This window comes from Amblyomma mixtum, chromosome 2 (assembly GCF_055824585.1).
Source record: "Amblyomma mixtum isolate Tamu chromosome 2, ASM5582458v1, whole genome shotgun sequence".
In the NCBI taxonomy this organism is placed as follows: Eukaryota; Metazoa; Arthropoda; class Arachnida; order Ixodida; family Ixodidae; genus Amblyomma; species Amblyomma mixtum.
Genome location: NC_143013.1, coordinates 136,707,198 through 136,779,286, shown reverse-complemented (window position 1 = coordinate 136,779,286; position 72,089 = coordinate 136,707,198). Strand labels below are relative to the sequence as shown.

Sequence of the window (72,089 nt, the reverse complement as noted above, 5' to 3'; positions counted from 1 at the left end):
GCGGAGCCACATGAAGCTGCCGCTTCTCGTCATGTTTAATTAGAGCTAAACCACACCTAATTTTTTCTTCACCTATCCTTGTTTCTTTGTAATTGTGCTGCTTGTGTTAGTGTGGCTGGCGCGATTGATTTTGTCCTTGCGCATATCATCACATCTTTTTGTGACTTCTGGATGCACACAGCAGTGGCAACAAAGAGGAAGAGGGCTAGCCTCCGCTAGAACCAACCATTATGTTGGCTGTAGCGGCATTAGGCATTCTCAGAAAGTATGTTTGCAACGATCGCAACAGCCACATAGCCCCGTAAATTTTGGAGAAATGAGTAGTCCTTACCGGACGTAAGAAAATGCAGCAGACAATGCTGCATGATTTTTTCAAGTGCCAGCACTGCAATAAATGTGTTTAGTTCTTCATTTCTTTCATTTTTCAATTTGTCCTTCGCCGTTGCGTAGCAACCATTGCCAGATGGAGCCGCGCCATCTGGTGCAACGTTAGAGGAGGAGGAGAGCCAGAGACAGCAGCAGGCACAGCAAGAGACCTCCCAAGTCTCCGTACGCATTCACTGGACACCCGGACATCACGCACAAGAGACCGGGAACAGGACTGCCCACAAGGCTGCTGGCGCGCAGCTAGAGGAAGACCGTCGGCATTGCCTTAACGTGAGCCGACGAACTCGGACCACCCTTATTGTTCTCCCATCCCGCTCATAATACCTGACTCTATCATCACACGCCTTTAACAAGAGCGGAGGGGTTTGTCCCACTCCATCCATTCCTTCTGGCCTTTCTCGCCCGGCCCAAGTTCTCACTCACAAGGTGCGAGCCGGTGCAGCGTACACCCCGGACATCCCGAGTCGATGGCACCAAACCAGGATTGGCTGCGCCAATTGCCCTGCTGACTCTTGATTTGCACCACCTGATTTGGACCTGTACTGGCACTGCGAGCCTGTGCGCCTGCTACACCTCTGCCTAACACATCCAGACGTACGAAGACTGGACGGCCCCCAGTACCGACGCCAATCGCAAGCTCAGTGCCCTGCTAGACTTCATTTCAGAGACCGACACCCTCACCTTCACCTAATCAACCCACTTCCCCCTTAGGCCTCAGGTCATCCTTGTGATTAAAGATTTATGAATGAATGAGCAGCAGGCACACGTAGCGGCCTGTATAAGAGGGCGGGTCGTTGAAGCTGTTGTGGCCAGAGATGGAGAGCGAGTCGGAGAGGCTGAAACAAACCAGGCGTTGCTGTTGGAACGAAACAAGGCGAAGGCGATGAGACCGAGGAAGAACGTGCAGAACGTCTCAATAAGCGACGCCGTAAAGATGCAGCTCGACGAGTTCGCCTAGCCTCTGAAGGTCCATTACCTCTCGCTACGTATGTCTGGCATAGCTGAGCTAAGCCACAGCCAATTTTTTTTAGTCCCGTGAGGAGTACATCAGCAAGGTTATGCTGTATTAAAACTTGTAGAAACATTAATATGAGAAACACATCCCAGTGAAGACTTGATCGGCTGCTACACTAACGCTGATGGCTAAAAAGATACTGGTGAAATAATGAGGGCTAAGTGACAACTGACAACCGTGGCCGCAGTGGCTCAGTGGTTATGACGCTCGGCTGCTGACCTAAATGACGCGAGTTCGATCCGGCTGCGGCAATGGAATTTCGATGGAGGCGAAGTTCCAGAGGCCCGTGTGCTGTGCGATGTCAGTGCACGTTAAAGAACCTCAGCTGGTCGAAATTTCCGGAGCCCTCCACTACCATGTCCCTCATAGCTTGAGTCGCTTTGGGACGTCAAACCCCCATAAACGAGCCTTAAAGACAGGTACCATGGACACGGCCAGTAAGCCACGGCATTTTGGCGCATCAGGCAGCTCTACCTACTCAGAATCCCAGTGCACATCTGAAGTGGGGCCAGTGAAATAGCACTGACCTTTCAGCATGCAGATAGTGAGAAAAGGACACAAAGAGGCAGGAAACGCTGAGATCCAAATTTTAGATAGAGATAACTCAGGCTCTGCGAAACGCATCGCTAAAATTCTTGCTGGAAGATATTCTTGAAGTGGCAGCCTTTAACATCCCAGGCATAGTGCAACTTTATTAGAGCCCCCTTGAACTTTCAAAAGATCTGTTCAAGGAAACCAAGCTAAGGAGCCTGACCACTCGTTAAAGCATGCCTAACCAGAAGCTTAAAAGGACTGTGATGAAAATGTGTGCTACCGAGATCTGGCCAATATGATAGCCGTGGCACTGCAAGTGACCAAAGCAACTCTTTCTAAGCATAAATGAGAGGAAAGCAATTATTTTATTGACCATCTCTCAGACCTGCACATCTAGCAGCCATGTGCAAAAGCTTAAAAGCATGGTCACTGATTTAAGCACTACTTCTAACATCGTAGTATGCACAACAAGCAAATGTGCTCACCAAGATGGTCCAGGCGGCTGATGCTGCTTGCAGCCCTTGAGGATGCACTTGCCGAGGGCTCTACAACATGCATTACCAACATGACGAATGCTTTAGCCCACTAAACAAGGAGTAGCAATTCACAACTGCCTTTACTGCATTATGGAGTTATGAAGTTTTTCCATTCTATTTTCCATTTATATTTTCACTGCATTTAGCCCAATCCAGTGAGCCACTCTGGCTCCTAGTGGATCGCATTGCTAGGAGCAACGCTGTGAGAGAGGTAGAATTAATTAAGATACACTTTTGGACTTCATACAGCACGTTAAGGATCCCTAAAAACCAAACCGCCTCAGGTGCTACAGCAAATGCAATTTCACACAGCTGCTTGCATAGTCGTTTTATAAGCATAGTCGATGACTTAGGCACTTAAGTGATTTACTAAATTCTAGTCGTTACCCTTTTTACTTATTATAGGTGCCTGACTGCAATTAGCAATTGCAATTAGACTTGAACAGCACAAGATCATGAATGTTTTCCAAGAAAGCACACTTGCCTTTGTGCCTTTGAGTCGGCCCATGTGTTCCAGAGTTGACCCGAACATCAAGTGACGCAGCGTAGATAACTCTGCTTTCCGAAACATCACAAAATAGGCCACATCTGATGCAACAAGAGCCTAAAATTGATGCTGAACACCCTACCACCATTATCTCCAATCCGTTATCCTACCCCTAATTGCAACATGCCACCACTACTGTGCAGTTCTTAACAGATGCCAAATGGAAACAGTGATGGGAACTTTGAAGTAAGTTGTTCTTCAGCACACTGAATTGCATTTTTTATGCGAAGCTTATTACTAAAGCTACACTACAGCCCGTCGAGCGCGGCGGTGGAGCTACCATTGACCTTTAGCGTGACCACGTGACACCACGTGACAACATGACGTCACAGCAGAGGAGAGATGGGCTGCCGGCTCGCGCGGTCGGCCGCGGCGGTGGAGGCTCCACATCAGAGGCGCGGCGGCTGACCACGTGACAACATGACGTCACAGCAGAGGAGAGATGGGCTGCCGGCTCGCGCGGTCGGCCGCGGCGGTGGAGGCTCCACATCAGAGGCGCTGCAGCTGACCACGTGACGCTACAGCAGCGGTATAAAGCTGAGCTTGCCTCGCTCTCCGGGCACTTACGAGGCGCAGGGAAGAATGGTGGGCCTGTTGGTAAGGCATGTCAAGGGAGAAAACCAGCCAAAAAAGACGGAAACACCAGAAGAGAACGACACAGGACAACGGCTGGACTAACAACTGAATTTTTCATTGAGTACAGACCGCCAAGTAATCACCACGCATGCGCCAAGGCAACACTCAAACATGATCACTCAAATAATCAAATTCTTTTGCCGTTAATGCTATCGAAGGTGAGCTGACGCAAGCATCACCATGTTTGGCAATCTGGAAGGCCTCAAAGATTTCACGAGCCTTCCGTGTTTTTCCGCAGCCCAGGATGGTGACATCTGCGAAACGTGGGGAACATTTTCCGGGACATCTACTGCAATGCAGAGCAAGATTACCATCTTCTCCAGCGCCGACTTTTGTTCTGTGCTTGCGCAACCTCTCGTTCACACAGTCCCCTGTCTGACCTATATAAAATTTTCCACAGGTAAGCGGAATCTTGTAGATCACTTCGGTGCGGCACTTTGTGTACATAGTTCTATGTTTGGTCGTGCAACGCTTCTTATTTCCGCCAGGCATAATTCGTGCGCAAAGACCTGAAAGCTTAACTGGCGCAGAAAACACCAATTTGACCCCCTGGCGCTCGGCGACTTTCTTAACATTGTGCGCCACTTTGTGCAAATAAGGCATGACTTGCACTTTTTTCCTTTTGTCAGGTGCATCATTGTTTCCCTTCTTGGCCATGCCATTCATCTCCTTTAATACGGATTCAGCGACCGCTCTCAACATTTCTCCTGGGAAGCCTGCATCAGATAGACGTTGGGCTTGCGTAGTGACACTGGTTGACACGGTGTGGCAGCAACTTTTTTTCACGGCGTTATGGAAACAAGCATTGGCAATACCTCGCTTGACTAGTTTAGAGTGGTTAGAGTCAAAGGGTAGCAGCCCCTTTTTTGTTCTTGGTGAGTACATCCAGCACACATGGCCTTTTCCAGAAAAGGTTAGCAACAAGTCTAAAAAACGGATGGAATTGTTAGTGGCTAGTTCGTGAGTAAACTTCAAATGGGATGAGCAGCGCCTAAAGGCACCCAAAACATGTTCAACCATCATCTTATAGGAGTCAATCGGTCCGATGTTTAAAAGCACTAAAAAGTCATCAACATATCTGACAACTCGCAGAACACACCCGTCGTCCAAAAAACTTACAAGGGAGCGGTCAAACTTTGCTAAGAAAATATTGCAAAGCACTGGGGCTACACAAGCTCCTATACAAATTCCATTTTTCTGGATATAAAACTTGTCATTACACTCAACCAGTGTCGAAGAGAGGTACATTGCAAGAAGCTCCAAAAAACTTTCGCTCTGAATACCACATCTTGTTTGAAAGGCCACTTCACCGGACTCTTCAATAAGTTCTTTCACCGCATGGAACAGTTCGTCGTGAGGAATAGAGTAGAAAACGTCCTCGATGTCCACAGAGAAGGCCATGTTTGCTCCTTGTAGGTCTTGCTGGAGCTCCTGCACGAGTGACGCTGAGTTCCTAATCCCGAAAGGGTCTGTAGGACAAAGGCTATTCAGATGTCGTTGAAGAAAGTGTCCAACCACTTTCTGCCACGAGCCCTCTTCTGTAACAATGGCTCTCAACGGTACCGATGGCTTGTGTGTCTTTGCTGAGAAAAACACTTGTAGCGAGTTACGCGAAGATTTCTTTACGGATTTTAGCAAGTGGTCCAAATTGAGTTCTTCAAGGAGCTGCTCAGCAGCAGACCTTACCTTGGTCGGCTTTTTCGAAGCACTTACAAAATGTTTTTCCATGGCCACCGCAGCTTTTTCGTTGAACCGCCCCATAGGCAGCAGAACAAAACAGCCTTCCTTGTCAGACTGTAGAAGAGCACGCTTCGAGTCACGAAAAAAACTAACCACCTTGCGAAGGTCTTGCATTTTCCTTGCGCCAACTTGGTTCTCTGACTTCCGAAGACAGTCAACTCCTTCGGACAGGCATCTCTCCTTTTCTTGGGTAGGAGCCAGGTCCGAGACGCCTCTGACAACCGCCAATAGCTCATGGTTCTTCACTTCGGGCACCAAGCAGTACTTGGGACCCTTGGACAACAGGGAGTCGATATTCTCAGGCCCCGCTACGCAGTCGATGTATGTCACAGGTCCTGGGTTCAGTGTTCTTTTCTTCTTTCGTTTTTTAGACTTGTTGCTAACCTTTTCTGGAAAAGGCCATGTGTGCTGGATGTACTCACCAAGAACAAAAAAGGGGCTGCTACCCTTTGACTCTAACCACTCTAAACTAGTCAAGCGAGGTATTGCCAAGGCTTGTTTCCATAACGCCGTGAAAAAAAGTTGCTGCCACACCGTGTCAACCAGTGTCACTACGCAAGCCCAACGTCTATCTGATGCAGGCTTCCCAGGAGAAATGTTGAGAGCGGTCGCTGAATCCGTATTAAAGGAGATGAATGGCATGGCCAAGAAGGGAAACAATGATGTACCTGACAAAAGGAAAAAAGTGCAAGTCACGCCTTATTTGCACAAAGTGGCGCACAATGTTAAGAAAGTCGCCGAGCGCCAGGGGGTCAATTTGGTGTTTTCTGCGCCAGTTAAGCTTTCAGGTCTTTGCGCACGAATTATGCCTGGCGGAAATAAGAAGCGTTGCACGACCAAACATAGAACTATGTACACAAAGTGCCGGACCGAAGTGATCTACAAGATTCCGCTGACCTGTGGAAAATTTTATATAGGTCAGACAGGGGACTGTGTGAACGAGAGGTTGCGCAAGCACAGAACAAAAGTCAGCGCTGGTGAAGATGGTAATCTTGCTCTGCATTGCAGTAGATGTCCCGGAAAATGTTCCCCACGTTTCGCAGATGTCACCATCCTGGGCTGCGGAAAAACACGGAAGGCTCGTGAAATCTTTGAGGCCTTCCAGATTGCCAAACATGGTGATGCTTGCGTCAGCTCACCTTCGATAGCATTAACGGCAAAAGAATTTGATTATTTGAGTGATCATGTTTGAGTGTTGCCTTGGAGCATGCGTGCTGATTACCTGGCGGTCTGTACTCAATGAAAAATTCAGTTGTTAGTCCAGCCGTTGTCCTGTGTCGTTCTCTTCTTGTGTTTCCGTCTTTTTTGGCTGGTTTTCTCCCTTGACTTACGAGGCGGCCAGGTGTAGGGATGCCGCCTAGAAGCAGGGCTGATTTGAACGAGAAGCGAAAGCTTCAGCGTGCCACAGAGACCGATGAAGAGCGGGATGAACGTCAACCAAGGAAAGCCATGTATTACCAAGCCTAGCCATCAATATATGCTTCGCATCTGACTAGGCTTAACCTTAGCTAAGCCTCAGCCATTTTTTTGCATGCATTTACATACTATGTAACTGCACATTTTGTACACATTGCAAAATGGCTAACATTGGTAACCAAAAAATATAACCAAATAATGCACTCACCACATGCAAATATTTTTTGTGTGAGACTCTTCTGCAGGTTTACGTTCAGAGCCCGCAGCTCCTTCACTTCTTTCCCCAGTTCTTCCACCTCCTGTGTATACGCACAGGTGTCATGAGGGGGAGCGTCAATGGCACCTTTTTCTGCCATGCGATCTTTGAGCTCAGTGAGCTCTAACTGCATGGCACGCAGCTCCTCTTTTAATGCTGCACAGGTTTTTTCTAAGGTTTCATGTTGCAGGTCCTGTCGCAGGTCCTGTTGCAGGTCCTGCAGCAGCTCTTGTTCATGCTTCTGCACTTCCTTCCGGACCTTCTTTGTTGACTGTGGTACCTGTAATTTGACATTTATCGAAAGCAACCATAATTTCACATTGCAGCATGCCATTTCAGTCCATTTACAAGTTTTCTAGGTTGGGTCCTTGAAAGTATTAAATCAGAAGGACTCATTGTACAGGGCACCTCATGTAAGCACCCTAGGACTTTCTGCAATTTTTAAAAATAGGTTTTTTTAGTTAGAAGAGCGCTTTTTCTGCAGAGCAATGTGAGCAGTGCAGTCCTTTGAATACAACTAACAAGTACTAAGTAGCAGGCTGGTTAAATAATATTGAATAGATAGCCTTTTAACTATTACTATTAGGCTCCTCAATACTGAGACGCATGTAGCCCACCACAGGTAATATCCGTATCACTTTTTAGAAAATGTGGTTATCCTTGGTGCTGTGGCATAACAAATTTTGGCTACTTCAATATGTTACATGCAATAGAGAGCTTGCTTTGCTTCAAAGCTTCTCAATAGCACATGTATTTTGGTGTGATTCAGCCAAAATCTGTAAGGCCACAGCGCTGAGGCAACTGCATTTTTGAAATTCTAAAAAGTGATATGGATATTACTTATGGTGGGCTACATGCCTCTCAATAATTAAGGAGCTCAACAGTAATAATTAAAATGTTAACTATTTAAAATTACTAAACCAGCCTGGTATTCAGCACGTCTAAGCTGTATTTTGATGTACTACACTGCTGACAATGTTATGTTGACAAAAGCACTCTTCTCGCTCAAAAAGACCATTTTTAAAAATAGCAGAAAGTCTTAGGTGAAACATCCTGTACACCATAAGCACATGCCATGAACAAGCCACAATCCTACCTCACCATCATTCATGTAATAGATGCAATGAACAACAGTGTCCCCCACAAATTGGTTAACGCGAATGAGGAAGCGCTGCGCAAACTCAGCCCTGCAGCCTTGCAGAAGCCAAGAGCGACAAATGCCTCCAAGCCTTTACGACAACCCCTTCCCCTCGTTCCACAAAACGAATGTCATTACCTAAGGAAGTCATAAAAAATAACGCAGATATGTGCAAAACTTTTTATCTGATGCAGCCATCAAAAATACGTGCCATGAAAGGCAATGCGCAGTACTGGAGTAAACGACATTTAGTTTCACTTCATCATCCTTTTGTTCACTAGCAATGAACTAACTGGCAGCTGCCGCTTTTCATTGGTAAGTCTCACAAGGAGCAGTGCTCTGGGAGCTATGGTTGCATATGCTACAGGCATGACACAAAGCCCTGTACGGTGCTCTTCTGTTTCTTTGTTTGTCTGTTTGTTTGTTTGAGAACTGTGCACTAAGCACAAGTCTAGACAAGGTATCGGGACAAGAGGTGACGCATCCACCAAGTGGCTTGTTGAGTCCGATCATTTTGTCGAAAAAAATAGGAAAGTCCTGCTTGTGCTCAACTCTTCTGCTGCCCACCAGAACGAGACCAGCCCCTTGCCATCGGTATAATTCATGCACCCAAGGTGCTGTATGGGCAGCACACCGACAGCACGTCTCCAGCACATGAAGACAACAACTGACTCGGACATTTTTCAAGTAAAGTTCAGCTGTGAGCTTGCATGCATCCTGTCTACTTCTGCTTCTGTTGCCTGTTCTCTAGCGCACTAACCACATGGCCAAGCTGAACAACCACCAATTAGCCCAGCTTGCCACTCTACTATGGGATGACTTTATTGGCGTAAAAAACAGCAGCAACATTGAAAAACCATAAAAACAAAGGAAGGAAAATATTATATGACCAACCTCCCATCTCTCTGTTGCTGTGAGCACTTTGACTAAAGCAGCTTGTTGGTATAGTATGGGTATCGGCAAAGTGAAGGCGACTGCGCTGGTGAGTTTAGAAAACGCCTTAATCGCAAGTTCTGGTTTGAATAAGCAGAAGCGCATAATGGACATTTAATTGCAAAAGCAGTGCTACTGTCATCCCTCCCCAAGGCCAGGAGTGTGGTGCCTGTTGAAGTGAAGCCTTCAGCCAATATTTAGAGGTATTAAGGTATAAATGAAACAACTGAGGTAAACATGCTGCAGTCACGGTACCTTGTCCTTATCCTTTTCTTTTTGCACAGTTCGGGAGAACAGGTCTCCTGCGCCTCTTTTCTGTGAAGTTTTTCATTTCTTCATCCGTTTCTGAAAGAGAAAAACGTGCTTGAGATAGCAAAACACTGCAGCATTCCTACTCTCCTTCATTCCTCTCCGCATTCCTACTTACAAGTTTCGCTGATTGAAGCAGTAATCCATCATCGCCATAAATGCAACTTCTAAAGTCACTTGACAAGGTCGCAGAATTGTACTACAATAAAGTACAGGTTCGTCCACTTTTAGGTTAAACATTTGAGCGCGTGCACTTGGAACTGTACTGACTGCGCTCTTAATGTGTTTTCAATGAATTGCACACATGCGCTGAAAAGAACTAAAATACGGAAAAGACATTTACTGTGACCAGTAAGCAAGCAAGGAAGATTCGACAAGTCATGTTACCGCATTTTTCTGGCTTATTAAGCATACGTGAGAGAATTCTCTTGCACTTCATTATAACGACTTTTCGATGACTGCGAAGCTGTGGATTATTAGAAATTTCGAGATTATTAGAAATTTGAAAAGATGCACACCTGCAGCTAAAATGAGCGTCATGCAACTATTGTGTGGCCAGCGTTGTTTGCTGAACTCAATGTCCTATAAATTACATGTTAGCCGAACATGCATGCTAATCATGGAATGCATAAATGAAGTGAAAGCAGTAAACTGGAGAATGTATTCTACAGGTTGTACAGTGCTTGTATTGTTGTGCTCACTTGCTAGAATTGTTTTTCTTTTTTAACATTACACTGTATCCTGATGATCGGGCACAGCAGTCGAGCAATAACAATGAGCCATCGCGGCGGGGCCGTGATCAAGGATTCTTCACGAAATAGAGCTACTTGAGGTAATTAAATTTGCACACAAGAAACCCAGAAGGGTAACAAAAGAAAATTATAATGCGTCACTTACCGGTCAAATGAAGAATCTTTGCAGTGTAATATCCGCCTTCAGTCGTGTCATTGCCTTGCCAGTAGGTTCGGTATGTAGCGGCCCCATCAAAATCCGCTACATTTTGCGGACTGAAACTTTCGATTGCAGAGTGCTGCAGTATTGCAAGCGTTGAGTCGCATACATACTCGACTAGTACGAACATGTCTGTGTCAGACCGCGTCAAAAATGTGGCAAATGAAACGAGCGCCTGGGAACAGCTGAAGAGAAGCGAGAGTAGCACAGGAAGGAGATCAAGGCTGAAAGGCGCGTGGTGCGGGGACCACAGCAGCCGCCACAAGTTATAGTCGCTAGAGTCGCTAGCGTGACTTCAAAGCAGCTACAACATTGTTATTGTATTGATTTTTTACTATTTAGATGCCAGCCAGCATGAATTAAGATGGTGGTTTGTTTTGATTATATTATGGTCGTGATTAGTCGTGATCGTGCGCAATGCATGCGGGAAAGCAATGGCAGCAATGACGATAAGGTGGCTACTGACGAGGTTAGTAAGGCATGCGGCGGTGTGTGCCTTTTACCCATGCTTTTACCTGGCGAGGACGACAACTACACCGCGCCAGTTGTCACATACCAGTAAAACTCTTGTGCGGGTTAGTTGGTTCATATTGACGACATAAAATACGGCGCAGGTCCTGTCGTTTGTGTGTCTCATTCGTCCTCGACTGTCGAGCCGTATTTTATATCGTCACGTACCAACGTCGCTAGCATCGTTAGCGTGACTATAAAGACGAAATGCTCATATCTCTTTTCTCGATTTGCATATGAGATAGGTTAGAACTCTGCTGGTGATACATTTGCAAGTCACCTGTTACTCACTGTTCCGGAGATTGCAAGGATACTCAAACCAAAACCGTCCTGGTAACATTGGCCAGGCTGGAATGCCGAAGCCAGCGAAGCGCTGAACAGCGCGGTCGTTTCCTGTTTTTTACTTCAGTTATATCTAGATGTGGACCGCAGCCCCTGTTCCTCATCACCGCCGCTCTTGTCTGCCTCTCTCGGAGCTCAGACCTATTCGTGCAAATGTGGTTCAAGGTTTCTAAGACATGAATACCAGCATTTTCCTACTCTGATACAGATGCTAGCTGAAGGCGGTCGCGCCTGCAGAAATTGTACATATATTGGAGGGTGTGATCGTGATAAGAGAGGCCGGCCGCCAGCACACCGCAATGCAATTGACCGTATTTGGTGAAAAAGGTCTCCAACTCAAATGAACACGTATATGCATGAAGCCAACTGCGAAGTGCCATATGCACACAGCTATAGTCAGACGCACTGTGCTGTCTATTCTTTGCAGACGGCTTCAGTGGATCCCATGCCATATGCTAGGTCATTATCGGGAAACAAACGCGCTGATGCAGCTATGATGGAGCTATATCAAATGCTCACAGCTTTCAGTAGAGTTCAAGAGAACTGACGTACAGCTGAAAGCAATATGAAAGGGAACACGAGAGCGCGGCCCCCGCGATTCGCAAAGCGCTGCCACCGACAGACGGCGAAAATCTGTGGTAAAGGCGTATGCAAATATAAGCATGGCCGGCTGCTCTTTCCGAGCACTCCCCTGGTGCTGACCATTCTCGTCATCTGTCGGTGGCAGCGCTCTGCGAAGTGCGGAGGCCACGTGTTCCCTTCCATGTTGCTTCCAGCTGTACCGTTCTAATTTTAAGTGCTGGTCGCGCATTTGCACTGGAACGAGCCATACATAAACAGGACTTGATGCGATTTCACATAGTCCAGGCGTGTATAGTGCATTCTTAGTCTGTTCACATATATACATTACTGTTTCACTTAGCCGGGCGAAACCTCCGCGAATGCGCAATATATCTGCTGCCTGTTGCGTCGCTTGCACATGCGACTTGGTGCGAGTGACGGTGGTGCTCTCCGCCCATAACCGGACCTGAAGACGCTGTCTGTGCGACTTTTGGGGTTGTTTCATTACGTAATCACTTCCATTTATGATCGCGTATCCTTCGTACATGTAAGATGGGCTTAGTCTCGACGAGCGGACAAGCTAGATATGATTCGTCGTCAACGGTACTACATTGCGGGACAACCGGGGATATAAGCATTGTCAAACTTCTCTTTGCAGCTTCTCAAAAGTACCGCGTGCATCTTGCAAACGCTTTTCAGAGAAGATAGCAAGACTGCGGCATGATTGATGCACGACCCCCTTTATAAACTATTTTAGGAGGTGGTGGATTGATGCGCGGCAGAGTTTCGTGAGACGTACCCGGCGTCTGCTATACCAGTGTTGCCATATTAGAGTGTTGCCAGACTACTACAGTTATGCTACAGTCGCCACAGTGGCGTCCGCCGCACCTTTGAGAACGAACGAGATGCGTCGAAAATATTTTCAACTAGTTTTCACCTAGCTAGCTTTTTGCTTCCCTGCTCTACTGCGCTTATTTCGCTCACGCCGCGCACAGCCAAATTAATATTTTTATTCACTCATGCGTTCTGCTTCGAGAGCATTTTTCTTTTTTTGCTCTTTCTGGAGAGGCTTGTAGCCTTGTAGTACATGCGACAAAAGCGCGCAAAACTGGCGTTCCGAGGTGGCTTCAGCTGCGTCATATAGCGATGCCAGGAAAGCCGCGACAACGCTACAGGCGCTACCTCGAGCAGGGAACCAGCGTTGAAGTTCCCAGGCAGACTCTGGCCAATGCAATAAAAAGAGCCAAGACTTCAGGTGCTGCTCAGGTAGGACTGTTTTATCAGCACTGCCACACAGCTGTCTGCATTGTCATGCTAGCAGTGTCATGTGAATTGCATGGGCCGACACCATTGACTGGAAAACAGTCCTTTGAGGGGGAAAAGCCGCAGCGTTCTTAAGTTGTGCCCGACTATTGGGGCTATGGTACTAACAGCGTGCACTTGTTTGCAGTCAACAGGACCAACTTATACTCGGGACGACAAGGCATTCGGACTGAAGTCACTGACTCATTTGATATAAGTAGCTGAGTGCTCCTCTCAGGAAATGTTCTGAAAATTTAAGTTTAATGGCAGGTTCATGTACTCAACATTATTTTCACACTGCATGTTTACTAAAGTTCCCAGAGAGAGAGTCGTATGCTGCAGAATGGGAGACAGTAAACGATTAGAGAAAATTTTCAGCACATCTGGCTGCCACTTCTGTGCCCTCTATTCCATGACTCTTAAGCCATTTTGTAATGATTGCATTAGTCCGTGGACATAACATTAGAAACTGCAGCATTCTGTGAGTAGGTCTGCCTGACTTTCTTGGTGAATTCAGAATCAGTTTTCCTCCCACCTCTTTAATGACTGAACCTAATTCTGTAACCACTCTTGATTGCTTTTTCTTTTCACATCCTCCTTATCTGTTGTGCTCTTTTGTCTTTCTTCCTTCAAATGCATTCCCCATGGAGAGTGGCATTTTCATGCTGTATAGAGCCAGCTAAAATTGCTCATTCCTCAACAGGAGGGTTGGCTTTCAGCATGGCTACAGCTTCCTCATATGAAACCTTTTAAGGTTTGCATGATTTTCGAAAAAAGTGGATGGTTGAGGAGAAAAATTTGAATAACCTGTGCACGCCTCTAGGAGAACAAAGCAATTTTGTTCCAAGCTGTACTACATTGCTGTTTGCTGTAAAAATGAAATTTGCTCAGTGAAGATAGAAATGTTTGAATCACTGATATTTTCATTTGCAGGACAGTTGGAACCAAGCAGCTGTTGGCTCAAGCCAGCACGAAAACAATGAAGATGAATCTTTAAGTGTTGATGACAGTGAGGGTTCAAGTCCAAGCTTGGCAGGGACAACACAGAATGATGCTATTCATGAAATGCTTCCTACATATGAAAATGACAGTGCCGATTCTGCCAGTGATGGCCAAGACACAGACAGCTCTGACGAAGAATGTGTGGAATGTGGTGCTAATGAAGACTGGGAAGAAAACAGTGATGTTGAGGAAAATGAAACTGAGGGCGCAGACTTCTCCAACATTTCTGATGACTTTGATGTATACCTTGGGAAGCTCTGAGAGGAAACACTGCCACATCAGTCCACAACTAAAGCTCAAGCACTGCTGTTAATTTTGGCTTACATTGTGACAGCAGAGCTTACCTGGTCACAGGTTAAAGGCCTCCTGACACTTATGAATGCCCTTTTTGGAGAAGCCGTTATGCCACCGTCTACCTACTTTCTACGGAAGGTGTGGAAAGAAAGGAAACAGGCACTAAGGCTGCATTTATTCTGCCAGCATTTCCATGAGCATCTTGGCACCACTAATAAAATTCCTGCCAACAGTGAAGTAACTTGTGGTGGCTGCAACTTAAAGAGAAAATATTAAAAGCTTAATAGGGATGGGAAGTTTTTTCATCATTTTCGACCTCAAGCAACAATTAACAGATTTAATCAGGCATTATAGTTCCATTCTTTTTGAAAATCTTCAGAAGCTTTCAACAGAGATCCGAGAGCCGGGAATCTACAGAGGTGTGACCGACGGTTTTCTCTATAAAAGTATTCCGCGACAGCTCAATATGAGATGGAGTGATGTCACACTCATATTTAACACTGATGGGGCACCTGTGTTTGAGTCCTCAAAAAGTTAAATCTGGTCTATCCAGATCATGTTAAACGAACTGCCCATGGAACTTCGGCGGAAGCACGTCACGCTGTCAGGGCTGTGGTTCGCGAAGGAGCATCCACCTATGCACATTTTTATGCGAAGGTTCGTTGATGAAGTGAACACTATTGGAGCAATTGTGTGGTCACATTCAGGAAAAATTGTGAAGTCTCCAGTACATGCAGTTGTGTGTTGTGTGGACTCACCAGCAAGAGCATCCATCCTGAATATGAAGCAATTTAACGGGTATTATGGGTGCAGCTGGTGCCTTGAGGAAGGTACATGTGTTGATGGTAAGTTTCATTGAATATTTAAATGTGGGTCCATTTATTAAGGTGTCCATAGTGATATTGATTGACAATTAATTAGGTGTCAGTATGGTATTATGAAGGATGCTAGGTGAAACTAAAGCAACTAAATTAAACATTTAAATAGGTTCACGAATATAGATCTACTTCCTGATGTTAAGTGGCTCGAGTACTGTTCCCAGTGTACACCATCACGTTCAAAAAGGTGAATGCACTATTGAATAAAACGGAATGCATTTATAATATTGCAAATGCATTTGGGTTGGTATTTGGTGTTAGGCTGTCAGATTTATGTGCGGTACCTGTATGCATTACATTTGGGTCTCATTTCCAATGCAAGTGGAAGATTCAGGCTGAGTTTTGCAAGCCATATGTTATTAGAATAAGGAAACTGCAAACTATGCAATTTTTGCAGGCACGGTCAAGTACCTCTTCCATGGCCAGGCAACCTGTGAACGGACACATGGACGTGTGCTAGAAGCAATGCGCCAAGCAAGCGGACCGGATGCAACATTTGAGGGCTTTAAATGGCCATCTTCACTTCTCAAACTGAAAGGCCTTGACCTTGTGTGGGGCCTACCACCAGACTATATTCATTGTGTCCTTGATGGTGTGACAAAGCAGCTGGTTGAACTGTGGCTGTCAGCTACCGGCTCAGCCTTCTACATTGGACGGCATGTCAGGCTTTTGGACTCTCGACTGTGCACTGTTAGGCCTCCCATCACTTTTTCAAGGACTGCACGACCCCTTTCAGAACGTGCTTATTGGAAGGCAACAGAGTGGCAGTACTGGCTTTTGTTCTACTACGCGCATGTTTGGCCCATTATGGGGTGTGTCCACGTTTCCTTTTGAAGATGGGATTGGCCGTGCACTGCGGCTTGTGTCAGCAGCCAAGCTGGTGCCTATGCAGGTCGCTGAACGGTGCATAATGCAGCAGTGCTATGGAAGCTTAGAAAGAAATTTGGAGCTCCCAGCTCATTTGGCTTTTGCCAAGAAAAATATTGGCGCTCAGCACACAAACAGCTACCAGACATGTGCTCTAGGTGTGCCACACCCTGTTCCTTCATTTCCCGAGCAGATCAAAATGATTTTCAATTCACACTTTGGCTGCATTCCTCAGATGTCTAGGTACTTTCGAGCACAAATTGGCAGCATTATTATACACAGTTCGGATTATTCGACTCCAAAAAAGACCTGCTCTTGTTATGTTAAAATGGTAGACGGCTCATATTGTTATGTACTTGGAATTTATGAGATTGCTGGCAGTATATATTTTCACTCCCAAAGGCTTCTTGTTTCACCACTTGTATTTGATGTCCTACATATCATGCAGTGTCAGCACCCACCGGCTGATCAGAATAATTGTTTGCACTCTCTTGATGATGTGTCTCTGCCAAGTGTTTTCATTAGTATTAATAATGTTTCATACTTGTGTAAAGTGCCCAATCAGAAGGAAAGAGATTGATCTGGTAGTGATGTATGATGTGCAGTTCATGAAGGTAGTTTCAGTGTATATTTATTTTTGTATTCCTTTAAGGTAGCTCTTCAGTGTGTTTAACTTTTTTCAAATTTGTGGCCATGAAATTCATTGCAGTCAGCAGAAATTACACCAATCTTCAGATTGTGACGGGAGGTTGCTCTATATTGTCACATTGTCAAAAGTTCGTCGTCAGCTATAAATTCAGCACGGCCACAAGCGGCAGGCATTGCCTTCGACGACCGCCAAGCACGCTTGTTGCTACGCCGCTGCCGAGTCGTTCAGTTCTTTGTGGGTGTGAAACAGCCCAACAGTGTTTTTTTGGAAGCCTTTTTGCTGTCTACCTGACTGCCAAACTGCAGCCATCACAACTACGTGACAATATTACACTAATCTCAAAGTTTCTTCGATGTTTCTTTTCTTCTTGGAACATTTATGCTTCAAATTATTTAGTGCAAATAATGCAAAAGAGAGCACATTTCCATGTATGCTGACAAAGTCTGTTGATGGGATTTATATAACATAACGTAGAGGCCGGATTTTTAGGCACCAAGAAGGCACGTTTTAGGCACCAAAAATAGGTGGTTAAAATTTGATTTTAGGCACCTAAAAAGAAAAATAGGCACTATAAACTTCATCAAAATTGCACTTATCAGATCCGAACATCAGCACGCAATATCTGCCATAAAGTAAAAACAGCCGGAATGATTTCAGATCTTAACCATCGTGTGCGAACCTTAGAAGCACTCTTTTTAAAGCTCTCCTGAAGCTTTTCGTACAACACGCATGCTTCAGCAGAGCAAAAGAGATGGTTACAAAGCCTTTTAAAATGCGTTGGCATACCTGGAAACAAATAATTTGCTTGTCGTTCACAATAGTAGAACAAGAAGTCATGCATTTAGCAATTGACGCAAATGTGAATTTAAAGCATCCGACATGTGTTCAGAGTCATCCTCATAGGAATTAAACTTATCTATTGCAGGCATGCACGGTACTTTAACATTAATAAATATGTCGCCATTTGTGTAAACTGCGTTTTATAGTTAGTGGCTCCAAGTGTCGGAAGTCACGCGGACTTAAAGGTGCACTGAAGAGGATTCTGAACATGTCTTTCTGCCGCGGGAACTCGATCCACACGTTCCTAGCATTCTTAGAAACAGTGACTTATTGCCCTGTGTGGCCGATTTCCCCAATTAAAACGAATTAACGTCCGGCTCCCGCCTTTTTTTTAAATTCTGCCTCGTACGGTGGGCGGAGTCGACCAACGCATGGAGCGCCTTTCACCCAGTCCCGTGGAGGCTTTGCTTTCGCTTTATTTTGTTTTTTAGGTTTGCATGAATAAATAGTTTCATTCGCAGATAATATAGCCGCAAAATAAGCCCGAAGAAATAAAAATACGCGCGGACTATTTGCTACTACGGACTACTACGTATTACTCCGCCGATGGCAGAGCGGCAAGCCGCCACGGGACTGGGTGAAAGGCGCTCCACGCGTTGGTCGACTCAGCCCACCGTACGAGGCAGAATTCAAAAAAAGGCGGGAGCCGGACGTTAATTCGATTTAATTGGGGAAATCGGCCACACAGGGCAGTAAATCGCAGTTTCTAAGAAAGCTCGGAACGTGTCGATCGAGTTCCCGCGGCAAAAAGACAAGTTCAGATTCCTCTTCAGTGCACCTTTAAAATGGTGCTTGCTATTAGAAGGGTCTGGAAACCACAAATACGAGATGCTAAAAATGTAGCCGCTTAGTGCTGTTGATGCTTTATATGCCGAAAATAATTATATAGTTCAGCACGGGCCTACGTACATCCACTGGGGATTCATAATGAATAAACACCGTTCATATAGTAATCACTGCTAAAGTCATGCAGTAGCACACAAGCAGCGTCTCCATGTTGGTGGGCTCAAAATCGTGCCTCTTCTCACTGAGAACAAGCTTGTAAGCTGAAAAGGAATGCTCCACACCAACAGATGTTACAGGAGTGTGCTTGTAGGAAACCATTTCCTTTGAAGGGTTGAGAAAGTTCGCGGTGCGGTGCGAAACCCCGCAGGCCGACGCGCCGGTACGGGCACGCTCGATAGAGGTGTCCTGCAACACCGCAGCTCCAGCAATGGCGCCGCAGGGTCCTCCTCGCTACACCCCTCCGCCAACCTATCAGCGACCCCGTAAGAGTCAAGTATGGCGGGCCCGCGACCGTCGGCCCCTCTGCTTCCATTGCAGTGAAGCAGGACACCTCTACCGAGCTTGCCCGTACCGCCGCGTCGGCCTGCGGGGTTTCGCACCGGACGACCCGTGCCCTCAAAATGGCGAGCGCCCTACTCAAATCGCAAGCCACCTAGCTGCGCAACAGCATCCTGTTACGTCCGGCTACCAAGAGCGTCGGTCTACGTCCCCGACAAGCTACCGTTCCTCAAGTCCGAGCTATCCCCGACGCCGACGCTCTCCCAGCCCTCGCCGGGAAAACTAATGTCAGCGGCCTTCGGAGGCAGGGTCGCTGATGTCGCGAAATGTGAAGATCCTCCGTCCTCGTCACGCCCACTCGACGAGATTTCGCTGTGGTCATGTAGCAACAGCATCCGACGGGCTACCTTCGACCGATACGACGACATTGCGCTTGGGACAGGTGGCGACAGCATCCGACATACTACCTCCGATTTGCGCGTAAAGATTGATGTAGCCAATGTAACGGCATTACTAGACACCGGTGCTGATTACTCGGTAATGAGCCACGGCCTCGCCCGCGAATTGAAGAAAGTTTTGACGCACTCGTCCGGCCCGAAAATTCGCACGGCGGGGAGTCACTTGATTACCCCTGTAGGCACGTGCGCAGCGCATGTCGGCATCCGGGGTTTTGTGTATGTCGGAGAATTCGTCGTACTTCGCGAGTGTTCGAAAGACTTGATCCTTGGCCTAGACTTCCTGCAGACTAACGGCGCTGTCATTGACCTGAAAGAAGCGCGTGTGACGTTCTCGACGAAACGGGCCGTGGAGCGCATTGAAATCGAGGATCCGGAACTCAACTTTCTGCGTGTTGTCGACGATGACGTTAAGGTGCCAGCACGGTCTAGTGTGCTTGTTCTTGTGCGTCATGACTTGTTTCACGACTACGAGGGCATCGCGGATGGGCACCTCCCGCTACTTCTCGAGCAGGAGATAGCCGTTGCTCGAGGACTCGTTCAACTCCATAACGGTTGTGCTACTGTCCTCCTGACGAATTATGCTAAGGAGATGCGGTACCTCGCCAAGGAAACGGCTGTTGCCTTCCTTCACGACGTTACTGTCTCGCCTCGTTTATGCACCGCCGGGGCCAACTCTCAAGAGGAGGCTACATCTTGCCGTCTCCTTCAAACCGTTAAAATTAGCCCGGACTTGACGCCCATCTTCTTTCGGCTCTTGTGACTGATTTCGCAGACTGCTTCGCCACTGGCTCTAAGGTCGGTCGTACTCCTGTCGCCAAGCATCGCATCATCACCGATGAGGCCACGTTACCGGTATGCCAACGCCCGTACTGAGTTTCTCCTATGGAACGTGAAGCCATTCAAACGCAAGTGGATGAGATGCTTGCGGACGACGTAATCCAGCCTTCGACGAGCCCATGGGCGTCGCCAGTAGTCCTCGTCAAGAAGAAAGATGGAACCCTGAGATTCTGTGTCGATTACCGGAAACTAAACAACGTGACAAAAAAGGACGTCTATCCACTCCCCAGGATTGATGATGCCCTCGACCGTCTACGCGATGCCAGGTACTTCTGCTCATTAGTCCTCAAAAGCGGATACTGGCAAATCGAGGTGGATCAGAGAGACCGAGAAAAGACTGCATTTGTGGCGCCCGACGGCCTATACGAGTTTAAGGTGATTCCTTTTGGTCTTTGCTCTGCGCCGGCCACGTTCCAACCTATGATGGACACAGTTTTATCAGATCTGAAGTGGCAGTCGTGCTTAGTGTACTTAGATGATGTCGTCGTTTTCTCGCCTACTTTCGAGCAACACCTGGACCGGTTGCGCATTGTGCTTGAAGCACTCAAAGGCGCACAATTAACGATCAAGCCGGAGAAATGCCATTTCGCTTTCAAAGAACTTCGCTTTCTCGGCCATGTTGTCAGTGCACAGGGCGTTCTCCCTGATCCCGACAAGTCTACCGCAGTGTCAAGTTTTCCACGTCCCAGCGACAAAAAGGCACTTCGGCGATTTCTGGGCCCTTGCTCTTACTACAGACGCTTCGTCCAAGATTTCTCCAAGATAGCTGAACCATTGACAGCACTAACCAGAGAAGACATACCCTTCCTGTGGGGAGGCGATCAAGAACAGGCTTTCCAGGAGCTCCGAAGCCGCCTCCACAGGCCCCCCATACTCGCCCATTTCGATGAAAACGCAGCAACTGACGTCCACACTGATGCCAGCAACGTTGGCCTTGGGGCTGTGCTTATCCAGTGGCAAGATGGCGTAGAACTAGTAATCGCTTACGCTAGTCGAACACTATCCCGATCGGAGGCGAACTATTCAACGACGGAGAAGGAGTGTCTTGCAGTAATCTGGGCCATAAGCAAGTTTCGACCATACCTGTATGGACGACCCTTCCGTATTGTCAGCGACCATCATTCGCTGTGCTGGCTGGCCACCCCCAAAGACCCGTCTGGACGCTTGGCTCGATGGAGCCTTCGTCTTCAAGAGTATGATGTTACCGTTGTTTATAAGCCGGGACTTAAACACCAAGACGCAGATTGCTTATCACGCGCGCCCTTAGACTCCGCTGCAATGGAAAACGCCGACGATTTTCCCTTCATTGGGGCCATTACTCAATCCCATAAGGCTGGCCTTCAACGCAAGGACCAGGAGCTGGCACCGCTCATCGAGTATCTAGAAGGCCGCGGTGGTCGGGTACCGCCTGTTTTTCGTCGTGGCTTGCAGTCATACACTCTACGAAGTGGGGTTCTCTACAGGCGCAATTTTGAAAGATCACAAGAGACATTCCTACTCGTAGTACCTATGAACCTACGACCTGACATCTTGAGCGCTTGTCACGACGAACCATCCGCCGGCCACTTGGGAGTTAGTCGCACGTTTGCCGGAATTCGGGCGAAGTATTATTGGCCGAAATTATTACCTTCAGTACGATTTTATGTTAAAACCTGCCGTGACTGTCAACGTCGAAAATCTCCCCCCATGAAACCAGCCGGATTTCTTCAACCTATTGCTCCACCGAAAACTCTTTTCCAACAAGTGGGAATGGATCTTCTTGGCCCTTTTCCAAAGTCAACTAATTGAAAGAGTTCGATTGTTGTCGCGACGGATTACCTGACCCGGCATTCTGAGACCGCGTCGCTCGCAAATGGAACTGCCACCGAAGTCGCAGCATTCTTTGTTCACGACATCGCATTGCGCCATGGCGCCCCGGCTATTATTATTACCGACAGTGGGGCAGCTTTTACGGCCCGCCTGACTAAGGCAGTGCTGAATCTTACACACACTAGCCATAGACGGGCCGCGGCGTACCACCCGCAGACTAACGGCCTGGTGGAACGGCTAAACAGAACTCTGGCCGACATGCTGTCCATGTACGTGGATATAGAGCATAAGACCTGGGATCAAATTCTCCCATACGCCACGTTCGCATACAATACGGCACTTCAAGAGACGACGTGGCTTACTCCCTTCGAGCTTGTCTTCGGCCGCCGGGTGACCACTCCCCTGGATACGATGTTGCCCTTTACCCCGACTGCGAAAGTGAACTTCCTATGGACGTCGCTAGTTTTGCTCAGCGTGCAGAAGAAGCGCGGCAGCTGGCACGGCAGCGCATATACCTGCAACAGCAACTGGACGCTGATCGCTACAACCAGGGACGGCGCTTCGTTTCCTACGAGCCTGGAGACTATGTATCGATTTGGACACCCGTTCGCCATCGCGGACTGTCTGAAAAATTACTGCGCCGGTACTTCGGACCATACCGTGTCCTCCGCCGCATCAGTGACGTTACCTACGAAGTAGAATCTGCCACCCAAGACCCCTCAAGCCGCAGACGACGCAAGCTCACTGACGTTGTACACGTCGTCCGAATGAAACCCTACCACGGCCGCCCTGCTGACCGATCTGGAGACTGATAGTGCCCCGTTTTGTGTTGTGCTCCTCCTGTACCAACCTAGCACACTATCTGTCAGCCCATAGCTCACCAGTTTGCTCCTAGTCGGCCGCATCGTGGCGATGCTGCAAACAAGGGGGGCAATGACGCATGCCTTCCTTAGAAGATGAGGAAGAACGCAACGGGCAATTGGAGAAGGACGAAGTGACTCTGCTCCGTCTCGGGCTGACCTGACTGGCTGCTGGTGTTCGTCGGCGCAGGAGACTTCTTTGTAACGTTACGTTACAATATGACATAGGAGTGACGCCAGAAGAGTGATATTCATACAAGCATAAAACATTGTTTGAGTGCATGATTGTGTTCAGTATGCACGCACGACTGCACGGCTCTCAGCTGTCCAGTGCGGCCTGCTCCAAGAAAACTGCCGCCAAAGGCTATTTGATTAGGATGACATGCAGATGAGGCACAAGGAACGAATATAAGGCAGATTACCAACATGGCAAATTTTATCCAGTTAAACTTTATCCAGCCAGCTTATGAAACAATTTGCAGTTGGTTTCAACTCGAACCCACTGGGATTTATGTGGACGAAACTTACGTACTTCATGTACTTTCCAAAATGTAGCACCATCTGGTCAACTACCATTTTAACGCCAGAGTTTACAAGCCGTAACTACAAAACGGCAGAAGCAGGAAAAAGGTTATTTCGATATTTTTGGCTGATGTGGTTGACATTGTCTACACAGTCGGCGTTGGAGCAGTGTTCACCACACCCAAGTGACGAAGTCATTTAATGTTGCCATGTATGGGTTCAACTCGAAACCGAAATGGATTCGAAAACAAAGATAATCTGCACACAAAACCACAACGTATATCAGGGCCATTTTCTTCAAAATAGGGCATTTTTAGGCACCAACGTTGGAAATAGGCATTTATAGGCTCTGACGCCCAAAATAGGCATTTATAGGCACCATAAAATGTGTATTAAACATGTCGTGAACACCTAATTCATGCTCATATGTAAAAATGGTGCGCCTATGATGCCTTGAAAAAAATAGGCGTTTGCCTAAAATCCGGTCCCTAGACATAAGGATATACCTGGCCTTGCAGCCTGATAGTATGATGCTTTGTCATCCTTGTTTTTTCATGTGTTTAAAATGTTTGCTGCTTTTAAGTGTAAAGAATAATGCACGTTCCTGTCCAACATTTATTACTCCCTCTGCTTTGTTGTTGTGGTCTAGTGTGTGTAATAAATCATGTTTGTAGATGTGAAAACCTCAAAACTGGCTGCACTTATTTTTGATGCAGCGTTACTTGTTCCATGGGTGTGTTTCGGGAATCAAAATTCTGTTACTGCTGTCAATTAAGTTGCCGTATACCCTGCAGTGATACGAAGAATTTTTACGCAAATGCCTTTCAAAGAAGGTCCTCCAGCCAGTGGAGCTGGCCAGTTGGTGTGATGTGATGGTTAATCCCCATTCACTTATTGTGACATATAACAGGGGGCTGGGAATTAAGTGCATAGAGATCATGAATCCAGCGTCAAGGAATATGTTCACTTGACATCGCGGTGCTACGTGGGCGAGTTTAATGTTTTCAACGATACACATCGCCAGAGAGAGAGAGACTCTTTAATGAAATACAGAGAATTTAGCCGGCGTTTCAATATCGCTGGCATGCTACTCTGCGTACGGAGGGGAATTTGGGAGGTAAAGACAGAAGGAGAGCCGCACACGAGTTGTGCGGCTTCTCATGACAACACAGACGCCTGGAGGGGACTTCAGTGTACTCACTGCGCTTGGCTTCAACAGTCAATGCAAGTGCAGGGCGCTTTCCTGCTTGGTGAAAATTATTTAAATAGAAACGTCGCGCTGTGGCCTATATAGAGCTATGGTAAAAAATATTTGAATGGTCGAACATAATCAGTTTTGAGTATGAAAAATGACCGACGTACGTATCGATACCACATTTGCTCTACTTTTTGCGCGCAACGCGCACAAACGCGTTAAGCTAGAATTAATTGTGCAGCACCTTTTAAAAATTCATTCGCCTCAATTGCTGGTTCTCCCTAGATTAAAATTAACTGCGCAGCTAACACACATTTTTTTTCACTTGGCCGTAGTTTATGCCGTGCGCCTGGAATCGTCTGCACCGAGGACGAGGGAAGAAAAGTCAGCAAAGCCGAATAGCGGCCGGCCGTCTTTGCATGGGTGGCCATATATGCTTCGCACGAAACGCAGAAGCACTTCAGTTATGCGAACCACGCTTGGTTGGTACGCATCAGTTGTCAAGTTCACTACGAGACAACGTTTACCGTCCAATATTGATAAATGATATGTGTACAGTTTTGCCGAAAATGAGCCAGGATCGAGTGAAGCCGGCCGGATGATCCTTGAAAGCTGAGGATATGATCGAGAGCGCGAGCTCTACAGCGATGCATGGCCTTCGTGCAAAGAATTTTCAGGCACTATCAGAAGGGCGCGCAGCTCACATATACTTAAGGCGTGCTTGCAAGAATCATGCAATTTTCACGAATATTGTACGTGTTTGAGCATACGTACGTGCGTTTCAGCTATGTCCCCGCTAATTTCGTAAGCTGCTTTCTGGCCAAATAAATCTCCACCGGTGAGCGGTTGTGCTGGTACTACAAGATGTGTGCTACACAAACTGATTAAAACGTACAATTAAGCTTCTTGCCAGTATTATAACTTTCCCGAAGCGATTCGCAGCTATGCCGGTGACGGTCGAAGCTAACGTCGCCCGCAGGCAGAGCAGCTGCATGCAGATTTCAGCAGGACCGCCAGAGTCACGCCGGTAAACAGAGCTGCTAATGGAGATACCTTCAGCACCTTCAAAGTCGTGCCGGTACAAACAAAGGTGCTAACGGAGATCCCTTCAGCACCTTCAGAGACGCGCCGGTGCAAACAGCTGCTAACGGAGATGCCTCCAGCCCCGTCAGAGTCGCGCCATTGCAAACAGAGCATCCATGCAGATTCCTTCAGGACCTTCAGGTGCATGTAGAGGTGACAGTCAAGAATCCTATTGGCTCCCTGAAGGAACCTTGAAGGATTTTTTGACTGGGATGCACAAAATGTTCCTTGTTTCTTCATATAATCCCAAAAAACCTGGTCCAAGATACTTCCTTGTATTGCACACTGGGTATCTTCGAAAAATATTTCAAATAATCCAATTAGCCAACTGAACACATACACCGCTCCTTAGAGTGTCTCCGTAGAATGGCTGCGGCAGTCGAATTTCGCCTCCATCGCAATTAGCCCTATAGGCCCGTGTGCTGTGCGATACCAGTGCATGTTAAAGAACCCCAGGTGGTCGAAATTTCTGGAGCCCTTCACTACGGCGTCCCTCATAGTCTCAGTAGCTTGGCAAAAGTGGCATAGAATGTCTAGAAACATTTTCCCGCAGTCCAGGCTGCATGATTCGCATTGGATATTTTTTGATCTTTGAGTGAAGTTACGCGGTACAACCAGTGTATCAGGCTCAGTAATCTGCACTTGATGCCTAAAATCTGAGCCAAGCAAATATTAAGTCGGAAGCCTTTAATGTCTCATCGTTGTAAGCAGCAGTTGTCGACAGAAAATGTCACGCTTTTCAATTGGTGGAAACGGTCGTGACGTCGTAGTGCGCGAATTTCAAACGGGGCCAATTGCACTTTGGCTAGTAACCATACCACCAATTAAAGGGATCGTATAGTGATGCTCCAAGTAAGTGGGACTGAGCTTAGTTAATTACTTAATTACCCAATTAGCCTAATTAGCTTTACTAGTCAGGCTATATAAATAAATAAAACCGATTAAGAAATTGGTCGAGCTCAGGAATCGAACCCCGGTCTTCGGCGTGAGAGACGAGCATGCTATCCACTCCGCCCTGCCAGCTCGATGGTTTGGAATGAACAAAGGCGCGTCTAGTGAATACGGTGTCTTCGCTCACTCTAATCCTCCTCCATACCCTTCCGGCGAGGTTTAGGTGTCCATCGACAAATGAGAGACAGATAAATTCCTTTCCTCAAAAACCAATATACCGACGAGCGAGGCGTAGAACCGAATGGGCGATGGCGTTCTATGGACTCCTTGGCAGAGTTGCAAGACGCTGTCGCGTTCCACTCTTAGGGGCGAAGCTTAACATCTAACCACACATCAGTGACCACACTTTAGGTCAAAAAAGTGGCCCCCTGAATTTTGACGGGTGTCCACCGAGATATGTGAGACAGTTACTGCGTAATTTCCTTTCCTCAAATACAATTTCATATTCTTCATTACGGCTCCTCTTATCTATCTTCTTTCACTCCCACCTCCCTTCCTCTACGATGCGGTTCAGGTGTCCACCGAGATGACAGAGAATTACTGCGACATTTCCTTTCCTCAAAAAGCGTTGCGTTTAAAGGGCAAGGCATCGCGCCGAACGGCTGGTGGTGTTCCGTGGACTCCCTAGCAGCGCTACAACGCGCTGTCGCGTTCCACTCCTAAAGGCGAAGCTTAAGCGTCATTAATTAGCAGTTAATTAGTATTCAGGTATTAATCAGTAATTAACAATTAATTAGTGATTTGCCATCACTTAGTAATTAGTACTCAAATATATGTGACGCCACCAGTGCCACAGAAACAGCGAAGGTGGTGCGGAAAACGCTTCCGCCTCTACCCACTTTAGACAGTCAAAGTGCCCCCTGAATTTTTACTATGATACTTGTACATAAAAAAAAAGTAAGCGGGTGCATGCTCACCGATCTTCTCCAGAAGGGCTCTTGTAAGGCGCTGGTTTAACACGTTGGCTTGTCGGAGCTCCTTCCGCAGCCTTTTCACTTCTTTTTCTTTGCGGCTTAAAGCCTCTTGAAGTTCAACACCCGTGTTTTGTTGTACCGCCTCATTCTGCTGAAACACTATGCATTAGGACTATAGTTATAGCACAACAATACAGGCAATCAAAAGGAGGTGACACAAATGCTTATCTTAACTGTTTATTATAAACCCAGAAAGAAAGGTCATGAACGCACACTAGCATTTGCACAGCTGCACACAGCATCAAAAAACCTAAAAAAATAGGACCTATCGAAACAGATGCAAACAGACCCGCACTTCAGCACCAAAATGCACAATTTCTCATTTATGCAGTTGACCACCACCTTTCTCCTGTAAAAGGCCTCTATGAGCATGATATCTGCCTGGTCCATATTTATGCCCAGGATGACCACAACAAAATTTGCACTGCTACCTTCCGGTTCTGAGTGCGCTTCCCAGTTGGTCATCAACATAGCGTCCAATCTGGCCTTATGCAATTATAGTTTCATTTTTATAAAATTTCATGCATGACATGCAGAGCATAATTCACAAACCATTTTGCATGTGTCTTCAGGCATCTCAGCGTTTGTCTCTTCAAAAGACATGAGGGCACAGCTCTGCACGCTTGCTTCAGGCTGGGAGAACTGGTACGTTATACTTACTGTCACTTTGTGAGACTTTGGGTAAAGCTGTGAATGTACAATTTTGGCTTGACATTACCTTTCACAGCCCTTACCGCTTTATTGCTCGCATCTGTCTTTGGCTTAACATGTGCTTCTGCCATGGCAAATTCACAGAAACTAGCTGCAGATAGCCAGACCCATTGCCTATTAACACACAAGAGCATCCGTCTCATGGACGACACGTAGGGAGGGAAAGATTGGTACAAGCAACAAAGCAGCAAGGACTGTAAAGGGTAATGCCAGGCTAGAGCTGCATATTCACAGCATTACCTAAAGCATCAAAAGGCAAAACAAAACTAAGTCGCGGTGGTTAACGTACCAAAGCAACAAATGGGCTATGAGCGACACTGTAGTGGAGGGCTCCAGATTAATTTAGACCATATGGGGGTCTTTAATGTGCGCTGACATAGCAATATATAAAGGTTTTTTTGTATTTGACCTCGATCAAAATACCAAAAATACAGTCACTGGAGCATCAAACTAGCGATCTTGGGATAAAACACCAAAGCCACCGTAGTGGGTAACCTCAAATAGGTGACTAATCAGAATAATGTGCAGTTCTTTCAACACCGAGCAAGCTTGCACAGCTGTGTCCTCACATCTCACCAAGATGTCTGAAGAAACAAACAAACCGGTTTGTGAATTCTCTACACAAGCAGCAAATTGCACAAATGCCAGATAAGATGTTACATGAACAATAGACTCTGGAAGCACACTGAAAACGTGAAGGTAGCAGTGGAAAGTTTGCTCTTCACTGCAAGGCTTGCAAGCTCATGAAAACCTTCTACACAAGGTACCCTGCACAACCACTGTGCTCTGCAAGGGAGACTTTATGCACTGTTTTCAATAATCCCTCTCTTTCAGACATCTGGATGCCTCAACTGCTCATGCATGGAAAGGCGTGTACGTATGTGTTTTGTGCCTGGTTTTCCAATGAAACAGATTTCTTTGCAATTTCTCTATCCTCTGTTCACCATATCCGTGACCCTAAGCATAAAGTACATAATAGGCAATAGGCCACAGATACGCACTGTATCACAACAACGTGATGTCTTTGGGTGGACGTACGGCGACACCAACCTCCCCAGGAGTATGCAGCTTTTGCTCGGCTAGCACAGATGCTCATCACTTTGGCAGACAGTCTTCATCTAAGCAGTATTTCCTAGTGTGTTTTGGCTGGCAGAAAAGGCAAACAAATAAACTGGGTGCACGAGCTAATACAACTGAGCTGCAGCACTGGAAGCCAGGCAACACTGCAGTCTCAGTGAGTGAACCAAGTGACTGTCATCTGGTCCCCTCTTGGCTCTGACACCCAAGGGGAGGAGGAGGACGGCCAGCTACGTATTTCAGATCACTCCCCAGTGAGCTCCCCCGTGTGAATACCCCCTAAAAGCACGGCAATACTCATTCAAAGGCCCATACCTCCAATTCACTCTGCTCTATAATCTCCTCATTTATGAGAGAGAGAGAGAGAAATGAATTTTAATGAGGGAAAGGTGGAGAGGTCGGCCGGTGGTAACATAGCCCTGGCTTTGCACCTCTTTGCATCTTTGTCATTACGCATCTTCTGCGAAGGAAAAAAAATGGATTCACATGTAATATCTTCCAAGCCTTTATTATGCCGCTTATCATGCCAAAGTACTTTTAAAAACCATAATAAGCTTCATTGCTAAACCATGTGAAACAACTCACTACTCTCTTGCCGACTCGCTTGCTGCTACGCTCTAAATCAACGTCGATTAGAGTCGGAAATGGCTCCCGCAAGCTCTTTAGTTTTGCATGCATGAGTTGCAGATCATCTGGAGGAGAACCACAAAACAAGGCACATTGCATTAGCAGAAATGAACATGACAAAAAACAGCAACACAATGAGTACATTATATAGCGGGTCCTATAGCGGAAAACAATCTATGTATATCACTGCACATAATAAACTCGTGAAACTTCAGCATGACTCCATGCTGAAGTTTTCTGAACTCCATAAATGAATGGCAGCGTCTATTCTACCAGCAGCTGGAAGAATTTTCACGGTTCCAGGGTGAAATTCCCCTGTCACCCACCTCCGAATGGATACTTAGGGTGACACAAGATGAATTTTGCCATTTTTTCCTGGCACCGATCCTCCTTTTGTCCCCATCAAAGTCATGTACTAGCTATTAATACAGCTTAAGCACTGTAAGCTCGATAGCAGTCCCTTTGCTATTTATGTGGCCCCCTCTGAGTTAGCAACAACACCAGCGTCTAAAGCAAAATATCTTAATCCAAGCTGCCGGACACAGCCAAAAGCGGAAGCAATGAATGATAGTTTGTGCCAAGGGCAGCAAAAAAGGGTAAGCCAAGCTCTGTTAAGATGGCAGAAAAGGATAAGCTCCATAGTGGTGTGCTGACCACACTGACGTGCTGTCAAGTGTTTAGCTCGATTGTTGGTGAACCCGCCTACAGTGTTTTTATCCTACTCCTTTAGTCTTCTTACGCTTTATAATTAAACCTCGCAATGGAGTGCGCTTCGTTCATTTTTGGTGGGCCAAAATTAAATGCCGCAGAGTCATCGCCCTGGTACGCTAGATGATATCTGGCACACATGAATGTAGGCTACCACAAAAGTATCCCCCAGATACGTCCGTTGCTTCCAGTCGCATGGTGTCTAAGCAGCATTCACGTTTAGCACTAACACTGTGGTGCATGCAGCAGGAGCGCTTCAAATAAAAAAGTGCACCAGGCCACCTCAGTTGTTTAACGTCACACATATGTATGCTAAAGAAAGGAAGTGTCTATCCTACGAGCAGCCTGGACCATTCACCTTCTGAAATTGTCCCCTCGCGCACCTCTGATTGTGTACAGGGAAGCGGGACCTTTCACCATGAAAACTGCTTGACACTTTCGCGGTCGTCGTTCAGGAAAGAAAGAGCTCTAGACAGGTCTTGCCGCACAACCGCTAATTTTCAGCGAAAGAGACTTTATTGCTTCTTGGGTCTCGAGCGCCTGCAGGCAGCCACGTGTCTTTACTTTTTGAGCATTCGCGGAGAGGAATTCTAGCGCACTGAAAGTAGAAAGAAGCGCAGTTTACCGAATGCGTACTCACGGGAAAAATAATAATAAAAGCAAAAAGACTAAAAGATGAAGGACAATAATGTGTACCATTTGACCTTTGCACACGGGCAGCGTTCACCGTGGTTACGCAAACCCGTAATTTAGAGGGTTCAGTTAGCGAGCGTCAAACCTGTACCCGCGCTCGACGTGCGGAACTCTACCAAGCTTAATATGGGAGTAATTACTCATTGAAATCCACCCAAGCACATCCACCCAAGCACAGCCTGTGCTGTCGCTGTGCTTGGGTGGATGTCAATGAGCAATTACTCCCTTATTACAAATCTACTCCACCTTGGGGGATTCCCCTAAACATGTGATCTACGAAACTTAGCTGCACTTTTTGTCACCCTTGGAGCTACCATTGTTCATTACGCCCGATTTCGGTTTTCTCGAGCAGCACTGTTGGCGCGCGAGCAGACAGGAACAGAGCCCGCGGTATTCTCGCTTTCACAGCACAGCACCCCAATGCAATCAGTAGCCAAGAAGAGACGCAAGATATAACAAAGGGACTACTGTCAAGCTGTAATCGATCAATTTCAAGACCCGTGTCAGCCCGTATTTCTGCTGGGAGCGGCTAAAATTTACTGGGCTGGTGGGAGGGTCGGGACCTTGAAAAGCGAATTAAACATGTACTCACAACGCCTCTCGTAGCCAGTCAGAGGCGAGTGCCGGGATAACTTCAGCCCGGAAATTCTCCCGACCGCCGGCAGAATGAAAACTGCCAAACGAAAAATGTTTATACCGCAACTTACCTGCCAGGGCGTGAACAAAGGCCGGGTAGTACCCTTGAATGCTCCGGTCTTCTGAGCACCAGAAAGCCTCAACTTTTTTGCAAGGATCGAAATCATCAACGTTAACCGGCTCAAAAACTTTAATCAAATTAACGGGCAATATGACCCGAAATTTGTCTTCGTACTTTATGTATGCAAGCATCATAGGACAGTGCAGTACGTTCGCAGACGACAACGCAATAACCACTTTCACCCCTGGATTGCGATTCGGCTACAGCTTTGTCGCGAGACGGCTGCCGTGCGGCGTAGCATGGCGCCATGCTTGTCGCTGTCGTGGAGTTCTCTTCATGCTTTATAGGTTTTCGTTCTTGCGTTCTAGTGCTGATGTTGGTTTACTAAAAGGACGGGACACATATACATTTGTTTGCATGTTGTTTTCTCTCTAGTGATGCATAAGACATTAGAATGCATGCGAGCGCTAAATAATTGATGTTGTTTCGGTTTGGTGCGATCAACCGAGACGAATTTACGAAACGCTGGTATGAACTTTATAAACCGGAGTGTTCCTGCAGTAGAAGCCCATGTAAGAACGCTTCGCCACTACATATGACACCTGACCTGTTCGTCTTTTAAACACATTAGAAGAAAATTTAGTTGATGCTGACAGTTCAATTACCAACGAGAAGTGCTCTCTTGTAGAAGATGGATTCACATTCACGAACACCGATTTATTTTTCTGGAATCCGCGCGTTTATTAGAAAGAAATATATATTTGGCGGATATGCACGTGCAGTCGATTGTTCGTTATTTATTTGGCTGTTATATATTCGGATGAACAAAGGAGCAATAATCACGGGGCGCCAGGTCCTGGCTATGAGCTCGAGTCATGCCCCAAAATCTCCTACTTGAATCTTGTCAAGCCGCCGCGATGGCTGAGTGGTTAAGGCGCTCGTATACCGAGCAGGAGTGCACGAGTTCTAACCCGACCGCGGCGGGCCACGTTTCGATGGAGGCGAAGCGCAAAAGGCGCCCATGTGCTGTGCGCTATGGCAGTGGACTTTAAAGATCGCCATGTGGTCGAAGTTATTCTGGAGAACTCCACTACGGCACCTCTTTCTCTCTTTCGTCTTTCGCTCCCAACTTCCTCCCTTCCCTTACGGCGCGGTTCAGATGTCCACCGAGATAAAGTGAGACATATACAGCGTCATTCCCTTCCTCAAAAAACCAATTTGCGTATTCAAACCATATTGCCAATCTTGTCACAAGCGAGGTGTGGCGTGCGCGTATACGGGCCTGCCTGAGCGCTATCTCTCTCTCTCACACACACACACACAGCGATCAGCGCTCCCAATTCCGTTTGAATTTCATATGCCACAGATTTAAGCATTATGCTTCTGCGGCATAAAGTTCGAATTCGCGGAATATGTACATCACTGACAACAGACGTGCTGTAGTGTCTATATAGAAATATGCTGGCATATTTCTAGGCACTATATCCTAGATCTGTTGCGCCCGAAAAGTATAAAGCCGGCACGATGAAGGAAATAATGTGTTTACTGGCTGGAGCGCTAAGATGTAAGATGGCGTGCGGCCGAACGGTGCATCTCGCTCATAGAGTTTCTTACTATTACCTAGAGGGAAAGCTGGCAGCCCGTCTATGGGAGTTTGCATGGCGACCCCTCGAGACCACTTCAGCCACCATGGGCGCTCAAAGCATCATGGGGCGGTGAGCTACTTGTGGCGGAACTGCAACTTTTGGCCAAAACATAATAGAAAAATAAAGCTGTTTGATAACTACATACGTCCTAGCATTGAATATCTTGTCTAATGACTGCAACAAACGAGCAGAAAAGCATTTAAGTGCAAAGTTTGCCCAAAATAAGACACGACTCGCTCTCCTATTGGCCAAGTAATGAACCCTATAAAACTAATATTTCGTAATTAACAGGCGCATTTTTAAAAGTAAATACGTTTTCAAAAAAAAATCTTGTTGCTTAGATACTTCAAGAAGTTTTTTAATGGCATTTCGGAAAAGTGAATCCTTTTATTGGCGTCGTGTGTCTATGCGTTTTTACTACTATGGTTTTTGCACACTGCGTTCGCGCGAAAGTCGTCTGCGCACACACGAACAGCGTTTTTGGAATGAAACATCTTAGTAATAACACTCCGTGTTCCCGAAAAACTACGACTGTTCCGCAACAAGTAGCTCACCGCCCCATGATGCTTTGAGCGTCCATGGTGGCTGAAGGGCAGCGCCGCCAGCTTTCCCTCTAGGTAATAGTAAGAAACTCTATGATCTCGCTGGCACGAGAGTCGAGCTTTATTCGGCGGAACTTCGGCGTCATCTTCATCGGCGGCTGGTACTGCTCCTACCGCGTGAGGCCGCGGCTACTGCTAAAGTAGCCCCCCCCCCCCCTCCCCCCTGCTAGTGAAGGAGTACGGTGAAGCTGGGAGCCGGAACGATACCTTCCGCTGCTGAAGGGTAGCAGGGAAAGATGGCGGAGGAGGGCACGTGGGCGGCTGGGGTATAGAAACCACACACGGAGGCCCTGTGGACGGGGCGTCTTCTGTGAAGCCTGGCTTCAAGCGGTCGATGGAAATGGTGTCAGCGCGCCCGTGAAGGTCCACGATGAAGAACTTCGGTGTTCTTTCGAGCACACGGAAAGGGACGTCGTAGGGGCGCTGAAGCGGCTTGCGGACAGAGTCTCGGCGAACAAAGACGTGGGTGCAAGTCGCTAGTTCGGATGGAACGTATGAAGATGGCCGAGACTGGCGTCGGAGATGTGGCGCTCGGATATGACGGCAAAAACGGCGGAGCTGCGTCACGTAATCAGTAGGGTCGGGACTTCTGGACGAATCGATGGATTCGAAAAATTCACCGGGAAGACGCAGGGGCGAGCCGAAGACAAGTTCTGCCAGAGTGCAACGAAGATCTTGTTTCAGTGTAGCACGGAGGCTGAGCAGAACCATTGGTAGGGATGCAGTCCAGTGGGTTGTGTCGAGTTGGGCTTTGAGGGATGCTTTTAGCGAACGATGGAAACGTTCCATCATGCCGTTGACGATGGGATGGTAAGAAGTAGTTCTGATTCGAGAATTGCCAAGTAAATTCATAAGGTTATTAAAAAGGGAAGACTCAAAGTGGGCGCCACGGTCGGTGGTGATGGTCGAGGGAAACCCGTACCGGGAGACCCAACCGGCGACGAATGTCCTGGCGATGGTGTCACTGGTTGCGTCATGCAGAGGGAACGCTTCCGGCCAGTGAGTAAACCGATCGATGTAAGTAAGGAGGTATGACCCAAGCAGCACACCAACAATGGACCGACGCTGGCATAATGCTGGTCAAAACCGGCTCGAAAGTCGTACCGACGTCGGCATTGGGGCAAAAAGTTACTTTTTCCAACCTTGGCCTGATGTTCGGGCCAAGACTGGACCTATCTAACTACCAACACTGAACCGACATTCATGCCACTATGAGACCACTGTTCAGCCGCTCTACCAACACTGAACCGACATTCATGCCACTATCAGACCACTGTTCAGCCGCTCTACCAACACTGAACCGACATTCACGCCGCTATTGTACCCACTTTCAGCCACTCTACCAACACTGAACCGACATTCATGCCACTACCAGACCACTGTTCAGCCGCTCTACCAACACCGGCTTGACATACCACAATTAGGCCACTGTTCAGCCTTTCTGCTAACGCTTGCCCGAAGTTTATGTCATTGCATTTCCAGTTCAGCGAATATTCACATTCCAGTTAATGTTCGCATTGGGAAAGCCATGGGTTTTGGCATTGCAAAGCTGCAATCATCTCTTCTATACACATGCACAACAAAATGAGGCAACGAAAGAATCCAACTGAGAAACAATTTATTAAATACAGTAGACTCGCGATAATTCAAACTGATAATTCAAACAAAAATCAAATTTTTGGTTGGCTCGCCATGTTTTCAATGTATTTAAGGCCGCTTAATTCAAACACCACAATTCGGTTAATTCGTACTTTTTGCTTGTCCATACCGGAAAATTATCGGCTATCGCTGCCGCCACTGGTGAAAAATCCGAGTTATTATATGACTTCAACAGTGGAAAATGTGAAAATAAGCGCACTATGACATTAAAAAGACAAAAAAGCAAAGAAGAGCCTAACAAACAAACGTTAAAAACGAAACAAAAGCCTCCCGAAGGGCGCATTGCTGCTCAAATTTCTGTGGCTTGCTAGCCAGTTCAATGGAGGAAATTCGAAATAAAACAACACATAACCCTCAAAACTTGTGGAAAAAAAACAACTGTCCACCTTCGCTTGTCAAAACGTTCAAAACTGCGGCCACTGACGTAAAAACAAAGAGCAGGAGAAAAAACAAAAAACGGTGCAAAAGTGATACGAGTAGCATCGGCCGATTCCGAATCACGTGACCGCCCGTGCTTTTCTTTCCCTCGTCAGTGTCACCATGTCTCCGCGAGGGAAGTATCGGACGCTCTCTGTAAAAGAAAAACTGGCAGCCATAGAAGAAGTTGAGGCTGGAGTGAAGAAGACTTCTGTGGCATTGAAATATGGGATCACCAAAAGTACGTTGACAACGATTGTGAAAGCGAAAGACAAGCTGCGAAACAACGCAAGCCGTTTCGCTCCGGACAGAAAAAGGCTTAGGGAGGCGGCGCATCCGGAGCTTGAGAAGGCGGTTCTCCTTTGGCTTAAGCGCGCTCGGAGCTGTAATCTACCTGTAAGTGGACCGATCCTGCAAGAGAAGGCCGAACAACTGTCTCTGCGCTTTGGAATTGAAGATTTCAAGTGTAGTGACGGATGGGTGTCGCGATTCAAAGAGCGACATGGCCTCACTTTCAAAACAGTAAGTGGAGAAGCGGCAGCGGTCAATGAGGCGGTTACTACCGACTGGCAGCAGACGCGTCTTCAGAGCCTACTTCTTGAATACTCCCCAGCTGACATTTATAATGCTGACGAAATGGGACTTTTCTTCAATGCCTGCCTCAGCAAACATTGTGTCGCAAGGGGGAGCGTTGCACCAGGCGGAAAGCTGAGCAAGGAGCGACTCACTGTCATGGTTTGTGCCAATATGGATGGTAGCCACAAGCCTGAACTTTTCGTTGTGGGCAAATCAAAACGTCCGAGGTGCTTCAAAGGCGTCCGAATTCTACCTGTTTCCTATGCAGCAAATACACGTGCGTGGATGACGCAATCTTTGTTTGAAGATTGGCTGCGGAAACTTGACGTGCTATTCAAGCGCGATAAAAGAAAAGTGCTGATGATTGTTGATAATCGTCCCGCTCACGGTGACGTGGAGGGGCTGGAGGCAATTTGTCTTGAATTACTTCCTCCAAACACAACTGCTGTCTTCCAGCCCCTGGATCAAGGGGTAATCAAATGTCTGAAGAGGAATTACAGGAAGCTACTCCTTAAGAGGATGCTAATATGCATGGACAGTTCCATGTCGTACAGCGTAACACTGCTGTCTTCTGTGGGAATGCTAACTGACGCATGGAGTGCAGTAACGTCAGCAACGATACGGAACTGCTTCCAGCATTCCTTCCGCATACCAGGCCACAGCAGTGATACTTTGCCTGACTGCGCTCGAAATGAAGACTGCCTCCAAATGGACAGCGAGGATGCAAGGCTAGTGCTTTCTGCACTCCAAGCACACAACGTAGCTGCTGACCTCGGTGAATTTGCGGCTGCTGACGATAACCTCTGCGTGTGCAGGGAAGACACTCTGGATGACTTGGTAGCTGAGGTGCTGCCAGCACACTACAGCAGTGAAAGTGAAGAGGAATCAGAAGAGCAATCCTCTGTGACAGCAGCACAGGCCTTCCACCATATTGCCGAGGTCCGCAAATTTCTCACTGCAGCAGAAAATGCTCAAAAAGAACTGGCTGCTCTTACTGGAGTAGAGAACTTTGTTCTTAATGTACATGTAAAGAAGAAGCAATCAACAATTCATGATTTCTTCAAACCGTCTAGTCAGCCATAGATTTCCGATAAACTTGTTCTGGATCTTTCACCTCTGCTGTTTTAATTGTGTCCTGGGGTCCCTTCGAGTTCGAATTAACTCTTTAAATGGTGGTCAGCAACGCTGACCTCCATGCCTGAATTTTTTTTTTGCACAGCCACCTGGTGTTCATTGCAAAAATTATATGTTGGCTTTTTTTCTTTAGTGTTCTCTGACACCCACCAGATGGCGGGAGTTGTCTGTGAGGAATGTAGTGTTGTGAAAAACGCGCCTTTGTACCCGCCATATCAATTCCCGCGATGGACCCCAAAATGTTTTACAAGCGTAAAGGTAAGGTACTTTATATAGAACTTTTTTTTTAGCGCAATATGTAGTGCATGAGCATATGTTTGTTCTTGCGAGGCAAAAATAGTCTTTGCAGCAGATAGGTGTCATGTGGCAATGTTTATTTTCGGTGGTCAGCGTAGCTGACCACCATGCATGAATGGCGTTATAGGTAGGACACTAAATTTTATCAACCAAATTCAACATGAATGTAAATTTCGCTTTCAAACCTGCCTTTCAGGTGTTCAATATGAGGATATTCCATCCGAGGATGACAGCTTCACTGGAGGCGACACCTCGAGCGAAAGCGACTATGACGCGGAAGCAGATATCAGAGATGACGTCCCAGATAATGAAGGTGCAACGCTAAACGACATCCAAAGCGATAGCGATGCATCTGATACGGAAATGGAAGAAGCTCCAGTGACAACTCACAAGGTTCCTGTGTGGAGTACTAAATATCGAATGTCTCCCCCTGTGTTATTTTCATCTGATAGTGGACTGCCGGATGATATTCTCACTATCAACAATGTCACCCCATTTAGTATTTTCGACCTGTTGTGGACGCCTGACTGGACTGAAGATGTTGTGTTTCAAACAAATCTATATGCACAACAAGAAAGCAAGCCTTACACTCCTACGACGAACAAGGAAATGCGAGCATTCCTCGGTCTCAATTTGTTGATGGGGCTCAAAAGGAGTCCGAGCTACCGCGATTATTGGTGCAGTGCACCTGACATGAATGACCCGTTCATTTCCAAAGTCATGACAGTGAATCTATTCGGCTGGCTCCTTTCCCACCTCCACCTAAATGATAACGCGCTGCAACCGGACAGAGGCAATACCAACTTTGACAAGTTGTACAAAGTACGCCCACTTTTGTCAGAACTTTCAAGAACTTTCGCTAAGCACTACCAGCCCACAGAGTGCTTGGCCATTGATGAATCAATGATAAAATTCAAAGGAAGAAGTTCTTTGAAACAGTACATGCCGAAGAAACCAATAAAACGCGGCTACAAAGTTTGGATGCTATGCGCCAGCAATGGCTACACTCTCAAATTTGAGATTTACACTGGCAGGTCTAACGACGGTGTCCAGAAAGAGCTAGGTGCGCGTGTTGTGAAGTCGCTGTGTGAAGACTTGGCTGGGAAGCAGCACCGCGTATTTTTCTGCAAGGTGAAAAACGTAGCGCAAAGAGACGAGGACACAGAAGGACGGACAACACACGGCGCTAACTTCCAACAATGGTTTATTTCAGAAAGAAAGGTGGTTTTATAACGACATCACGATAACTATTTTCGATAACTATTTTACTAGTTGCAACCTGCTGAATGATCTTGCAGAAGCCGGGATATACGCTTGTGGCACCGTGAATGCTAACAGGAAGCACCTGCCAAAGCTAACGCCTGACAAATCAATCCAAATCCACTTTATTTCCAACCTACAAGTTGGGGGTCCCCCAGGCAAAAAGCTGTCTCAGACAGCTTGACTGGGCCATGGGGGCCTACAGGCAGCATCATGCAGTGGACCTCACAGCACTATAAAAATGAATATGAACATGGAAATGCAGTGCTTACATTTCCTAAAGAATTACACACACAACAAATATCAAGATGAATATGAACATGAAACTTACAAACAGCATATACAGTGTTTACACTTCCTGAAGAGGTATACAATAATATTTCAATATAATATATTTGATTTCAATACGTTTAAAAAGAAACAAACCAATGCATGCTAGCACATTATGATGCAAACAAAAGTTAAGGCAGCGTCACGCAGTGGACCTCACAGCACTATAAAAATGAATATGAACATGGAAATGCAGTGCTTACATTTCCTAAAGAATTACACACACAACAGATATCAAGATGAATATGAACATGAAACTCACAAACAGCTTACAAACATCAGTTTTCCGCCGGACGAGTAGTGGTGTCAGTTCATTGGTCAGTGTCATTTATTTGGATTGCAGTAATATTCATTGACTCATCAGAAAATTTGTTAATTCGTATCTAAATGAGCTAAGTGGGGCTGTAAAATCAATGTGGGGTTTAAGTTTATTATAAAGTGATGGTATGCGGAAGTCAAGTGTGGACCGGCCATAATTAGTTCGTGTACGCGGCACTCGTTTTATTTCCCTACGTAAGCTGTAAGCATGCATGGGACGGTGTGCATCGTTTGGAAGGTTATGCTTATGCATATACAGAGACAGTTTGTAGTCATATAACTTAGATGCTTTAAGCAGATTATGTTTAGTAAACAAGGGATCAGTAGATAGCTGGCTAGGGTTTCCATAAAAGTTCTCAAGAATTCGTAGCACTTTTTTTTGTAGTCGCTCCAGTTTATTGTAATTATGGATGGTTGTAACTCCCCAAACTAAGATGCAATATGAAAGACGAGAGTAGAAGTTAGCAAAATATATTGCTTTTTTGAGCCTCAGTGGAAGTAGTTCTCTCAGCTTATAGAGACAGCCAACTGTTCTGCTTAGTTCTATCACCAGCTTGCTAACATGCGTGTTCCACGACATGGTTTCTTCGAACCATACACCTAAAAATTTTTCTGATGTCACACGCTGCAAAGTTGTATCTTGAAAATTTAGGACTAGCTCAGTGTCACAGGCTTTGTTATGTGGCTTAAAAATAATATACTTAGTCTTTTTAACGTTCAAGGTTAATCTGTTTTTATGCAACCACTCTTCAAGTTTGACCAAATAACTATTTATGACAGTGTTCAATTGGGTTACGGTTTGTGCGGAGAAAAAAATATTTGTGTCATCAGCGTACATGACCAGTTTTGGTGAAAGAGGCAAATTGCACATGTCATTAATATACAAGATGAACAACAAAGGCCCCAGGATCGACCCCTGAGGTACACCATGTTTTACCGTTGTAATCGAAGACGTGAGGTCACCAACTTTTACACACTGTTTTCTGTCTGAAAGATAACTTTTGATAAGGTCAAGGGGGACGCCACGTATGCCATAATCTTGCAACTTTGAGAGTAATATATTATGGTTTACACAGTCAAATGCTTTCCTCAGGTCAATGAATAAGCCTACAGTGGATTGTTTGTTATCCATGTTTTTAAGTATTTCATCCTTGATTTGTAGTAAGGCCATTTCAACTGATTTTCCTTTCTGGAAGCCGTACTGCGAATCGCTGATAACACGGTATTTAGTAAGAAAATTTGTAAGTTGAGCATTAATAACGTTTTCAAAAACCTTAGAGAAAATGGGTAAAACGGATATCGGGCGACAGTTTGATATATCACTAATACTTCCACCTTTGTGGACCGGGGTTATACGCGCTTGTTTAAGGTCAGAAGGAAAGATACCAGTTGCAATCATTTGATTGATTATAAATGCGAGTGGGGTGGCTATAATCGGTGCTACATGGTTAATAGGGACACTGCTCAGGCCATCTAGTCCAGTGGCGACATTCTTTCGAATTCTGGCAATGAGGCTGATGACTTCTTCGGAAGTAACTGGGGAGAATAAAACTGAATTTCCAAGCCTTGGGCGAAGTACAGAAAACGAATTAGCACAGTCTCTGTTTGGAGGAATGTATTCGCCAACGTTAGAAAAGAACTCATTCATTGCATCTAACGCCTCTATATCAGCCTTCCCATCAGCAAAAGCTGCAATATTAAGAGGACACTTAGCTTTAAGGTTACCGGATAAATTATTATTTCTTGCCATAGCTTTCTTGGGGTGTTGTATATTTCAGCAAATAAACATTGATAGTAGTACATTTTTGCCTTCCTTAAATCGGCATTTAATTTATTGCGAAATGCCTTGAATTGCTTTAGTAGAATAGTATCACGTGATTGGAGGAAAGTGTGGTACATTTTGTTTTTTACTTTTATTCTCTTGTGCAAGGTGGTCGTAATCCAAGGCTTTCGTATTTTCTTTTTTCGGTTAGAATTGTGCACCAAGGGAAAGTGTTTCTCATAGCAGGCCTTAAATTTGCTGAGGAAAAGACAATACGCTTGGCTAGGATCGCATTCGGCGTAGATACTATCCCAGTGAATATTTTCCATCGCGGCGTAAAATTTCTCGAGCGTAGCAGAGTTTATGTCACGATAAGAAGAGTTGTAAGTGACTTTCTGTTTGGCAATCGCCGTCGGCAAACATGTAAAAACCGGGAGGTGGTCACTGATATCAAGGGAAAGCACACCTGATAAGCACTGGTCACGCGGTACATTGGTAATGCAGATATCTAGAAGTGTGGCACTGGTATCGGTAACACGGGTGGGCAAGGAAATTATATTTGAACAAGCGAAAGTTCGAAGTATAGTTTCCAGGTGCTCAGAAGATGAATCTTCGCCGAGCATATTGATGTTCACATCACCCATAACTAAGAAGGCTCCTTGCATTGCATGGAGGCTTGACAGTAAAGTTTCCATGAATTCAAAAAATTGGGACTTGTATCCTAATGGTGGCCTATAGACAGCTGCTATAAGAATATTTTTCAGCCGTACCACAAGGCACTCAACACTGGGTGTAATGCATGTTAATTCGTTCACAACTTCACAGGTAATTGAGGCTTTGATGAACATAGCAATTCCACCACCTCGGTTTGCGGGCCGCACGATGCCGTGATAAATATAATCTGGTATTGTCGGAGGACTATCAGTTACAGAAAGCCAGGATTCTGTGAATAATATAGCATCAAATTTGTCCCGTAAGTCATCGAAGAACATGCGCAGATCGTGCATTTTATTTTTAATACTACGAGCATTTAGGTGAAATGCCCTGAAGTAGTGAGACGGCGCTTTAAATGCTTTGTTGAAATTGTCAGGTTCATAGTATTTACACTCCGGTGTGGCAGCCATATCGCTGTTATTGCGAAAGTTAGCTTGCAAAAGCATTGCAAGTCCTACTATTGCATTTTGTTCAAGTCTTCTTGGCAGGTGATTCGTACCATATCTGATGAATCTGTCCTCCTAGCACAAATTTTTCCGCCCTGTGTCCAAACAAATTTCCATCCGACCTTTCGTTTCTGTGCGACTGCGGCTCCCAAAAGCTGTTTGACCTGCCTAGTCAGATGTTCATTGACATATACAGAAGCATCCGTTTCGAAACCAATGTCGTTAGTGGAAATACGTGCCTTCCTGGCTTTAGCCAAAACAGCATTTCGCTTGTCACGGCGCACAAAGCGTACGACAATGTTCTTTACATCAGACTTGCTCGTTGGCACTCTGTGGCAAATGTCAACATCGTCCTGGGTTACCGGCTCCCCTACCTTTTCACAAATCTTCTGCACAGTGTCAAAAACATCTCCACTATCAGGCACACCCTTAATTTCAAGGTTATTGGCCCGTGAGTATTGTTCCAATTCTGTGATTCGCATGTGCAGTTTCTGATTTTCTGCAGCGAGTTCTTGGTTGCAGTTGCGCGTTGCGGCCAGTTCATCACGTAGAGCCTTTATTTCTGCGGAGAGTGCGTTGACACTGTCACAAGATTCACTACAATATTCAACACTCTGTTTAAAGGAGCGAAGTTCAGCACGAATTTCCCGCTTGAAATCCTCAAGCGTCTTACTAAGCTCCTTCGTGTTTGACATGACAGATAACTGATTGAAAACACAAGGACTGTTCTTTGGCAGCAGTGCGCGCAACAACAGCAAAGTAATAAAAATGAGGAAAACGGTCCTCACCTGTACGAGAAAAAACTTGAATGAGCGTTGTGAAATCCGCACGCACTGCTGCCAAACTGAGGGGAGCCCGCGAAAGCGGCCCGGATATGTAGGCGTAGTCTGTGGCTTGGTAGAGCACGGCGCAGGCGCGGCAACGTCGATGTTCACCAGCTTATCCCAGAGGATAACAGCGCAGCGATGTTCACCGCAATCGACGCCTTAGCTTGTCAGACACCTTCTTTTCCAGCGCAGCTTGTACCCTCGCAGAATCCAACGGATCGTGCCGAAAAAAAGTATGCGCTCCGCACCTGTACGAGAAAGAACTTGAATGAGCGTTGTGAAATCCGCACGCACTGCTGCCAAACTGAGGGGAGCCCGCGAAAGCGGCCCGGATATGTAGGCGTAGTCTGTGGCTTGGTAGAGCACGGCGCAGGCGCGGCAACGTCGATGTTCACCAGCTTATCCCAGAGGATAACAGCGCAGCGATGTTCACCGCAATCGACGCCTTAGCTTGTCAGACACCTTTTCCAGCGCAGCTTGTACCCTCGCAGAATCCAACGGATCGTGCCGAAAAAAGTATGCGCTCCGCACCTGTACGAGAAAGAACTTGAATGAGCGCTGTGAAATCCGCACGCACTGCTGCCAAACTGCTGCCAAAAGGGGAGAAATTCATTATTAAGTCAGTGACAACAACCTATGCTGCATGAAATCGAAAGACAAGCGGACTGTTCACTTGTCAAATTTCCACGACCCCTGTAAAGAAGTTGAAGTAAATCGGAAAGAGAATGATGGGACAATCATTAAAGTCAGCTGCCCTGGCGCACTCCAAGATTACAACAAGAATATGAACTTTGTGGACAAATTCGACCAAATGAAAGGCCAATATGCACTGGATCGCAAATCACGCAAGTGGTGGCACAGGATCTTTTTTCACCTTCTTGACTGTTGTGTAGTGAACGCACACATAATTTTTCGCGAACACGATGGGTCGGAAAAGATGTCATTGAAAGACTTTAGGAGGAGCCTGGTCTCACACATGACTGCTGAAGCCCGCATGGACCCTAAAGCAAAGCAGAAGTCATCCAACAACCAAGTTGTTCAACTAAAGAGGTCGAAACCATTTGTGGAGTTGGCTATCCGTACAGCGGAATCCAGGCACCAGCCGACAAGGTGCTCACAGCGCAGATGCGCAAACTGCAGCACGAAGGCACAGCCATTGAGAACAATTTGGATGTGCCAAACATGGAATGTGCCATTGTGCCTCCGTAAGGGAAAGAACTGCTTTGCCGAGTACCACAAAAAGTGATTTTGCAAGTAAAAAGCGAAAAGCGTGCCGTTATTTTGAGCGATAAACAGTGATAAAGGTACGTGTGCCATAAAGAGACCCTTCCAGCAGAGAGCCTTCCACTTCTGTGTTTGAAAGAGTTAATGAAAGTCTACTGTATTGGGCACCGTGGCTGGGGACGCGCGGTTGCGCGAGTCCTGCGAGGCAGCCAGGGCCGCGCAGGAGGCGGGACCTTGGGAGGCAGCCAGGGCCGCGCAGGAGGCGCGACCTTGGGAGGGAGCCAGGGCCGCGCAGGAGGCGGGACCTTGGGGGGGAGCCAGGGCCGCGCAGGAGGCGGTACCTTGGGAGGCAGTCAGGGCCGCGCGGGAGGAGGAATTCTGGGAGGTGGGGGCCGCTTGGGGAAGGGAGGGCACTGTGCTGGGGGCTGAAGCACAGGGGCTCGCAGTGGTTGCCAGGCCGGCAGCGGTACTTGCAGAAACGCTTCGGCAAAACGCCTTTTGCGTCCGCCGCCACGGTCCACCGACCCTGGCAACCACTTCCTAATAAACCCCTGCGCTTCCACCACATCCGCCCCCGTCTTCTCACAGATGGCATCTGCATAAGATAAGTGTTCATTTTAGGCCACCAGAAAAGGTTTGCTCGCTCAAAGAAATCAAGATTATTTCAGCAACAGAGAAAAGAGAAAACGCCACAAGTACATGTTATTACTCAAAGTGCGTGCCAAAATGAAAGGACTACAGTATCCAAATACAACTTGAGGAGAAAATCCACCTGAAAGCTCTTCTAACCAACTGTATAAAGCTGCTGCGACATCACGGTCGACCACTTTGCACTACTAACATATGGGAGCACAAATGGCTGGCAGATACAAGGCACGACTACGATCCATGACAAGAGATGGATGTGACTGGTGGGAGGGCTTTCTTTGAAAGGCATCTGCTGACTCATATATCTTCAGATGCACATGGATGAAAACTGCAGATGACTACCCCCATAAAAACAGTAACAAAATATTCACCTGTAATGAAAAAGAAAACTGTAAAGTATCAAATGAAAAGAAGAAAAGAAAACAAAGCGCAGCAGAACCTGGTGCATGTTCTTCCACTCATCTTTTAAAATTCAGTTAAAAGCTACTGCAACAACATACCTGTTGCCACCTTGCATAACTTCAGGGCAATAAATGACCGCTTGCCCTTGCGGCCATGGAGGCTGTATATCATTTGCACAGCCACCCCCATGATGGCGGTCATTATGTTTGACCCCACCTCCCTCAGGCCCTTGCCCCCCAGGCGGACCAGCTGCTTTCGCTGAAAAGAAACACCACAGGTGCACAAGCTATTAGGCACAAACATCAATTATAATTTCATTTAGTTTAGCAGAATCGAATAGCTAAGACAATTGTGCGACTACCTGTCAACAGCCCATGCGCAGATAAACCTGTCAACAGCCCAAAGCACCACCACCAATATGGATATTTTTTTTTCCCAGTTTACTAAGAGCAGGGAAACTTTAGCGATTAAGCAAAGGTGGCCAACTCCTTCCCATTATGCTTTGCATCTTGGACATTATTTTATTATAATTATAATGCTTTTTGCAGATATATGTGCTGGATGTGTTTTCTCTGCACAGCCATTACGCTAAAATTGATTTGGTTTGTAGAACTTAAAGTTCCAAAGTGACTCAGACTATGATGAGGGACACCATAGCGGAGGGCTCCGGAAGTTTCGACCACGTGGGGTCTTTAACATGTGCCACTGAAATCACACTGCGCATGGGAGCCTTGCTTTTTGCCTCCATGGAAAACTGGCCATCACGGCTGGGTTTGAACCTTAGTCTTTGGGTTCAGCAGTCGAGTGCCCTAACCACTGAGCCACCATGGCGGGGCTCACTACCCTGAAATTGAGCAGTCTAATTAATGCTATACAAAGGGCGCTTATTTAAATCCCGAAGTACCTGAGTAAAGCTGCGTGCTTAGCAACCACATTTAATTAAACAATGTTGCTTGTTTTTGACAGCAGATTAAGTAATGAAATGTGCATAATGTGAGCAAAAGACAGGGAAGAGGTGGGTTAAAGCTTCCCCATTATTTGGGAAACCTAGCCCAAATTAAAGACGCGCTGAGAGAGGACCAACTTCAAGCTGTGTTCACAGCAGTTCATGCAACAGTATATTAACCGAAAGCTCAGCTTCCTGTAAAACAGACCTTACAACATCTCTAATGTTAGCTACAAAGTCCACTGCTGAACTAAATTAAAACAGCACAACAATAAATGACAAATGTAAGGAAAATGAGGGGCTCGTTATGAGACACATACGAAGAAAGGCAGCCACAGGCAACAAAAGCATAGGGGATTTTTTTTTTGCTGTTGATCGATGTAAAACAATAATGTAATCACAGAAATATTTGACTGAGAAAAAAAATTTGTTGGAACCAAGTCTGTTATGCAACGACCGGCCACCGGCAGAGCTCTGGAAAACTACATCGAATGACATTGAGTGACACCATCTGAGAGCAACTGCCCCAAAAAAGCCTGTGACTGCACCGCCAAATACCAAGCTACTACAAGATGTGACAGGTGCAATGCTTTGCACAGAACCAGCATCAGTAGCTTGGTTTGCTGTTTAGCGCTCCTTCTCGCCTAAACGCTCAGATGCGACAGCAGTCTCGCAGGTGGCATTTTCTTTGCACTGCGTGGCTGAAACATGACGTGACAACTGGCACTTGCCGTAAGCAATATTGCGAGCGCCACATGTTCAGCACTGCTACTGAGCCCAACAAATTGATAGGAGCCAAAGAGCAGATAAAGAGAGTCCCCTAACAGCTGTCTCGACACGTGATGCAGTTTTTGCAAGCTCTGCCACCGGCTGGGCATTGCGTACCACTTTTGCTTCCAACAGTAAATCTCACCACACAAGGAATCGACAGGGCGTTCCGGTGAACACTCTCAAAAATTCCTAAAGAAGCGCAAGTTCGATATGGGAAAACAATTTTTTTTGGAGGAACGATCTCTCAGCAGTGGTGGACATAATTTACTGCATCCTAATTATACAGGTAATTAAAAACTCGCTTATTAACTTTTTAATTAACAAAGTTGAAGGGTTACTGCCAAAGGGGAGTTCGAAGTGACATACAAGGCAATGGAATGTCAGCCTTTGAAACAAAAAACTGATTTCCAAAAGCCCTGCAACCTGAGAAATTCTAGTTTTTCCAAGCAAAATTGAAATTGAGCGCAGATGACGCGCTGCACTGGCTACGGTGCCCAGTTCGCACTGCAAGCGGTATTGTGCCATCTCATATACATGGTTTCACACCACATCTTGGTGTAAAGAAAAGGATAGTCATTGCCAAGTGCAGGGTTATATTTTGGAGCAATGGAGCGAAATAAGGTGCACAACACACCAAAGTAGAGCACACAGTTAAAGTTTGGTACCGTAGGCCCTGCAGCACGCCATCAGCAGACGTCGCCATCTTCACTGAACTTCATGTGCGCCTCTTGTGCTAATTTTCGGTTTCGTGTGGAAAAAATGTCTCAATTTCTGAATTTCTACAAAAAATGCTTTTCTTTATTTAAAAAAAAAGATATGACTACGTTCATTGCTTCGTACTCCCCACTGGCACTAACCACTGAACTGCGTCAATTAAAAAGTTAATAAATGGGTTTCAGTTAATTGTACAATTAGAAAAAGTTTGCAGTACAGTGTCTGCTATAACTGTGCGTGTGTACCTGCAAATATTTCTTCTATTTTGAACTCCCTATTCTTAGGAATTCCTGAAAATGTTCACTGAAACAGCCAGTGTGTATATCAGCAAGCAACTTTCATGAACAAGACATTTACATTAACAAAACACACTGTGACAGCACACTCCAGCACAACAGTAGGAATTATATCTATGAAGAGCATGTTATTCACAGAGCACGGCATGCAAATACTCTTGGAGCTCAAGATTTTTTCACAAACCTCGGAATTACATTATGCATGCAATTCGTTAGTAGGCATTCATTTTTTCCAGACACGAATTATCAGAAACATTAAATCACCAGTCCAGCAGCCACGCTGTCGTCCTGGACGGCAGCTTCCGCATTGTCCAAGTCCTCGGGGGAGAATGCGGGCAGTGCAAGGGTGGGAGGCGGTGGCGAGGGGGACACTGGCCGAGTCCTTTGCTCCAGCTGCCGGTCCGACCGCAGCAGCACGTGATCCTCCAGCCTTTGTAGCCACTGCATTATGTCACACTGCTGCTGTCGGACCTCCAGCGCCAGGGGCATGATTCGCAGCAATGTAGCTGCAACTGAAGCAATCAACAATTTCAGTGAGAGCAGGGTTAACCGGGGCGCAATAATATCATTTGCGCACTGAGGTACAATAAAGAACAATATGAGCCTAACAGTAGGCAGCAACACACTCTGTACTACGCTCCTAAACTTCCACCAATTTTCATCCTCCCAGGCACTTGTAATTCATGTTCTATTCCTTGCTAGCCTAATTTAAATGCCATAAATGTCACCATGCACTGACAAACACCTAGGTGAAATGGAGCTGCTCTATGTGTGATAGCTAGCACAGAACCTGCAGCCTTGTTGTGTAAAGGACTTCTCAGTCTATGAGCTTCGCCAATTTTTACATTGCTTCCTAGGCATTTCCACTGCTATTGCACCACGGCAGAGATGGCAGCAGTTAGTCGCAAATGGATTCTTCCAGTGTCATGAGAAGCGTGTGCTAATAGAAGCGAGAAAGCAGAGCAGGCCTGTGCCCTTAGTATATCATTGCACCATTTGGAAAGTATTGCTCACGGCAACACCCACATTGGCCAAAATGCTGGAGGTAGACATCTGTTCTAACTGCAAGTGCCGGCAGGGATCACTGCATTAAAACTGCAACAAAGATAGCCCTTATGGAATTATTGCCCATGGCTGACAACCGAAATGCAACAAAGAGGTGGACCAAACGTTTCTTGCTAGGCGCAGGAGGTGCCAAACCATTGAGAAATAAAACAAGGTCACATTTATCTCTTACCACGCATCCATTTTGCTGCAGGCAAGACAAGACTAGGAGCCAGCTGATGTGCTCCACAAGGCAGTTAGGCTGTTCAGTTCTTTCCTAAGCAAGAGGTCCTCCTTCAGAGCATGCCACTATTATTGGCTGCTTATCTCCTTCAGCACCCTTTATGGGAGCTTTGTGATATCGCAATTAATTTTTTTCAGCACATTTCGCTGCATCCAAGGCACTGCATTCACTTCCAACCAATAAACTTTTAAAATACTTTGAATGACAATGAAAAATTACAATATGGGCCTTGCTGACCTGTGTGCCTCTGGAAGCGACCAAATTATGCTGGTAAGGAAACAAATGCACAGAACATGGGACTACTGTGTAGAGTGCAATTTGTAGGAGTGGCTTCCTGGTGGTGATGTAGGCAGAGAGAGGCAACAGAAATGCCAGGATCCAAATTAACCAAACAAAAGCACAACATACAGCTCTTGGGAAGGGCACACAGCAACCAGTCCACTATGAATCACAAGAGGAGAAAGCAATGGAAGTACTAGGTTGTAAATTTCAGTACCACTTCAGTTCAATACAATCGTTTTTGAGAAATACATGTGATGATTTTCAGAGTGACCCCTTTCAAAGCACATAGTTTGAAACTAGAAATGTGCTCCTAGCACCATGCAAGAGCCACTGAGGAGAACACCGTGCAAATATCTTCCTGAATAAGTATATTCTCTAGATCTTTCTGGGCCTGTTGACTGCTGCTCGGCAACAGCAGGTACAATGAGAAATTTAAAATTTGCTCTGTTTTTCTTTAAGGCAAAGCAGATCTAGCTTCTATATCTTGTCGTGTCACTTGATACTAGACAAAATAGGAGTGTAATTAAAAGAAAGGAACACAGTGAAAAGACGGGACAAGCAGCATTTGTCCTCTCCTCTCACTGTGTCCCCATGTTTGGCTTGCATTTCTCCTTTTGCACAAAAGTAAACAAAGTGAAAATCTCACCATCAACAGTCCCAGCTGTCGACTCCTCCAGCTCACTGGGTGGTGCGCTATTTTCGCGCACGCTCTCCCCAGCGTGATTCGGTGGGGCTGAAGATGAACATGCGTCATTAATGGCAATCCAGGAAGTACCGAACACTCTACTGTGTACAACCACAATGTCACATTTCTATCCTAATTGAATGCAGAAATGCTACTTCAGGATATTTTTCGAGAAGGGACAGAACAGTTGCATGGCCAGGCTGTTTTGCATACAGGTGATCTTTTTAAAACACAATAGACACAAAATTACGAAGTTCAGAAACAAATTCCTGGTTATATAGAGATGCCCCCCAGGCAATAGTAACACTTCCTTTGGCCGAAAAGATATTTTAATTTGGTTTCAATCACAGGCTGTACAAAGACTTCATAATTCAAAACCCATCAAAACCGACACCTCCATGACAAGTAGTTGACGTGACAAACAATGTCACATCATGCAGATACCTATGACACAGAAAAGAACATTGTGATCCGACTGCGGCGGCGCGTTTCGATGGAGGCGAAATGCAAAAGGCGCCCGTGTGCTGTGCGATGTCAGTACATGTTAAAGATCCCCAGTCGGCTGAAATTACCCCAGGGCGCTACGGCACCTCTTTATTCCTTTCTTCTCACACTCCCTCCTTTATCCCTTCTCTTATGAATGTCCACCGAAATGCGAGAGAATTACTGCACCAATTTCTTTCCTGAAAAATCAGTTTTCAATTTTTTAAATATGTGTCTATAGTACTTCAATAATTACATTTCTCATGCACCAGCATGGTGCATTGGTACATTTAGGACACAAAAGAAACTGTCATGGCGAAACCAAAAACAGAGAGCGGAATATATGTCACGTGAATAGAAACCTGTTCGCAGTACTGTTAACGTGGGTAAGAGAGTTTGCCGCGAAATGGTTACTGGCAGATTCACTGCTGATCTGAGAGCATGGCAAATGTAAAAAGCTGATGCCAAGTCTGAGCACGTTCTATTTCTCTGCAAGTGCAATTAGCTACGGTGGAGCTTTTTCCCAGATTTTGCAAGCATACTACCATAAATCCCCAATCAAAACTAACACAATGTCGACCTTACATTAAATAGAAATGAGAAATGGTGTTTTAGTTTTAAGGTGGTTAACATCCAAAGGCGACTCAGGCTGCGAGGGACGCCGTAGTGAAGGGCTCCCGAAATTTCGACGACCTGGAGTTCTTCAACGTGCACTGACATCACACAGTACACGGGCCTCTAGAATTTCGCCTCCATCAAAATTCGACCGCCGCGGTCGGGATCGAACCCGCGTCTTTCGGGTCAGCAGCCGAGCGCCGTAACCACTGAGCCACCGCGGCGGCTTAACAAATGAGAATTCGCGGCTTAACAAATGAGAATGCATGTCTTACGCGGTGACGGCAGCTGTACATCATTGTGGCCCTCATTTCCTAAAAAAGAATTGCACATGAACGTCTTGTTGAGTATGCAAAATAATTTCTCATTAATAAAGAAATATGAGAATTTTAATTACCAGAAACTGCCGAGCTTTCTAGGGCCGAAGTGAATTCGTAGCGCCGAACCTTTTTTTCGGCGCTCTTGTAGGATCCTGCAAAGATTACAAATCAAAAACCAAACTCTTGAGCAATCTACATGAAAATTCTACTTCATATGAAATAAAGCAACATTTCTCACATTGCTGGGATCCACTGACACCACACTACACACACACAGGAAAATACTGTGAGTGTATCGTGCTGGTAGTTCAGGATCAACATCTTAGAGCAGCCCGATTGTTAGGATAGACAAGGAAATGCTCCAGCTCATTTTATATCGCAGTTCACTGTGTTTTGTATTCCAACCAATTATTTGGCACATTCCAGGACAACCAGGTCACACTGCAAGTCACGCCATTATGCACGTAGTTTAAATATGCTTGCTTTCTGGCATTTGTAATTTCCAGGTAGCAAACAGCATATATAAGGCCAAGGTGCAGTGTGGCAATGACACAGGCATCTTACATCCCTGTCAGACGGGCATTTCGAAGGCTCTCAGACTGATAGTCTATCACCTCACGCTGAGCGCTGCTACAAAGGCAGTTTTAATGGGCATTGAGTATACAGTCTATCGAGCCAAAGCAGTGCGGAACTCTTTAGCGAGATTTCAAGGGCCCTCGAGCATTGTACAAGGTTGCTAGCATTGTTTCGAGCGGCACCAAAGCATGCTCTCATGCATGATATGTTCACAGTAGGAAAACGTGAACAATGATTACCCTCCCAAATTTTAATGCAAGTACCAAACTTTAGCTTCTACAATGATTTAAAAATTGTGTCAGTCTGGTTTAAAGTGCATTACTTTCATACTCGGCATTGCAGAAGACTGAAACACCAGCGGTATTAGTATTGCCAGAGCACTACAAACTGCGACAGCAAATCACCTAAAACGGCAGTGCCTTTCAAGACAATGCAACTTACCTGAAATAATAATTTAAAACCTCCTACGATCCCAAATAAGGCTGTTTCTGTGCCGATGCTCGAGAAGCTGCATGTGTGTGCGCACATGTTAGTCAAACACACTAATTTTTTTCGGCTGGTAAAGCCCTATTGTAAAACCATGGTCAGTGTGGCCATTACCAGAGCATGGGAAATGACGGCCGGCACACGAAAGCACGCGGCGCTGCCACCCCAGTCCTGCCACGGTAGATCCCGAAGCGAACCAAAAGCTTCACTGCCCACACTGACCAACAGCCACTGCTGTCTCCATTTCACTTCACCCACAGCCGATTGTGCGGCAGTGACAGGCTCCCGAGGTTCCACTCGCTTTTCTCACTGCTTGTTAAGCAAATCACTCGTGTATACAATTAATGAGTGCGTCAAGATTCCTGCAGGAATGCACCGATTCGTAAATTGCAAGTATGTACACCCCTTCGTGTTTGTTTACAAAGCTAGTGTACAAGTGGCTGTATATTGCTCATTTGTACAGGATGAGACGCAAGGTAAGTTCACATTACCAAAAATGTTCTCTTCTGTTTCTCACCAGTTGTAGCTTTATTTGTTCACACACTGTAACAGTGCTGCAAGAAGCGTCAGGGATGTGACTTCCAACTTTGGAATATTAGAGGATCTCCACTTCCCGCTAATTACATGTGCATGCTTTATTCGATATGACCAGTACTTAATTTTAAATTGTTTAATCCAGAAGCATGCTTGGTGACCATTTGCATTAAATAAAGGCTCCAAATTTGTTGTCCACAAGCACCGCCGACAGCTGCCGGCTGCCTTCAGCATTAATCACCAGACAAAGTCACATTGTCGCTACTTGCTCAATGTGCATGCGTCCTGTGATGTAAGCTGTCGTCGATTTGGGGGTAGTATTGCAGGAACCATACTAGACGGCCACATGCGACTGCCAGAAATTGTGAATGTGCTCTCCACTATAGGTGAAATTGCAGGCCTAAAACCTGCAGACTCGCTAGGCATACTCATTGCGGGAACGGGCCAGCGGGCCGGTGTTGGCTGAAATTTCTGACAAAGCTGATAGCTGATCAGTGTTGAAGTATGAACATATAAAGTATAGCCGCTTGTTTTGTTTCAGGTACAGACAAGTGCACCTATTGAGCTCACTGCCTCATTGAATGCGAAGCTTCGGCTCAGCCTCTGGTCTGCCGAAGACAGATCGAGTGACCATCCGCCGGTTGGTTTCATCGGTAGCAGGCTTTAGGCGATCACTGGTTGCGCTGGTATCGTCACCGGTATAATGTGAAAGATTGGTGCATCAATCAGCTAAGGCCTATACCGCCCAGCCCATCGAGTGCAACCATGCCTTAACTATGCCAATAAAAACATACATTAAGTTTATCATTTTAGCAGAGTAACACGTTTATGACACTCCCGCATGAGAGAGGACCACTACTTCATTTATGCACAAAAGGAAGGAGACATGTCCTTTGACAGTGTAGCCTGCGTTGAGATGACACTCTGCCATCTATTGTGACATCACATGAGCAGTTCATTATGGTGGCCACTCTCATTGGGAACAGCTTCCCGATCACGATTTCTATCGCATTTTTTTTTAAAATAAAGCGCCCCACGTACTAATACTTCCAGGAGTAGAATCAGACTTTCATATTATTCCCAGAAGCGCAAAACTGCTTTTCCTCAAAAACCAATTTACCAATATGCCGAATGACGCTGTCATAGCCCCTTCAAGTGCACCGGGATTTTTTTTCCAATTTCACTAATAATACTGCTGTGGCTTCATTCCTCAGCACCTAACCACAACACTGCCATTTGAGAGTGCGCAGCACTACTGCATGTAAACGCTGTTCTGGGCTGCTTTGCTGACTTGATGCCCGTTCAGCTGCCTGTATAGCAGCACTCAGGCCAACAGACCATCAGTTTGAAAGCCTGTGTAACACTCATGTGTCAGAGGCATTGTTTTATTTGCAATTAAAAGTGTGATTCTGATTAAGATTTAACAGCTTTAAGCTATGAAGAATGACGTAGAAGAAGACTCCAGATTAATTTAGCCCACATGGGGTTGTTTAACATGCACTGATATTACAGAGCACAAGCGCATTCTGCACTGCTCCATTTCACCACAGACAGGATGTAACCTGGGCCCTCGGCTCCGCAGCATGGACCACTCAGCCACTGCGACAGGCTTACAATTCAAACTGAACTAAATGTAAACAGCTGGATGAGTTGGTTCTGAATTTGCATTATGAAACACTGTCTCAGTGCACAACAAACATGGATGAGGAAAGAGCACACAACGCAAAGCATCAATTGATGTCTGGCATTTGTATTGTGTACTCTTTCCTCGTCTGTGCTTTTTGTGTGCCAAAACAATGTTTCATAGTGCGAAAAAAAAATTACCATACTAAATCTTATTAAGCATACTGAGTGCAGCACTAATTCTGGGAACTACAGGTCTTCAAAAACAAGGCACTAATGAGTTTCAGAAGTAGTTCATCAGCTTACAAGTGCAATAGCTAACAGTTCATTCTGCTCCTCTTTTTGACAGCTGCCTAAGCGGTGCCTATCAACATGACAAGTAAATATTAGCTGACAACTAACATGAAAAGGAAAAAAGGACAGAATGTATACTTACGCAAGCAGTGCCTTCTGGTTCCCCTCTCGGTGACAAGATTTGCCGGGATAGTGCGTTCACCCTGATGAAGGAACACACAAACACACACGACATTTAAAAGCGCTTCCCTTCGTGTACGTGTGTGTTACTTCATATTACCCCAACCCTTACAAGCAGTTACACCTTGCAATGCGCCGCTGAGTTAATCAAAAGACAACTGCTGACAGATGCCTACAGACAAGTTAGATAAAGGGGCGACACACGAGGCGTGCTCATTGTCCTCACTCATGACAAGTTCACAAGTAGATATTAGCTGACAACTAACATGAAAGGGAAAAAAGGACAGAATGTATACTTACACAAGCAGTGCCTTCTGGTTCCCCTCGGTGACAAGATTTGCCGGGATAGTGCGTTCACCCTGATGAAGGAACACACAAACACACACGACATTTAAAAGCGCTTCCCTTCGTGTACGTGTGTGTTACTTCATATTACCCCAACCCTTACAAGCAGTTACACCTTGCATTGCGCCGCTGAGTTAATCAAAAGACAACCGCTAACAGATGCCTACAGACAAGTTAGATAAAGGGGCGACACACGAGGCGTGCTCATTGTCCTCACTCATGACAAATTCACAAGTAAATATTAGCTGACAACTAACATGAAAGGGAAAAAATGACACAATGTATACTTACGCAAGCAGTGCCTTCTGGTTCCCTTCGGTGACTCACGCGTGCCGCCACCAAACTTGAAAAAGCTTGAAGAAATAAAAATTCACAAGCGCGCGCTTTGCTGCCAAACGTCTATGGCGGCTAGAAGGGTAGAAGGGACCAGAAAACGTCCCACGACCGGCTTTGTACTTCCAAACATGGAGGAAAAAAAAAAGTTTTTTTTTCCTCCATGCTATCCATGCTTCCAAACGAAATGACCACAAGCTATGGATTGGGATTGGCTTGGAACGCACGTGGGAGCGAGAGCGGATGCCTACGTTTATGCGTAAAGCGGTGGATAAATACACGTTTAGTTTCGGAAAATTTCTTTTAAGCTTAGTTTTGACAACACCGCCAAGAATAATTTTTATTAATTTTGTTACACTTCAATTGATTAATGAGCTAAACATCTTATTTTACGCGACAGCGTATAAAGCTAAGATGGAATGGCATGGCTACTTTTGACTACTTTCAGCTCAAGTTTTGGCTCCTTTTAAAATGTTCCCAACGGCAACCCTGCCCGCGAGTCATGCCGCGAGTGCTCGCCGTTTTTCGTTTGTGGTGCGGAGGTGTTGGTCGTACTGCCTGTCTGCTGTCCCTTTGTGCAGCTGTTGCGGTCCTCGTCTTTCACCGCAAAGCTTCTGCATTTCGCCATGAATGCAAAGCAACGCAAGTACCGTATCGTTGAAAAAGAATACCGTGAGATCTTGCAAGATCTCGGTATTTCACAACGGCCGGTCGCATCTACGTCTTCAAGCTTGGATCAAGGCGGCAGGAAACGATCGCACACCGAAACATCAGTCGACGTACGCACCCCCCAACTCTTGCTACCGTCTGAAGCAACCACGCGATGCAGAAGCGAAGTGTGCGCTGAAGACGCGTGCTCCAGTGGAAGCGGGCGAGTTGTTCCATCGCCACCAGCTGACCCGCCGTTACCGTTTCTGCACGAGTCTGATCGTGCGTCACCAGGGAGCAGCTCATCGTGCACAGGCAGCAGGTTAAGTGATGCTGCAGCCTCAGATCATTCGAGTCATGTTGCAGTTTCAGACCGTTCAAGTAATGCCACAAGCTCAGAAGAATCAGATGATGAGAATGTGTCACCCACAGTGGCTCAGAACGTGGGTGAGCCTCGTGAGCATTTTACTCAGTCTCTCGGCGACTGAGGAGTTGGCGCTCATAGCTAGCAAGCACAACATGACGCATGCTTGGCTCAATGATATGCTTGACTTCTGTCGTCGTCGTGGGATTGAGGAGCTACCAAAAGACGCGAGGACAGTAATGCGGACACAGCGAAAAGCGCTACTTGAGCACAACGGCACTTTTGCTCATTTCGGCCTTGCTGAAGGCATTCAGCAAGCAGTCGGGCAAGGGCCTGTGCCCGAGAACATTAGGCTGCAAGCCAACATTGATGGCCTGCCTTTGCATAAGAGTAGTCAAACTGGTTTGTGGCCAATACTTTGCCGAGTTACGAACCTCAAAAATTCGGCACCATTTATGGTGAGCGTGTACTGCGGCACAGGGAAGCCACCGTGCCTCCAGGAATTTCTTTCCTCCTTTTTAAAAAAAGTACACAGCCTCAGCAGTAACGGTTTGGTATTGAAAGGAACTTGCGTTGCTGTCCCACTGACTGCTGTGATCTGCGATGCCCCGGCAAGAAGTTTCGTGAAAGCAATAACGGGGCGTGCAGGCTATCATGCTTGTGAAAGGTGCAGCCAAAAGGGCCGCTATGTGGAGAACAGACTCACATTTCCAGACCTCCACGCACCTCAACGAAGTGATCAATCATTTCGCTGTCAGGAAGATCAGCGGCACCACACTGGTGTTTCACCATTCCCTAACTTAGATATTGACATGGTGGCATGCTTTCCCACCGAATACATGCACCTGGTCTGCCTGGGAGTGATGCGGCGGCTACTGCGAAATTGGGTCTCCCCGGGCCATGCTGCTCGACTTAGCAGACAGGAACGGGGCCAGCTCAACAACAGGCTGCGAGAAGCGGCCACAGCTTTTCCCAGTTGTTTCCAGCGAAAACCCAGAGGAACTGAGGAACTGGACCGTTGGAAAGCAACCGAGTTTCGGACGTTTTTATTGTATCTGGGGCCTGTAGTTCTCAAGTCTCTCCTGACTGAAGAACAGTATAAGCATTTTCTTCAGCTCCACGTGGTTTTAAGAATACTTGCCTCCCCTGAGCACCATGTAGCTTGGAACAGTTTTGCCCGGGACCTGCTCAGGTATTTTTTTCAGGAGTTTGGCAGGTTGTATGGTGCAGAACAGCTCGTGTACAACGTTCACAGCTTGGTGCACCTGGCGGAGCAGTGCCTAGACCATGGCCCTGTTGATCAATTCAGCGCATTTCCCTTCGAAAGCTATTTGGGAAAGGTAAAAAAAATGCTCCGCACTACCAACAAGCCACTAGCACAGCTGAGCCGCAGGATGTCGGAAGCAAGGCAGTGTACAATGATCAGTGCAAGAGTTGAGCAACACGTGAAAGTGGGAGACTGCTTTTTAGTAGACAACTCTGCTGTTGTCATTGTTGCTGTGTACAAAGAAAGTGTCAAGGCTGGCATCTTGCCAAATGGCAGAGATTTCTTTAAGACACCAATCGAGAGCTCAAGGCTCAATACAAGGCGTTACAGTGGTCTTGGGGAAGAAGCTAAGATGTGGTCTCTCTCAAATATGAAAGACCAAGTTCGATGCCTGAAGCTTAATTACAAGCGAGGGCACTTTATTTTTCCTCTACTCCACTGTGAGTGAAATCTGAGTGCTGTTGGTTTGGTTTAACATTGGAAAGCAACTCGGGCTAAGAGGGACGTCGCTGCAAGGCTTCAGAAATTTCGACCTCCTGGGGATCTTTAATGTGCACTGACATCGCACAGTAGATGGTCGCCTTGCTTTTCACCTCCATCAAAAAGCAACCAGGATTGAACTCATGGCCTTGGCCACCTGAGCCACTGTGACAGATCAGATTGCTATTTCAGCATGAAGAAATATGTGCCTGTATGAAGAGGGAGCAACCTGGTATATCTCCATCTATTCTGCTTCCATTGAAATAAGCAGAGAATGGACCTACAGCTTTGTGTTCAGCTGCACAACACTGCAGCCATTGGTGTCAAGTGCATCATCTCCTACAACCTCACCTGTGGAAAGCGTCAGCTTTGAAGATAACGGCCCTTTTCAGGGCCATCCAAATGATGCTGGCAGGGCCGCAGCTGCGCCTCCAATGACCCTCCCGTTCCCATCAAAGTTGTTTACTATTTGACAGTCTAAAACAGACAGTCTAAAACAGAATGCAGATATTATAGTATTGAGCACACGAAGCTGCATTAAAATGAATTGATGTGAATATCAGGTGTGCAGCATAACTACTTGAAGTGATGCGCAATTGACATGATTCCAAAGAATTATGTAATAGGAGAATGTAAATTGATAGACCTCGCACCTATATACTCCGTTTCATACATCTTCTGCAACACTGCCAAAGCTAGAGCTTTTGTTTGCACTCTCTACATCCGCAATCGAAAAGTCTTGTGTTCCTTGTGGGGAGCGAAAAGTAATAAATGCTTTGCCTTCAGGCATGATACATGACAAATTCGTCATGAACCTGATTAAGTGCACTCTTATTGCTGACGAAATGCTGTCGCTTTCTCGTGTCTTAGACCCCTCAGGCTCAGAAGAAGCGTGGAGTAACATGGCTCTATTTTTTCATGTGGACTAATTCCGTACCTTTCACAGCGTTGCACCTCATATATGAAATGAAGTATCACTTCGGGACGTTGAACCCCAGAAATCACAAAAATTTAAGTTTTCCTGTTTGCTTTCACTGAAAATAGCGCTTTTTATATGCTAGAAAACAGAAATCAAATGGTATTGGTATTTCTGGCGGTGGCTGCTTTCATAACCAAAGTGAGGCTATATGATGCACTGAAACTTATTCTTCAACAGTGAGAAAAACGGTGTAAAATAATACTGTGGCTTCTTGAAATACAGGAAAGTTACACGGTCATAAGAACTACATAATTATCTCAAAAAATGGAGGTGCTTATCATTTATGGTGATATTAAAGCACTCGCCAAATAAGGCTAGTGCTCAAACATCAGTGCCAGTTTGGGCAATGTAAAATGGGCTGCACAAAGCATACTGCACACAAAAGGTAGGTGAAGTTCAGTGGTCACTGGCGGTGGTCAAAAAGAAATGTGAGCTCTCTTCTTCATAGTTGGGAAGAGCTGTAGCGCTCCCGAATCGTCATTTGTTTTTGACCATGATCATTGACCGGTGAACTTCATCAACCATAATTCCTGACCGGACAGTGGGCTATCAAACCATCGACTACTCACAAAAGGACACTTTAGGCTTCTGTTTTGACTGCTTTTTTGCTGCAATGGGAGTGCAGTTACATGTCCGAGTGTGTTTTTTTTTAGTATTTTTGTCATGCTTAAAGTGTTCAGAGGTCACACATCTTGTCTCTTGTACCATACATACTGATGTTGAAAAAAATGACAAGTGTTGTTTGAGTTATGGTAGTCGTGTAAATTATACCTTGGCCAGAAGTTTTCAGTCAGGAAAAGTTCAGCAACGCCATAGGCAGTAGTGTTTAAGGTGTCCAGAAAAACACACCTAAACTACTGTAATGACAGACATGTAGGTCATGCAACACTTCAGTTTATAATAGTACTTTTCATTTGATTACATATTTATTGCAGTTTTTTGTTCGAGAAAGTAGGTTGTTCAAGGATATTTTCCAATTTTCATATACGCAATACTAAAAATTACATTTGGGTAGCAAAAATCTCCGAAACTAGCCATTGGTTAATTTCATTTCATTTCATTTCATTTATTTTACCCTCAGGGCTTTCGCATTACAGAGGGGGTGGGACAGTGAAGAAAACAATACATAGATCAAAAACAGGGCTATATATACGAATAATATTGAAAGATCCTGGAGACAGGGGACGAAAACATTGAGAACAAAAGTACAGGAGTAAAAAGAAATAAATAAAAGGATTACAAAAAAAGAAACCTTATGTAGTCTATATATGAGTAAACAGCATATCACAATTGGTCTGATTCTAACAGTGCGAGTAATTTGCTTTTAAAACGCGCAGTGTCGCTAACACAGGTGGCTGTGGGTGAAAGATTATTCCAGTCACGACATGTTTTAGGGAGGAAGGAATTAGAGCAGGTCACTGTGCGGCAGTGTGGAACAGCTACTTTTTGATTGTGGTCTATGCGAGGCGAGATGAAAGATGGTGCCTTTACACAGATGGCTTTCAGGCAAGGATTGTGATAGTAAATTTTATGGAAGAGGCAAATGCGTGATAGCTTACGGCGAGTGGAGAGTAAGGGGAGTTTAAGATTAGATTTCATTTTTGTTACACTGGCAGTGCGATGGTAGTTTCCAACGATGAAACGGACGCTTCGATTCTGCACGGCCTCGAGTTCATTTGTTAATGTGATGGTGTCAGGATCCCAAATTGAACATGCGTACTCTAGTTTCGGACGAATGAGTGTAGTATATAATAGTATTTTCAATGAAGGTGGAGAGGATGAAAAATTCCTGCGGACGTACCCTAGCATGCGGTTAGCCTTTCAAGTAATGAACCTGATATGAGCTTTCCAAGAAAGGTTAGAACAAACATTAACGCCAAGATACTTGTAAGACGAGACTGGATTCAGCTGAGTGTCGTTAATAAAATAATCTGGGCTCGTTTGCTGGTTACGGGTTACGCGCATGCATTTGCATTTAGATATGTTTAATTCCATTTTCCACGATTGACACCAGTCATAAGTTTTATTTAAGTCTGTCTGTAGCTGAATAATATCATCAGTGTTATTAATTACTCTGTAAATTACGCAGTCGTCAGCAAACAAGCACATGTTAGATGAAATCTTTAAAGGTAAGTCATTGATGTATATTAGAAATAATAACGGGCCAAGAACCGACCCCTGGGGCACACCTGAATGTACTGGCACTGGTGATGAGTCGTGGTTATTGGCGAAGACGAACTGAGTACGGTTACTAAGAAAGGCACGAATCCAATTGAGTACATTAGGGTCAATGTTAAGTTGGCTCAGTTTTAAAAGTAAAAGAGAATGACTGACTTTATCGAAGGCTTTTGAAAAATCTAAGAATAAGCAATCAGTAATGAGTCCTGAGTCTAAAGAAACATGCAAGTCGTTAGTGAAAATCATTAACTGCGTTTCACACGAGAAGAATTTGCGAAAACCATGCTGTTTCGGAGTAAAGAACTGGTTTGATTCTAGGAAATTAACAAGATGACTAAATATGATGTGCTCTAGAACTTTACATGGAACGGAAGTAAGTGAGATGGGACGATAATTACGTGGATCTTGCGTTTCCCCTGATTTGTGCACTGGGATTACTTTGCCGGTGAGCCAGTCATTAGGAAGGGTGTGATGGTTTAAAGACTGCGAAAAAATACAATGTAGAATAATGGAAGAATATTCTACGGTATTTTTCAAGAATTTAGTACTGAGGCCATCGATACCACAAGAGGATGACGTTTTAAGTTGGTTAATAATGCCACGAATTCCTTCTGAGGAGATGACGATGGGATCCATTGGTAGAAAGTCATATTCTATGAGCGAAGGTAGGACGGAAGTGTCGGTGGGGCTAGAGAAGGCTTTGATAAAAGTGCTATTGAGAAGCGATGCGCACAGGTGGTCAGGAACTGGATCCCCATCCGGGGTAGATAGTTGTATGGTGGTATTTCCTTTGCCTTTCACTGTGTTCCAAAACTGCTTCGGGTCATTGCTTAGCATAGCTGGAAGAGTCTGATTAAAGAAGGTAAATTTGGTTGATTTTAATGCCTTTGAATAAGCGACTGCAGCGGCTTTATACGCGGACCACCTGACAGCAGAGTGTGTGAAGCGAGCTGTCCTGAAAAGTCTTTTTTTCTTACTGGAAAGCCTATTAAGATACCTGTTGTACCAGGGTGCAGCACTGTTGCTATATACCTTTTTGATTGGTATGTATTTATTTACGAGGTCAGAAACTTTAGATTTGAAGATCTCCCAGTTACGATGTACGCTACGGTCGAGATAAACACTCAAAAATTCATCTAAAAATAAAGACATTGTTATTAATAGCCTGGAAGTCAGCCTTGCTGTAATCTCTGATGTATTTGAACTGCTTACGCGAGCGGGATAGGGGTAGAGAGAGGTTGAAGTTGATTATCATGTGATCGCTTAACCCAGGCAAATGAATGATAGAAGACACGATGTCTGGAGATGATGTGAGGATGAGATCAAGAAGGGATGAGGCAGTGGCAGTGACACGTGTGGGGAGCTCAATAAGTTGCGATAATCCGAAATCGGAACATATGTGAAGGAAGTGGTTAGAATTGGAACACGAAGAAAGAAAGACTGGACTATCATGATTCCACTCAATGTCTGGGAAGTTGAAATCTCCTAAAAGAAAAATGCTCACATCCGGAAAGCGCACAGAAATTGTATTAAGGCAGTCGTGTAAATCTTCACAGAAACTAATGGGGCTTGACGGTGGTCGATAGCAGACACCAATAACAATTTTCTTAAAACGGAAAGTTATACAGCACCACACAATTTCTAAACTAGTCACTACGGCAACACGAAAGCATTCAATTCGGTCGTTGACAGCAAGTAAAACACCACCACCTTGCCTTTCATATCTGTCACATCGAAATATGTTGTAATTTTTTTCACAAAAAAATAGTCCACTGTTGGACACGTTATCAGACAGCCATGTCTCTGTTAAGGCAATAATATCAGCGCTACAATCATTTATCAATGCACTCAAGTCATCTCTTTTGGGCAAAAGACTTCGTATGTTAGTAAAAACCACACTCAGACCAATGTTCTCAATGGCAGTACCACCACCCCTGGCGGGCCCCTACGTTCCAGTACCAGCTAGAGTTTGACCAGAGCGAAGGGAGCGCGGAGACTGAATGGGTTCACTGTTTAGAGCAGGTCCAATTTCAAACACTAGGTCAGTTTCCGCATTATATCCATAGCATTTGCCACTGGCAATTAGTTTGTTGTGCCTTAAATTGACTTTTAAATCAAACTCTTTCGCATAGTCAATTAGCCGCTTTCTCGCCTTACGTGTCGCCGCAGAAAAATCTTCACTCATAGATACTTCCTTTTCCTTCAGCATCGATCGCTTTGAGTGCACCTGCACCTTGGTTTTATGCGCGGCGAATTTTACTATCACGGGCCTGGTTTTGTTCTCGTCGAATCTACCGATTCTGTGCGCACGAGCAATGCAGTCACTCGTTAAAGAGAGTTCTAATGTTTCAGCAATTAGGTTAAGAACTTTTTCTTCACATTGCTCGTTAGTCTCGGTAGAGCTATCAGCAAATCCATAAAAGATAAGGTTGTCACGCCGTGAGCGGTCCTCGCTATCATCTAAACGAGCACGCAAAGCATGTGTTTCCTTTTGCACAAGTTCAAGTGCTTTACGTGTATCGCAAAGATCCCGTTGCAAGTTTTCAAAACCAGTCGCTACGTTTTCTACAGCTTCGAGACGCTTTCTGATATCGGCAATATCGCGTGTTGCCGCCTGTTGGTCTCGCTTCAACTCGGATAAGTCGTCAGACATTGTAGCCTGGGCTGCTTCTATGCGAATGGACCTTTGACGTATGTCATCCAGGATTTTCAAAATTTCCGGGAGCGAAGCATTTCCAGGACCAGGGTTACTTTCTATATCACCACATATCAACAAAAGAAGAACACTGAAGGGTTGCAGCACTGCTTCTGGGCGTGGAAGCACAACTAAACACCGGTCATCAGATTTAAAACATTCATAAGGAAGTTGACTGACCTGCACAAGGAACAGAGGCCAGCGTGAGGCCATTGCTGCTGCGGTGCTTCCACGCCCACTGACAACGATGCTCGGGTTGCTCGGTTTTGTTGCCGACGTCAGCGCCGCACTTGTCGTTGTCGATGTTCCTCCGGATGCCTTGTTTGCAGCGAAGTCTCCCAGCGCCACCACTTGATTCAAGCAGACGACGCAACTTGGCAACGAAGAGTTGAAGGCTAGCGCGTCAGGATTGTTGGGAAACAGATCCAAGGACGGGTCTGCGACGACGCTCCCGCAGGCCGGAGCCGATGAAGGGCCATACCGGCAGGGGTCCAAGAAAGCGCCGAGAAACTGCACAAGGAACAGAGGCCAGCGTGAGGCCATTGCTGCTGCGGTGCTTCCACGCCGCAGCAGCAGGAGTCTTCACAGGAGTCTTCAATTATTTTAGCAGTGAGGAACACGTGTGCACAGGAAAGCAACCATGGGCGGCAAAATAGTGGGAAAATAGGCAAAGGAGCGAAAATATAGTTTGAAATGGATTGAAATGTGTTTGATGAGTGATAGTCAATCGAACAAAAAGTTTGATTCACATAGATTAATTAATAGTTAATTAATTATAAGAAGAAGTCGTTGCATGGTCGAATATGCTGGACGAAGACATATGTGGGCGGGAAAGCAGCATTGGCCCCAAATTTAAAAAAAAAACAAAATGCGTGAGAGGCGGAAATGGGTGTAATCAGAGTGAAAGCGATTAATTAAGGAAATTATATAAGAAAAATGTAAAACAGTGATTGAAATCTATAACCGTAATCAATATGAAGACGATTAACCGATATTAATACGTGAAGCCAATGCAATGCTAATTGAGAGCAAAACAGCGGCAGAGCATCAAAGAGAGCTAGGCAAAGGGAGAGAACTAGTACCGTGGAGGCGCAGTGCCTTCTTCCAATGCGAGTTGCCGCAGACGATGTAACGTTTTTTTCTTAAGCTATATGTATCTCTTATATAAGCGCATGGTCAGCGCTGTCCTATCATGGAGGAAACGCACGTTACTGTTTACCCATTCCTGCTTTAATGGAGTGCTCGACACGTTGCGCCATGCATATATGTTTTGGTGCTGTTCTGCAGGTATACCGCATTAACTGCGACGCCCAAGCGCATACAGCGTATCTAACGTTAGAATCGAGAAGTTATCTTTATAAAATGCTATTTATAGTTTTTGAAATTCAGGCCTGAAAATCGGTGCTGCATATATGTTTCTCCGACTCGCATTCTTTCATTGCACGACTGGACTTTTTACATTTACACAGAACGAAGACCACAACCTTAAAGAGGGAAATAATCGCATGCATGCATGCAACTTTGCATATTTTAGTTTAAAAAACTGAGGTTCAAAAAATCTCACAGGAGCTAGTTATGCGGGTTTTTACGAAGATATCATTATCTACGCCCCGAACTAGCTTATAAATAATTAACAATGTGCGAGCTATATATATATATCGCGCCTATCGCCGCAATTGAGAAAACTAAGAAGTCACGATAGCAACTGAAAAAAAAATCAGATCCCTATCAAAAAATCTCATATATATGTGTCATATGTGTCTGGTTCATACGGGATTATGGAATATGTGTCATATGTGTGATGTGCAACCTGAGGTTTTCCCCTCCCTTGTTCATTTTTGTGATGTGTGTCATATGTGTGATATGTGTCTGGTTTACAAATATTGGGAAAGGAAAGGGAAGGGCTGGGGTGGAATTATAAGGCAATTAACAATAAAATAGCTTCCATTGAAGTTAGTGAACTAAAGAACGTAAAAAAAAATTTCGGACCCGAAAAAAAAACTACGGATGCGTCTGGATTCGAACCACTGACCTAGAGATCTACAGCTCACTACACTAACCACTACACCACGGCTGATTCTTTTTTTGTATTGCCTGTCTTTGGCTCATGACATTGCACAACAAAAATAAACATAACGCTATATACATACGACACTGTCATGGTCAGCCAGCACGAGACTGGCTTCGTCAGCTTAAAATTCCCGCAACATACACAACGGCTCTAGTCTTGAGAGCCACTCGGGAGGCTCCGCAGCTGCTTTTTGGATTGCAAGAAACCAGTCCATGCTTTCCCGAAAATAAATTCGGGCCGGTCGTGCGTCTTTGTCACAATGGTAGCCTGCCATTCTGGAGCGCCATATACAGTGGAGGCCCAAGAGCATTATGAGATCAAAAGGTGCCCCATCCTCATTATCAGTGCTTAAATAGCGAATTCCGTGCGCGTCAAGTGGTAGCTCTTTCTTTATGGTCCTTTGTAACACGTCCTAAAAATAAACCCCTTCCCAGCAATGCAAAAAAACATGGTCTATTGTTTCAGGCTGTTTACAAATTAAGCAGTTCGATCCCCACGGTAAAAAGAAATCCTTTCCCTCTAGAAACTTTTTAACTGGTAACGTCCCGGTGTGTAACTTAAAAAAGAAAGTCTTTACTCCTGGTGGCACCTGCATTTTCTTCACCCTTTTTAAAACATCCCTGCATGGAAAGGCACCAGCCTTTCAATTTTCGCCAGAGCTACAGTCTGCAATCTTTTTTTTATTAGCAAACTATGGTATGTGATGCAGGTTTTGCATTGCTCGCGTGTGAACGTTCAGAAGCTACACAGCATTTTTGCAGTTTTCATATGGGCGTCCGAATGGAAACGTTGTAGCAGAACGAACCTGTTCCGGCGGGTAAAAGACGGGGGGCTAGGGCTAGGGCACCTCTTTTTAAGGCAGCTGGTGAACCGTTTTTTGTTTTTTCGCGACGTCACAGACCCGTTCTTGCGCACCATGTGCCAAGTGCAGCTGAGGCGATTGCTGCCGGAGTTTGTGGTATCCACAAAAGAGCTCTCTGGTGGAACTTTTGGTTACTACAAAGAGATTGTAGCAAGCGTTCAGTTACTTTCGGCACGTTTTTCCACCGATTATTTGTGGAAAAGCAAAAGGAAAAAGTTGTACAATGATCTTTGTGATATTGTTTTCCCAGAGCCCATGTACAGGGCATTGTACAGTGGAGGCCCGGGAGGGGATTTTTTAAAAAGGGCTACACCACGGCTGACACGGAAAACTGTTGCGTTATATTAGGATGACAAGACTTACGCTATGCTTCCCACTACTTTAGAGTTCGACGGTTATGTGCGAGGTCAAATGTTTACTTGTAAGGTTTAAGGAGCTGAACTACAGCCGATTGCACTTCCACTGATATTGCGAATCTTGATGAGCTCTGTGATAAGCACTGAAAGATCTGATATTTGTATGTATTTTAATTTTCACAGCGCCTGCACCATTCATCGTAGTACTCTCATTGCGCACCTATTGTTAACTACAGTCGGAGCTCTTGCATGAAAATACCTGGCGTTACTCGCTCAACAGCTCAACTAGGCCCAGAAGGCAATATTTGCCTTCTAGCTGAACGTTTGTCCAAACACATTGGAAACGCCTAACGTCATACTGTTTGGATAGGCGCTGTTTACAAGAGGGCACAAGCAGAGAATCAGGGAGAAAAATATTTGAAACAGGCCAAGAGTTTTTTTTGTGCGTTGGTTGGGCACTTGTTAATCGCTTGTTCATCCCTTCTTTTCCCCGTGTTTCAAACAACAAGGCCCACTCTATAAGAGGCACTCATCAGCGGGCATCGGTTTCGCACGAGATTGATGTAAGCTGATACGACGCATATCGGAGCTCTTGTGTACGCACGAGTGTCGCGTGTCAGTTGAGGTATGCCACATATGTAATAAGTGCATACAAGTTACATTTCCGTAGCGCGTGAACTACTATACATGCAGCACATGTGTTCATCTGTGACAGTTGTGACGCGTATGAGCTCGTACGTGACACATATGAACTCGTATGAAGCATATGTGCTGATACGAGGCGCATTTGTCGACACATATGGCACATATGATGCCCATATGAGTCCATACGAGGCACATATGTGGCACATATGAACTCGTATGAACTCGTATGAAGCCTATATGTGTTCATATGAGGCACATATACTGACACATATAACTCATATGGGCTGCATACGAGTTCATATGAGGCACATATACTGACACATAACTCATATGGGCTGCATACGAGTTCATATGAGGCACATATACTGACACATATAACTCATATGGGCTGCATACGAGTTCATACGAGACACATATCTGACACATATAGCTCGTATGTAACACATATGGGATCATACGAGACACACATGAATTCATATGAGATTTTTCGATAGGGATAGCGCAAGAGAAGGGCGAGCGCGGCTTCGGCCGCATATGTTTTTTGAGCAGCGTCCGCTCCGGCGGACAAAGTTGTTGCTGCGACGCGCGTCTTTCTTTCCTTTTTCTCTTTCCTCTGATGATTTAACTCTCCTCTATCTGCACGTGGCAGCGGTGGTGGCTTGGCTCGAGCCAGTAGGCAGGCCTGTGCAATTTCCTTTTCATCCTTCTCACAGTCACAACAACAACAACAACAGCAACTGCATATGATGCTCCACAGCAGTCGGCACTTCAAAGTTGCGTTGCCTATTGCAGGAATTGGCCAACTTCTAAATATGGCAAAGTCAATGCAGGGCAAACATTCGAGAAAGTGGTCCAATACTGCCAACTTCTAAAAATGGCTGAGCCAAGGCGGGGAAAACGTCTGAGAAATTGGTCCATTACTGCCAACTTCTAAAAATGGCTGAGCCAAGGCGGGGAAAACGTCTGAGAAACTGGTCCAATACTGCCAACTTCTAAAAATGGCTGAGCCAAGGCTGAGAGTACGTCTGAGAATCTGGTCCAATACTGCCAACTTCTAAAAATGGCTGAGCCAAGGCTGGGAGAACGTCTGAGAAACTGGTCCAATACTGCCAACTTCTAAAAATGGCTGAGCCAAGGCTGGGAGAACAGAGGCAACGCGGGGCCTTCACAGGGCTGTCGTTTGCCAACTCAGATCCTACATTGGACCGATGTCATGTGCTGCTTGGGGATTGTCCCGCGGAAGGTGGCCAGGGACCCAAGATATCGATGTGGACGTTGTCAAAACTGGCTGACGGCGGAGGGAACGAGCCGAAGGGAGAGGTTGTGTGTCGCTGAGTTTTAGACTGCTGGCAAGCCAGGCAAGCACGGGCCCAGGCACGCACGTTTTGTTGATGCCGGGCCAGACGTAAAGTTTTGTGAGAAGATGCTGCGTGGCGCGAATTCCGGGATGGGAAAGGCCATGGAGGGCATCGAAGACAAGACGACGAAAGGCAGAGGGGTCCAAAGGGCGCGGAGTGCCGGCTGAAGTGTCGCAGATGATGGGGACGGGGCAGGAATTCAGGAGAATTTCACGAAGAACCAGCGAGCCAGGGTCCTTGCGAAGGTCCATAACTTCCGAGTCATTTTGCTGTGCATTTGCGAGGGCGGCAAAGTCGATGTTCGGTGATGGAGCAGCAGAGACGAGGGAAGCAGTAACACGCGACAGAAATGTTGATTTTTTATGCTCCTGATTGTCGCCTATAAATTCGTTGTTGTTCTCGAGAATAAAGTCAGTTGATGTCTAGCGCCTGTGTTGGCTTTCTCTACCCTGTCGTCCTTGTTTCTTAAGCGCTACTACTATGTCCTCTCAATCCAAACACCAACTAGCCCAGCTTTCTGCCTTAAACGCGACAGAGCGTCCGGCGGGGCAATGTCGAAACCCTGAACATGTCTGATGTTGGTCATGAATTCTGCGATGTATGAAAGGTGACGAATTTCACGAGGCGAGAATTTACTGCTCCCCGATTTGATGGCAAAAATGAGTGGTTTGTGGTCCGTGACGATGGGGAACTGCCGACCTTCTAGGAGGTGCTTGAAATGCCGCACGGACATGTGCATGGGAAGAAGTTCAGTGCCGAAAGTACTGTAGCGGCTTTCGGCAGCAGAAAATTTGTGTGAGAAAAAGATAGATGGCTGCAAGCACCATCCACGAGCTGGTGTAGCACGGCTCCAACGCCAGAGTCGGAGGCGTCGGTCATGAGGCTTAGGGGTGCATCAGGGCGCCGATGGGCAAGGAAGGTGAGGTCGGAGAGTTTCGCTTTGGCGGCCCGGAAAGAATCCAGAGCAGCTGAAGACCATGTGAGTTGTCCGGAGTTTGTTTTCTTGCCTTGAAGCATGTCTGTC

At 45.9% G+C, this 72,089-nt stretch overlaps 2 protein-coding genes across 2 annotated transcripts; both read left to right on the top strand.

Annotated features, from left to right (window-relative positions):
* Positions 1-38,381: 38,381 nt before the first annotated feature.
* On the top strand, positions 38,382-45,326 carry LOC149361035 (uncharacterized). Its single transcript, XM_089567979.1, has 3 exons — positions 38,382-38,421; positions 38,657-39,137; positions 45,203-45,326. The coding sequence occupies exons 1-3, from the start codon at positions 38,391-38,393 to the stop codon at positions 45,324-45,326; spliced, it is 636 nt and encodes a 211-aa protein (XP_089424105.1). The 5' UTR covers positions 38,382-38,390.
* Positions 45,327-58,371: 13,045 nt separating this feature from the next.
* LOC149361034 (uncharacterized) lies at positions 58,372-59,889 on the top strand. Its single transcript, XM_089569447.1, has one exon. It carries the CDS (start codon positions 58,414-58,416, stop codon positions 59,887-59,889), a length of 1,476 nt encoding a protein of 491 aa, XP_089425573.1. The 5' UTR covers positions 58,372-58,413.
* Positions 59,890-72,089: the final 12,200 nt, after the last annotated feature.

Excerpts from the sequence above, each read along its gene's own strand:
- LOC149361035 (XM_089567979.1), top strand. The coding sequence starts at position 38,391 with ATGGACCCCAAAATGTTTTACAAGCGTAAAG. Across the intron at positions 38,422-38,656 it reads AATGTTTTACAAGCGTAAAG|GTGTTCAATATGAGGATATT; the intron begins GTAAGGTACTTT and ends CCTGCCTTTCAG. Across the intron at positions 39,138-45,202 it reads CCGAGCTACCGCGATTATTG|CGGAATCCAGGCACCAGCCG; the intron begins GTGCAGTGCACC and ends CTATCCGTACAG.
- LOC149361034 (XM_089569447.1), top strand. The coding sequence starts at position 58,414 with ATGCGGACACAGCGAAAAGCGCTACTTGAGCACAACGGCACTTTTGCT.